General features: G+C 39.6%; 1 long non-coding RNA gene and 1 pseudogene across 1 annotated transcript; both read left to right on the top strand.

The window, feature by feature from the left end:
• The first annotated feature begins 18610 nt into the window (after nucleotides 1-18610).
• Nucleotides 18611-24289, top strand: LOC107132652 (large ribosomal subunit protein eL33-like; annotated as a pseudogene).
• A 41919-nt stretch (nucleotides 24290-66208) lies between these two features.
• LOC132345834 (uncharacterized) lies at nucleotides 66209-71215 on the top strand. The gene is made up of 2 exons (XR_009495416.1): nucleotides 66209-66280; nucleotides 71153-71215. It is a non-coding gene; the product is annotated as an uncharacterized lncRNA (long non-coding RNA).
• The last annotated feature ends 874 nt before the right edge of the window (nucleotides 71216-72089 follow it).

Here is a 72089-nt window from a genome sequence, read left to right as displayed (position 1 = left end):
AGTTGTGTCCGACTCTTTTCAACCCCATGAATCGCAGCATGCCGGGCCTCCCTGTCCATCACCAACTCCCAGAGTTCACTCAGACTCATGTCCATCGAGTCAGTGATGACATCCAGCCATCTCATCCTCTGTCATCCCCTTCTCCTCCTGCCCCCAACCCCTCCCAGAATCAGAGTCTTTTCCAATGAGTCAACTCTTTGTATGAGGTGGCCAAAGTACTGGAGTTTCAGCTTTAGCATCATTCCTTCCAAAGAAATCCCAGGGTTGATCTCCTTCAGAATGGACTGTTTGGATCTCCTTGCAGTCCAAGGGACTCACTACTTATTAGAGAAATGCAAATCAAAACTACAACATTTTGATGATGGCCATCATCAAAATATCTACAATGTTAGAGAGGGTGTGATGAAAAGGGAACCATCCTACACTGTTAGTGATAATGTGAATTGGTACAGCCACAACTGAGAACAGTATGGAGGTTCTTTAGAAAACTGAAAATAGAACTAACATTTGATTCAACAATCCCACTCCTGGGCATATACCCAGAGAAAATTCTAATGCAAGAAGATATGTGCACTCCAGTGTTCATAGCAGCACTATTTACAATAGCCAAGACATGGAAGCAACCTAAGTGTCCATCAATGGAGGAATGGATAAGGATGTGGTATGTGTATATACATACATAATACATATATAATGGACTATTATTACTCATAAAAAATAATGAACCTGTACCATTTGTGGTGACATGGATGGATCTAGAGATGATCATACTCAGTGAAGTAAGTCAGACAGTGAAAGACAAATATCATATGATATTGTTTACTTGTGGAATCTAAAAGAATGGTTCAAATGAACTTGTTTGCAGAACAGAAATGGAGTCACAGATGTGGAGAACAAACTTGTAGTTACTGAAGGAAAGGAAAGGACGGATGTATTAGGAGATTGGGGTTGATAAAATATATACACACTACTATACATAAAATAGATAACTAATCAGAATCTACTGATTAGGACAGGGGGCTCTCCTCAGAACTCTCTAATGACCTAAAAGGGAAACAAATTTTAAAAAAGAAAGGATATAAGCATATGGGTAGCTGATTCACTTTGTAGTACAGCAGAAGGTGATATAGCATTCTAAATCAACTATATCCCAATACAAAGTAATTAAAAAATGATGACAGAGATTTTTCTCTAAAAAGGTTTAAAAACAGGTTTCTTCTTCTTAATGCTTTTTCTATACTTTCCAAATTTTCTGCAAAGGTACCTATTTTTTTTTTAGAATTATAAGAAAGATAAACTTTCTCTTGCCACTGAAACACTACATATAGTGGGCAAAGCCTTTATTTATAGTAAGAACTACCCCATATGTAAAAATTTCTAAAACAAAAATTTAAAGGAGGTTACAAGCCCTATATTAGGAAAACTAGTTGACTCCTAGTATATTATTATATTGTATTAATCCCAACAGAATTTCTCTATAACTTGGTAAAACTCTATGAAATTTTATCTAAAAGAATACAAAAACTATAATAACCAGAAAAATATTTTCAGATTTTAAAAAGAGAGATAACTTCAGTCTTCTGATTGACCAGGTTGACACAGATTGGTGATACCCAGCATTGGCATTTATGGTGAACATGTAAATTAATTCTACCTTCATGGAACAAAGTTTGGCAATATGTATGAAAATTTCAAAGGGATATGCTCTATGACCATGCAATTCTTGATGCCAGTAATTTAAGGGGCTAACCAGAAAAGAGCACAAACATGCTCAGAGAAGTGTTATTTTGTTCTTAGAGAGTGAATTGAAAAACCGAGAAACAACCAAAAATATTCACCATATGATATTTGCTAAACAAATTATAGTTCATCTATACAAAGAAATAGTATATAACCACTATAAGTGTTATAGATATAAATTCATGGCATCTTGTTAAGTAAAAGGAGAGATTATAAAACGACATGTATCATATAACCACACATAAAATTATAAGCATATAGAGAAAGATTTAGAGAATGAGTCATTTAAGGATATTGAGATTTGAATTTTTCTTTTTGGTTTTTTATTTATATTTTATTCTATTCACTTGTGACCCCATATGCTTGAATCATTTTCATAATCAGAAAAAGCTGTGAAACTCATTTAATGTTAGAAAAAATAAGCAGAGAGAAAGGAAGACAACAGAGTGTGTTAATGTAATCCAGGAATAAAACATAAATCTAAAACACTCACTTTAGTGAACTGCTTCCCTCTCCTCCTTTATCACACTTTATCTGAGAGTCCAAGAAGTTACAAAGCTGAGAAGTTTACAGTTTTGTTTTTTTCCCCCCTCCTTAAACCTATAGCATCAATAACAAGCAGGAAAGTGCCCAGAGGAGACCAAACATGTTTTACAACTCTGGGTAAGATGTGAGTAACTTCTTCAGAATCCCAAAGGAAAAGAAAAGGATTGAGAACATGCAACAGAGATAGATTTGGGTTTGGTTTGAGAAAGTATATTCTAATGGTAACAGCAAGCTCTGAATTCCTACAAAATTTTAAAGAGATTGGGACCACTCCTTGTCAAACATGGTTTATAGGAAATGGACTCAGAAGAGTGGTCATTGGACTAGATGACCTTTAGGTTACATTCCAATAGAAAACTAACTCAATTTCCCTAGAGTCATTTAAAGAGACAGTACTCTAGGTACTGACCAGAATGATACCCACAGGGGATTCTGGAAAGACAGTGACTTGAAAGCAATTCCTTTACTCTTCATCCCAATTCAAATCTGTCTCTTTTAAATCAAAGCCTAGAGCTTCTGATGACTGAGTGAACATTTGTGGGAATCCTATGGAAGAGAACCAGTGAGGGGTTTTCCTTCTCATGAACTGGAAAGACATATGGAGACCACTGTTAGAAAACCTGGAGCAAGGATCTCTCCCCCAAAATGTGGATCTTGGGAAGGTTTGGCCTGAAGAGACCACCGGATCCAGGAAACAGAGGTCCAAGTATATACCAGAACTCCCAGGTCCCTGTGATAGAGAGGGAAATACCCCACTTGCCCTTCGTGAGTTCTTTTGGCTGGTCTAATAAATAAATGGACATAACACAGATGAACAGGAGGGGAAAAAAATTAAATCATGTGCACAGGGGTCTCATTAACAAGGACCTAAGAATAGGCTAAAGCAGGCAGCGTTTATACTTTTGACACAAAGAAACAATAAACTTTTCAGGAATTGACAGGACAAAGAAGCCTGGACTTTGGGTGCTTAATTAGTGAAGAATCTCAACAGCATTTGGACTTGAGGTAATAAAGAAATAACAAGATTTGTTTATGTATTTCTCACCCATCTCTGGTGATAACCTCCCTCATATGGCAGGTTTATTATCTGTGTCTAGGTAGACAGAAAGAATGGTCAAAGTGTCCCTCTTACATTGGCCATTTCTCATGTAAATTTAATTCAAAATGATCATTTTGATACAGCATATTTGGGAGGTGGCCTACCCTGAGCTCCCAAACTCCAAATATCTAGAAAAAATTTTTAGAGGTGAGTAAAGTAATCCTATTCTACAGAGTGGTAAAGTATAAGAGACAGGGGAATAGGGAGATTTACTTCAAATAAATAACACCTCAAGGGTCAGAGTGGGGTTCCCTGGTAGCTCAGATGGTAAAGAGTCTGCCTGCAGTGAGGGAGACCCAGATTTGATCCCTGGGTGGGGAAGATTCCCCAGAGAAAGAAATGACAACCCACTCCAGTACTCTTGTCTGGAAAATCCCATGGACAGAGGAGACTGGCAGGTTACAGTCCATGAGGTCTCAAAGAGTTGGACACGACTGAGTGACTTCACTTTCACTTTTTCACTTTCAAGGGGCAGAGCGGCCCAAAAGAGGAAGAACAATTTAAAAACAAGAGAACATAGAACTAGTCTTTGGGAGATTCTAGAACAGATAAGTAATGATCTGGAAAGAAAAAGAAAATTTAGAAATATCTGCACATACTCTCCCTTACTTTCCACTCACCTTGGCCCAAAAATCTTTACAGAGATAAAAGATGAGGCTTCCAAACAAACTGTTTAGTAGATGAACTTAGAGAATGTTCAAGGTCACCATTTAAACTTGATTTAGTGGCTTGGGGAAAAAAAACTCAGAGTATTAAAAAATACATAAAAAGATAAAAATCATGAGGGAAAAAAGCCGATAATAAACTAGAGAAGGTATGTGAGAGATTTAGCAGACAAATAAAAGGAGCTCTAGGAAAAAAGAACAGAGAAGAGAGACAAAAATAAAAGAGAAGATCCAAAAAATTCAAATTATTCTCAATTGAAATTCCAACATGCTTTTAGTAGAAATTGGAAAGCTGATTCTAAAATGTATATAGAAATGCAAACATTTTAGAATAATCAATGCAAGCTTTAATATAAGATCAAATTTGGAAGACTTCTACTCTGATTTCAAGACTTACATGGAAATAAGTAGAGAACACCTAAATGAGAATGGAAAACCTATTTATTCAGATTTTGCAAAGGAGTCAAGCACCGCCACTTGCATCTAGCAGAAACTCAAAGCAGGCAAAAGAGTTGAAAAGCATTATCATAGAAAAAAGGGAAAGCTTTATGTATGCCCTAATTGGAGATTGTTGGCATGAGGGATCTGGAAATAGGTATTTTTTGACAAAAATGCTTCAGGCAATTCAATGGGGAAATGATAAACTTTTCAACAATTGATATTGGAATATCTGGTATTTAGATATCTTTCATCATTTTGTTGCCCTGCCTATAAGTTTTCACTAGAAGATATTACTGCTTGCTCTGTACTTTTCTATTATATCTATATAGAAAAAAATAAAATTGGCCATTATCTGACACTATACAAAATGGTTTACTTGAAATATATTTTAGAACTAAAGGAAAGACTAAAACTGTTTTTAAAATGTACACTGAAGAAAACCTATCTCTTTCAGTTAACGCTTTCTTAAATAAAACATAAACTACACAATATATAAAAAGAAAAATTGATATTTGGGTTTTGGGGCCCAGGACAGGCTGCCCCAAAATGTGCCTCAATGGCATAGTAATAATTATGAATTAAAGTTACTTAAAAAACAGCTGATGCAAGAGGGACACTTTTATCCTCCTCTTTGTCTCCCTGAAAGCAGGAAATAAATCTCCCATGTGGAAGGTGCCCTTCCTGTAAGGTAAGAAGACATCCTTATCATCAGAGATAGGGAATTCACAGCTGAGTAGCCTATAGAAACCAAACTTACAACTTCGTTACTCATTTACCACCCAAGACCAAACTGCTCAAATTCCTAAGTTTCTCTGTCCTGTCGGTTCCTCACAAATTTAATGTTTCTTTGTGCAAAAAGATACAAAACCTGCTTGTACTTGGTCATACTCTGAGCATCATTTTATGATCTTCCATGTATATGAAATTTAATTTATTTTTCTCTTGATAATCTCTTGTCATTTTTATTATTAGTCCTGCCACAAGAACTCAAGAAATGTAATGGGGGAAATTTTCCCCTCCCCAGAATGGGTCTTATTAAAATTAAAACCTTTTGTTTTTTGAAGTTCACCATTAAGGAAAAGCAGAGACATTACTTTGCCAACAAAGTTTCGTCTAGTCAAGGCTATGGTTTTTCCTGTGGTCATGTATGGATGTGAGAGTTGGACTGTGAAGAAGGCTGAGCACCGAAGAATTGATGCTTTTGAACTGTGGTGTTGGAGAAGACTCTTGAAAGTCCCTTGGACTGAAAGGAGATCCAACCAGTCCATTCTGAAGGAGACCAGCCCTGGGATTTCTTTGGAAGGAATGATGCTAAAGCTGAAACTCCAGTACTTTGGCTACCTCATGCGAAGAGTTGACTCATTGGAAAAGACTCTGATGCTGGGAGGGATTGGGGGCAGGAGGAGAAGGGGACGACAGAGGATGAGATGGCTGGATGGCATCACTGACTCGATGGACGTGAGTCTCAGTGAACTCTGGGAGTTGGTGATGGACAGGGAGGCCTGGTGTGCTGCGATTCATGGGGTCGCAAAGAGTCGGACATGACTGAGCTACTGATCTGATCTGATATGATTAAGGAAACAGACTAGAAGAATATATTCTCTATACAGATATCAAGCATAGGACTTATAACAAGAATACAGAAAGAATTCTCGCATTTTGGTAATACAACAAACAACCCAAAAGTTTATGGACCAAGATTTGAATCGATCCTTCCAAAAGAATATACACTAAAGGGCGAAACACATGAAAAAAAAACAACCCTCAATATTATTGATCATGAAGGAAACGCAAATTAAAATCAATGAGCTAACACCATATGACCACTATAATAGCTAAAATGAAAGAACCTGACAATACCAAGTGTTGCTGAGAATGTGGAACACATAATACTCTCGTAACAGTTATCAAGGATGGAAAAATGTGCAACTACTTCCATTATCAGTTTGTGCGTGTGTGTGTGTATGCACGCGCTCTGTCAAGTCTGACTCTGTGACTCCATGGACTGGAGCCCTCCAGGCTCCTCTGTCCATGGAATTTTCCAAATAAGAATACTGGAATGGGTTACTATTTTCTCCTCCAGGGATTTTCCTGACCCAGGGATTGAACCTGAGTCTCTTGCATCTCCTGCACTGGCAGGTAGATTCCTTACCAACTGCACTATCTGGGAAACTGGCTAACAATTTGACAGTTTCTTAAAAAGCTAAACATAAACTACTACACAACCCAGCCAATCTACTCCTAGATATTTACCTAAGAGAAGTGAAAGTGTATTCATGTAAAACATCGTACATAAATGTTCACCGCCAATTTATTTGTAAGGAGACAACCACGATGTCTTTCAACAGATGAGAAGATACAGATTTTTCCATCCAATGGAAGATCCTTCAAAATAGAATGTTCTTCAATGGAACATTCTTCAAAAAAAACAGGGGATATAAGTAACAACTTGAATGAATCTCAAATTTATTATTCTGCCTGAAAGAATCCAAATTAAAAAAGAGTACATACTCTATCAGTTCATTTATATAACATTCCATTTATATACAATTTTGCTGACAGAAAGCAGATCAGCAGCTGTCTGTGGATGAGAATGGAAAGAAATAAGATTCCAAAGGAAGAAAGTTTTTGAGAGTGATGCAATTTACCAGTGTTTTGATTATGGTGGTCACAGTTGTCGTGATGACGTATCTTTCAAAACTCATGAAATTGTACATCTTAAATATGTGCAGTTTATTTTGTATAACATGCCTAAATAGCTTTAAAACATGAATAAAAATGGTTTAAGAGATATACAGAAAACCTTATATCCTTTTAATGGGGAATTAGTATATATTTTAAATGCTATACAATGTTTCTGAAAACCAAGTTTGTGCTTTCCACAAAGAAAACATTTTAAATTCCAAGCTAATCTATATAATTAAATAAAACTCACATATTACATAGGCTATATATTTTGATAATATTAAATGCTTAAAATATTTGATAAAAATTTCTGGTCAACCCTTAGACTAGAAGGAAATTATAAACTAGAAAAAAAATTATACTAAAGTCTAGAGCACAAATCAAAAACTCTACTGACAAAACAAAATCTATGTTTAATATCTTTATCATTAAACAAGAAAGATAAAATAGAAGAACTTAGAATTCATCTCTGAAAAACTAAAAAATAAATCAGGAAGCTGAAATTCATATGATGACAGGATTTGATGGAAATGAAAACAAAGAATTTATAGGAAAAATAAATAAGCTCATTTCAAGGAAAAGCAAGCACATGCGCACATACATAAGTGATCAGGAATTAAAAGGAAAACTTAACCAGAGGCAAAGGAGAGATAAAGAGAATTATAATAGAAAAAAACATTACAGGCAAATATATGGCATTGCTTTTGAAAACTTAGAGGGAATGAATAATTTTCTCAGCAATATCAAACATCATGGTTAACTTAAGAAATAATGTACATGAGAATGCAATGTATGACAAATTGATATTTCATTTCAGAGTAGAAAGGATGGAATTTTTAAAAATCACACTGATATAAGTGCCATCCATCAGGAGGAAAACAAAATGGAAACCTAACTTACATAATATCAAGTAAAGACAGAATAGGGTGGGTGGGAGAAAGAAAGAAAACAGAAATCCTACAAAAAAAAAATTAGGTAACTTCATGTATAATTTCATACTAAAGCAGACTCTCTTATTATATTTATAACTAGAAAATAAGGGTTTTAAAAACCACAGTTCCCTATAAAAGTTTAAATATTTATAGCAAAATATGAAAGTCCAATGCTGAGATTGGAAATTTAGTACATATAATATAAAAATACTCTTATGAATTGACAAGGAGACTCCTCAAGAGAAAAATAACCAAGGTTATGAATAGAAATTCACAGAAGAACAATTCCAAATAGCAAACAGAATATGGAAAAAGCTTAAAATCACTACTGGTAAGGAAAACATGAACAAATCCAACAGTCAGTTATGATCTTATAAACATCACTAGCAAAAGCTGAATACCAACTATTGCCTGTGTAGGTGTGGGAAGAATAGGGTCATTCCAGTATGTTGCTGGGCTTTACTGGTGGCTCAGATGGTAAAGGAACTGCCTGCAATGCAGGAGGCCTGGGTTCAATCCCTGGGTTAGGAAGAGGCCCTGAAGGAGGGCATGGCAATCCACCCTAGTATTCTTGCCTGGAGAATCCCCATAGACAGACGAGCTTGGTGGGCTACAGTCCATGGGGTTGCAGAGTCAGACACCCCTGAGCAACTAAGCACAGCACAGCATGTTGTCCACTTTGGGAAATTTATTCCATTAAAGTCTCAATATATAAAGATAGGTAGTTTACAGATGTTTGATGCAACATGGCTTGAACACAACAAAACAAATAAGTACCACTGGATACAAATAATAATTATTAATTGAAGTAAGTGTGAAAGTCACTCAGTTGTGGCTCTTTGTGATCCCATGGACTTTACAGACCATGGAATTCTCCAGCCCAGAATACTGAAGTAGATAGCCATTCCCTCTTCAGGGGGTTTCCCCAACATAGGGATCAAACCGAGGTCTCCCACATTGTAGGCAGATTCTTTACCAGCTGAGCCACTAGGAAAGCCCAAGAATACTGGAGTGGGTAGCCTATCCCTTCTCCAGTGGATCTTCCCAACCCAGGAATCCAACCAGGGTCTCCTGCATTGCAGGTGGATTCTTTACCAGCTGAGCTAATGGGGAATCTCATCAACTGAAAGGGGGCTGAATCAGTTACAATAGTTCACATCATGAAATATTGTGCTGCCATGATAAATAATCAACTTTAAATGATATTTAAACGATATTTAAATGATATTTCTTTGAGTGGCAAAAACATAATGTAAAGAAGTGTGTATCAGTTTAGCATGTGTTTAGAAGAGAAAAACTAATGACCATGGATTAAACAAAAGTGAAAGTGTTAGTTGCTCAGTCATGTCTGACTTTTTGTGAACCCCCTGGCCTATAGCTCATCAGGCTCTTCTGCCATGGAATTTCCTAGGCAAGAATATACTGGAGTGGGTTGCCATTCCCTTCTCCAGGGGATCTTCCCGACTCAGGGATCAAACCTGGGTCTCCCGCATTGCGGGCAGATTCTTTACCATCTGAGCCACCAGGGAAGCAGACAGTGGTTTCTTTTAGAAATCCGGGGGTCAGTAGTTGCTGGTACTAATTCAGCCACACAAAACGCTATCAGGCACCCAGATTCTTAAGATGTCACTACTCAGGTTCTGGTTCTTCTTTCCATCCAATGGAAGATCCTTCAAAATAGAATGTTCTTCAATGGAACATTCTTCAAAAATAAAAAGTAACAAACAGGTGATATAAGTAACAACTTGAATGAATCTCAAATTTATTATTCTGCATGAAAGAATCCAAATTAAAAAAGAGTACATACTCTATCAGTTCATTTATATAAAATTCCATTTATATACAATTCTGCTGACAGAAAGGTTCTGGTTCTTCTTTTCATACTTGTTCTATCATGACCCAAAAATGATATTGTCATTTCAGAATTTCCATTTCCCAAGAAGGATGAGAAAAGAAACTGAAACTAGTGAAACCAAAGCCATCCTATTTATCAGAACTAAAACTCTCCCAGAAATACTGCAACAACTCCTCCTTGGGTATAGCTGAGGAGTACTGGGACCTTTGCCTAACCCAACCCCTGCAGCAAGGACACCTGCTGTAAATTGAAATTTTAAGCTTTTCAGCCTCTATTATTAGAGAAAGGCTCAGGAAAAGATGTTTTATAATCTGTAACTCTTATGAAAATACATTTGCACAGTATAATCTTATTTTTGTAAAGCAATGACAAAAACTCTATATGAATATGCATATATGCTTTTCTCTATGATTATATGAGAATGAAGAAAAACATACACATGCACAGTTAAGCTTTTATGTGGATTTCCTCAAGACAAATTGTGTGCATGGAGTGGCATAAAAAGAAAGAGGCAAATCAAAGAAAATATCATTCACTGTAATGTGATCATATGTGTGCATTTAAATAAAATAACATATAGCAATAATTATTATGATTCTAACATATTATTATATTAAAATAGTAATTTATATCATACATACTGATATGTATTATGTTTCTATCATACATAATGAGATGTCATTTTTGTTTTTTAGAAAATATATGTGTTTGTATGTGCCTACAAAAATAATATCCAGTATTCACTGAGCTCTTATTTTGTGCCATACACATATACCCAATGACATATATCTTTTAATCCTCTCAATAAGACTATGAGATGAGTACCTTGTGTTATTCCCTTGTGTTTACAGATGTGGGAACTAAGGCCTGGATTTCAGTGGCCTTCCCAAGATCACCCAACAGGTAGTGAAAGAACACAGGTCGAATTAATGGTGATCATCCTGGAAGTCCGATAACAGTAGGTGGCCAGAGAGAAAGGAACAGAGCCCCCTTTGTTTACCGCAAAAAAAAAGGCAATGCCAAAGAATGCTCAAACTACCGCACAATTGCACTCATCTCACACGCTAGTAAAGTAATGCTCAAAATTCTCCAAGCCAGGCTTCAGCAATACGTGAACTGTGAACTTCCTGATGTTCAAGCTGGTTTTAGAAAAGGCAGAGCAACCAGAGATCAAATTGCCAACATCCGCTGGATCATGGAAAAAGCAAGAGAGTTCCAGAAAAGCTTCTATTTCTGCTTTATTGACTATGCCAAAGCCTCTGACTGTGTGGATCACAATAAACTGTGGAAAATTCTGAAAGAGATGGGAATACCAGACCACCTGATCTGCCTCTTGAGAAATTTGTATGCAGGTCAGGAAGCAACAGTTAGAACATGGAACAACAGACTGTTTCCAAATAGGAAAAGGAGTACGTCAAGGCTGTATATTGTCACCCTGTTTATTTAACTTCTCTGCAGAGTACATCATGAAAAACGCTGGACTGGAAGAAACACAAGCTGGAACCAAGATTGCTGGGAGAAATATCAATAACCTCAGATATGCAAATGAGGTCACCCTTATGGCAAAAAGTGAAGAGGAACTCAAAAGCCTCTTGATGAAAGTGAAAGTGGAGAGTGAAAAAGTTGGCTTAAAGCTCAACATTCAGAAAACGAAGATCATGGCATCTGGTCCCAACACTTCATGGGAGATAGATGGGGAAACAGTGGAAACAGTGTCAGACTTTATTTTTCTGGGCTCCAGAATCACTACAGATAATGACTGCAGCCATGAAATTAAGATAATTACTCCTTGGAAGGAAAGTTATGACTAACCTAGATAGCATATTCAAAAGCAGAGACATTTTTTTGCCAACAAAGTTTCGTCTAGTCAAGGCTACGGTTTTTCCTGTGGTCATGTATGTGAGAGTTGGAATGTGAAGAAGGCTGAGCACCGAAGAATTGATGCTTTTGAACTGTGGTGTTGGAGAAGACGCTTGAGAGTCCCTTGGACGGCAAGGAGATCCAGCCAGTCCATTCTGAAGGAGATCAGCCCTGGGATTTCTTTGGAAGGAATGATGCTAAAGCTGAAACTCCAGTACTTTGGCTACATCATGCGAAGAGTTGACTCATTGGAAAAGACTCTGATGCTGGGAGGGATTGGGGGCAGGAGGAGAAGGGGACGACAGAGGATGAGATGGCTGGATGGCATCACTGACTCGATGGACGTGAGTGTCAGTGATCTCCGGGAGTTGGTGATAGACAGGGAGGCCTGGCATGGTGCGATTCATGGGGTTGCAAAGAGTCAGACATGACTGAGCGACTGATCTGATCTGATCTGAAGATAAGACTGTGTTTTAAAAACAAGTTGAGTTTTTTTTTTTAATTTGACCTACATTTTGCCATAAAAGTGAAGCAATTTTGTTTCCTTTTCTCTCCCTGTCCCATTACTTAAATTTATTTCCTCCACTTATTTCTCTATGTTTCCTTAGTTTAATTTCTGCCTCCTAACACTGTTCAGTCTCTTTACTTTTTCTCTCCCATCCTCAAAATAAGGTAAATTCTATCCCCTACTCCCTCATACACATACACACAAATCCTAAGGAGAACAGAAACCAAGCTCTCTAGTCAAGCTTATACAGAATTACACATGTCAGAGAAATGCATTTTGATGTGAAACAGATCTGAATGCAAACTTCTAGAGAACTGGACCATCAAGAATTATTTGAGGAGGGTGAGCAGACAATTTGCCTGGGGTACCATCAGGCAAAATTTATTGTCATACACAGTAAAAAAGAAACAGAACCAAGACAGAGACTGAGAATGCCTTCAAAGTCCTGGTATTAAACAGGGATTGGAATGCTACACTCCAATGTCAAATCCCACAGCAATATGAGAAAAATTTTGACACAGAGAAAATCTCTTCAGCCTCTTAAATCACTAGATCCTTGCCTCCGCTTAGCTCCTGGCTTTGAGCATGTTCCAAGCTCCAGTTGGAAATGGTGATAGGAGTGGATTAAACACAGTTGGGCTTTTACACTTAAACCTTGAGCATTAATGGTTTAGCAAAACAAGGTTTTCCCATACTTTCAAGCTCAGCTATTGATAAGCCCCCAAGTTTAACTCAACTGTAGGAAATATACATGTGTGTTGGTCATAAACTAGAGTGCACATCTCAAAGTAGAATCAGGAGTCTAGGAAAATAGCCAAGTCAAGATTGCCTTGGCTAGAAAAATAGTATTTTCCACATTTTTGCTGGGCTTAAAAGAATAAAAGTTTTCTTAACATCAACTTAACAAATATACTAACAATGGGACGTTTAAGGGAAGTGAGAGATATCTTTTAAACAAATCTATTTTTCAAAAAGAACCACATTTGCTATCTATTTTACATATGGTAATGTATATGTTTCCATGCTACTCTCAATTTATCGCACCCTCTCCTTCCCTCACTGGGTCCACAAAACCACTCTCTATGTCTGCATCTCCATTGCTGCAAATAGATTCCTCAGTACCATCTTTCTAGATTCCATATGCATGTGCTAATATACTGTGTGACACAGGGGGCTCAATCCAGTTCTCTGTGACAACCCAGAGGGATAAGATGGGATGGGAGGTGGGAGGGAGTTTCAGTAGGGAGGGGATATATGTATATCTGTGGTATATTCATTTTGATGTATGGCAGAGGCCAGCACAACATTGTAAAGCAATTATCCTCCAAGAGAAAAAAAACATACACAACATACACAAGTGTTAATAACCTCTACTGCAGAAAAAAGTTATTTCGACAAAGCATTCTCAAGAAGTCTGATCACTGAACATGAACTTATTATTTTTTGTTGTTGTAACAAATACATAGAGATACTTTCCTCCACTGTGGGCCCAGTTTCAAAAATATTATTTGTACTTTACAACTTGTTCCAAGATTCTGAGAAAGGTTTGACCCTAGTTTGCAACATCTAGTATCCATAATTCTCTTTACACCTTTTATCTGGAAATTTATCTGAATTCTCCAAAGACAGTGGGAGTGAGACATTAAAAATGGCAATAATGCTGTGAAAACATTAGTAACATAATCTAAAATGGTGTTTCTCTAGTGCAGAAGGGCATACTTTGGGAGATAGGGGAGATACTTGGGCAAACTTGGGGAGATGGGAGGGACGGGGGGCCTGGCATGCTGCAGTCTATGGAGTCGCAAAGAGTCGGTATAAAAGGAAATTCACCAGGATTCTCCTATGTGTTAAAATTTTGCCTTTCTTACTAAAATAATCCTAGGAATGAGATTCCATGGTCGTTTCCTTCTGGGGGACATTACTATGGGGTAAGGGAGGAAGGGGCTTGAACACAGTGAAAAGGTATTTGAATATAGTGAGACAAAGGGAAGTGTAACAAGCACATGGTGAAAATGAGTTAGGATAAATTTCCTTCTTTTTTGAAAGGAAATAACAACCATAGTAATAGATAAGGCACCCACCATGGGCCAGTCATTGTATCAAGTGCTCTTCTTGTAACCCACACATGAATACTTTTATTCCTTCCATTTCAGGATGAGAAAACTGGGCCTTTAAAAAAGGTACTTGTCCTTGGTCACACAGCTAGCAAGTGGCAGGAGTGAAATGCCATCTCCCTGTGGTCTGATTCTGAAGTCCTTGCTTTTAATCACATAAGAGGAGAATGTTGCTCAATATTAGATATAAACAGAAGAGAAAACTTCTATAAAGTGTGCACATGAGTAACAGAAGAGAGGGGAGAGGAGAGGAGGAGGTAAGAAGGGGGAGAGGGAGAAAGGGAGGTGGGGGGAGAGAAAACAAGACTTACCTGTACAGTCACAGGAAGTCACCCAGGGGTAATGCAGATTATGTTGTTTCCAAGCTATATCACTTGCTTGCATCCTTCAGCTACCAAACTAATTCAGAATCCTCTTCCTGTCATATACTCTCTTCACACACACACACGTGTGTGTGTATGTGTATATGTATATATGCATGCTATTTCTCTATTCCCACAGATAATTCAAAATCTTTGTTAATGAAATGAAACAAGGAAAAGGAGCCAAGCTGTGAGATTCAAAATGCAGCAAAGTCAAAGTTGGATTGATTTTGAGCAGTTGTTAATTAAACTTCACCTGGAAGAGCTGTCTCCAGAATTCAGACCAAACTGAACAACCATGAACATATATTACTCCATTTCCATTACAATTCACTCTGTTAATTCTGCCTGAAATAAACAAGGCACTGAGCCACTATACCTGACCATTCATTTTTTGGCAGCCCAAGGACAGTATAACAGAGAAACTGTGTCCTGAGGATCACACAAGCTAAAACCTATAGAATCAAGAATTTTTATAATATAGCCTCTATATCTGCTGAGTCTTTGCTTTATTTTATTGACAAAGAACAGAACTGTTTTTGCCTATCTTGAGCAAAACAGCTTTATGGGGAGTATATTGGGTCAGTGGAAGAAGTAAAGTGAAAGTGAAAGTGAAGTCGCTCAGTCCTGTCAGACTCTTTGCGACCCCATGGACTGTAGCCTATCAGGGTCCTCTGTCCATGGGATTCTCTAGGCAAGAGTACTGGAGTGGGTTGCCATAAAGCACCTACTAAATAGCCAATCTTAGAAGAAAAACAGGAAGCAGGGATCCATCAGCAGAATCTGATCAACAATTAGGGTGACAACACAGCAAAGCAGTAGTTCTGATTATCTTTTGGTGTTAGAATCACTTAACTCAATATTTAAAGTCCCCAAGTGAGAAGCAATCCAGTTGCTTTTATTTGGGTCATTCACTGACCCTTTGACTAGGAACAGCAAGACAAATTATTGACAGTCCCACCCAGAAGCTATATGAATGAGGGAGAAGAGACAATTATCCAAATAAAAGCTAGGGAGAGAGTTTCCCAAATGGAAAAAGAGTAAACTGAGTGATGAGTTAGAGGGTAAAAATCCAATACAGTAGTCCTAGGCTTTGATTTCTCTTAGTGAACTTCCAAAAACCATCCCCAAGGGGAAAAAATGCAAAAAGGCAAAATGGTTGTCTGAGGAAGCCTCACAAATAGCTGAGAAAAGAAGAGAAGCTAAAGGCATAGGAAAAAAGGAAAGATATACACATCTGAATACAGCATTCCAAAGATTAGCAAAAAGAAATAAGAAAGCCTTTTTAACTGAACAGTGCAAAGAAATGGAGGAAAAGTAAAGAATGAGAAAGACTAGGGATCTCTTCAAAAATATTAGAGATACGAAGGGACTATTTCATGCACAGATGGGCACAATAAAGGATGGAAACAGTATGTACCTAACAGAAGCAGAAGATATTAAGAAGAGGTGGCAAGAATACACAGAACTATACAAAACGGTCTTAATGACCTGGATAACCATGATGGTGTGATCACTCATCCAGAGTCAGTTATCCTGGAGTCCAAAGTCAAGTTGGCCTTAGGAAGCATCACTATGAACAAAGCTAGTGGAAGTGATGGAATTACAGCTGAGCTATTTCGAATCCTAAAAGATGATGCTATGAAAGTGTTGCACTCAACACACCAGCAAATTTGGAAAACCCAGGAGTGGCCACCGGACTGGAAAAGATCAGTTTTCACTACAATCCCAAAGAAGGGCAATGCCTAAGAATGTTCAAACTATCACACAATTGCAATCATTTCACATGCTAGCAAGGTAACGCTCAAAATCCCTCAAGCTAGGCTTCAAAAGTATGTGAACGAAGAACTTCCAGATGTACAAGCTGGATTTAGAAAAGGCAGAGATCAAATTGTCAGCATTTGTTGGATCATAGAAAAAGAAAGAGAATTCCAGAGAAACATCTACCTCTGCTTTATTGACTACACCAAAGTCTTTGACTGTGTGAATCACAACAAACTGTGGAAAATTTATCAAGATATAGGAATAACAGATCACCTTACCTGTCTCCTGAGAAACATGTATGCAGGTCAAGAAGCAACAGTTAGAACTGGACATGGAAAAACGGACTGGTTCAAAACTGGGAAAGGAGTATGTCAAGGCTATATATTGTCACCCAGCTTTTTTAACTTACATGCAGAGTACATCATGCAAAATGCCAGGCTGGATGAAGCACAACTTGGAATCAAGATTGCCAGGAGAAATATCAATAACTTCAGATATGCAGATGACACCACACTTATGGCAAAAATGGAAAAGAAACTAAAGAGCCTCTTGATGAAGGTTAAAGAGGAGAGTGAAAAAGCTGACTTAAAACTCAACATTCAAAAAACTAAGATCATGGCATCCAGTCCCATCACTTCATGGCAAATAGATGGGGAAACAATGGAAACAGTGACAGACCTTATTTTCTTGGACCCCCAAATCACTGCAGAAGGTGACTGCAGCCATGAAATTAAAAACACTTCCTCCTTGGAAGAAAAGCTATGACCAACCTAGACAGCATATTAAAAGGCAGAGACATTATTTTGCTGATGACGAAAGTCTGTATAGTCAAAGCTATGTTTTCCTGTGGTCATGTATGGATATGAGAGTTGGACCATAAAGAAGGCTGAGCACTGAAGAATTAATGCCTTTGAACTGTGGTGTTGGACAAGACTCTTGGGAGTCCCTTGGACTGCAAAGAGGTCAACTAGTCAATCCTAAAGGAAGTCAGTCCTGAATATTCATGGGAAGCACTGATGCTGAAGATGAAACTCCAATACTTTGGCCACCTGATGCAAAGGGCTGACTCATTGGAAAAGACCCTGATGCTGGGAAGGATTGAAGGCGGGAGGAGACGGGGACAACAGAGAATGAGAAGGTTGGATGGCATCACCAACTCAATGGATATGAGTTTAAACAAGCTCTGAGAAATGATGAAGGACAGGGAAGCCTGGTGTGCTGCAGTCTATAGGGTCGCAAAGAGTCAGACACAACTGAGAAACTGAACAACAGCAACAATTGTTCTTGGTCTGAGCTGTATTCTTTCATTCATATTCCCTTTCCCTTTTCTTCTCTCTCTCCCTTTTTCTCTCTCTAGAAAGAGAGGGAGGGAGATGAAAAGACGAAAGGAACATTTAGAAAGAATGGCTTTCAACAGCATCCAGGGCAACCATTCTGCCTTAAAAGAATGAGCTTATGACACAGGCAATTTTTAAGACTTTGCGTTTGGCAACTTAAAACAGCTATTTTCCAAGAGGATGAATTTTGATGAATGTGGGGCTCTTTGTTGGGCTGACACCTTGATATGCAAATCTGGGGGAGAAGATGAAGAACACAGGGTGTGTAAGAGAAGAGAATTTAGAATACAGTGAGAGGAGAATATGGAATGGGAATCAGAAAGTATATTTGGCTAACTGCAAATCCCAGACTGCTCAGACATGTAAACTGAGGCTGCAGTTTGGGAAAGCAATTTATAGTCTGGTACCATGAATGAGCTGTCAGAGGTGATCTGCAAAGCAAGAGTGGGAAGCAAAATAATGGAGTACACGTGTAGAGGGCAATCTAAGATTAACAGAGTGTCTGCCTTAATATCAGGTGGCCTTCCAAGTTGAGTATGTCCCTCCTGAGAGATGGTCAAATTTGTAGGCTTAGGATTCAAAGACAAACTCCTCATTCCTTATAATAAATTTCTCTCAAACTGAGCCAGATGAATTGGTTTCTGGTTTATTTCTATCAAAATAATTCCAGTGTAAGACAAATAATTTCAGTGAAGTTTTGGGATGAAAGTTGATGGCCTGGCCAGGAAGCCCAGTGGACAATGCCAGCAGGGTGCAGGCTGGATGCCAGGTGGAGCATTAGATGCAAGGAAAAGACTGGAAGGAAGGAACCCTGCTATGGAAGCTTTAGTATCAGAAACAGTGGGGATGGAGATGTGAGCATGTGGGCAGAGGTCATTAAGATGTGACTGTTGAATTGACTCACAAGCTAGACCCAAGCATCAGAAGCTGCTCACCCACTACCCGCTTCTTGGAATGTGTGCTCCACTTGCCTTATCAACACTAGAAGCTGCCCAAGGACAGAGCCTGGAGATAGTCATATGGTGTTGAGATCATCTGGAATTTGTATATAACTGACCCAGATTGATCCTCTATATAAACTTATAAGATTTGACAGGCAGGTGCAAAAAACTACTCATCTTGCAACAACCCATGACAAGCCTCATAAATACGTTCCCTTGTTCATTAACCCTGCCACCTACAATTTGGATTAGTCTTCTTCTCTCTTTAGTTCTCCCTGCCTTCCACATATGGAGGCTAGTTTCAGATTATACCCAGGAAGCTCCCAGGGAAGTTTTGAACCAACAGAGTCACAGAGTAGCAGTTCTAATCAATTTACCAACTCAGGATAACGGTAAATACAAGCAGAGATCCAAAACTTGTAGGTCTGGTGGACATTTTGATGCTATCCCCATGGCCTGTGTTGAGTACATCCTAACACTCCTACCAGCCTCCCTCAGAGTATGAGCACCCTGAGTGATGTGAAGAGTCATCACTACTTTTCACAGCTCATGAGTGGTGAGCGATTACTGTGATTAACAAGGATACCAGGTCCATGTACATGATGAACTTGCAGCTTTGGACAGTGAGGAATTACAGTGATTAGCTATTCAGTGATTAAAAGTTCACTGAGTAATTCAAAACCTCAGCTAATGTGGCAAAAGAGATGGAGAGGGGCATGCCCACTGCAAGGGGAGTGGATGCTGATACAGAGCCACTAACTTGAGAAGCGAGAGGAACATCAATTATCATTAACTTGGTTGCATCCACAATGACCCATAATAAACTGAGCTTCCCTGACAGAGAGAAAGGAGGATAAAAAGCAGTAATTAGCAAATGGTCTTGTTTGTGGAGAGGAGGAACTGAAATCTTCTTTATCCTGAGAAAATAGGATTAATTTTAAAATATCTCCATTAACTCTGTTCTAGTCATATTCAAGAATGGTTGAGTCTAAGAATTACAGAAATGGCATAGAAAGGACCTAATGTAGTGATTAAGATCTTAGGCTATGGGGTCACATACATTAAGGCCAATTATGTTCTTCTACTTATCAGCAATGACATTGTCAAGTTTACTTAGGTAACTAAGTGACTCTTACCACTGAGTTGCTAAAGGCTTCAATAAGAAAATGCTCATAGAGTATAGAAATGTGACCATCATGCCATACTCAAGAAATATCATTATCAATAACAACACAATGATCTTTAAACCATTCTGTCATTGCAATTTCAAGGGATTAACTTACTTTTATGTGCCCCTGTGAAATCTCTACTGTTTGTGCATATTTAACAGATTTATAGTTGATATGATACTGGTGAAAATCAATGATAGAATTGAGATTCCAAGTGTTCTCAGGTAGCTAATATGATAATCTAACTCTGATGTAATGAAATAGAACGCTGTGACTTATTCTATGCCAGGTACCATCCGACCACTAGGCATATAAAGACAATTAAGAAGTGGTCTCTGCTCTCAATAAGCTCAAAGTATAACTGGAAAGAAAGATGCATATACCAACAAATGTTCTCTCCTTGTATAAGCATAGTTGTGGGGCCATTACCAAAGGAAGGGTATGTAAACCACCAAAGAATGGGAGCCGGGAGGAAATTGAGGGAGCCTAATCTTAGCTGAATACAGAGAAAACACAATATGCAAAGGAATGAAACAGTAAATGGCATGACATATTTGAGAAACTTTAGTAACAAAGATTAGTGAATGAAGGGAGGAAAGGATAGGGAAATATAAGCTGGGCAAGATGTTGAGAAGCCTTAAGTGTCACGCTAAAGAGCTTGGAGTTCATCTCAAGGGGAGCAAGGAGAGAATTAATAGCTTACTCAAGAAATACAATTATTAGGCACCTACTATGTACCAGACATTTTCCTAGGCACTGAAAATACAGCTGGTAGCAGACAAGAGTTCCTGCCCTCCTAGGTCTTATATTTTAATGGAAAAAGGGATAGACAATGAGCACATAAATTAATAAAACATTTTTATTTTCAGCCATTATTAAGTGCTATCAAATAAGTGCTACAAAGAAGGTGTAAGAGGGTAAAAAAATAGCTATGCAGATGGAGATAATACTGGAGCCAGTATGCTCTGCGTTTGCTTCTCTGAGAAAGTAACATTCATGCCAACGCCTGAATAACAAGAAGAACAAAGATAGGCAAATTTGATAGCACAACTATCCAAGATGTAGAAAATGTAAATTCAACTACTCCTTAGTTTAAAAGAGGGAAAGAAGGCAATGAATTTGGAGCATGTGAGGAAGGGAGGACTGGAAGGAGACACAACTAGAGAAGATAGGATCCAAATATCACTGGGCAAGGCCTCTCTGAGTGAACCATGGGGCTAGCCAACTTGTGGGCATTTCTGGAACTCTGTTGGGGTGCTTTTTGTTAGTGGCAATGACATAATTATCTCCTGATATTGAGGTCAAAGTTGGGCTTTCTGTATCACACAAGATGGTCTACACACCAAAAAGCTATTATTCATCCTTTCTAGTGTCCCAGTGGACATTCATTTAGATAAACTGTTGCTTACAATTTTCAGAGCCTAGAACCTAGATCCATTTTTGTATCATAATATTTTAAATAAATTTTTAATAACTCTTAAATTTCCCAGAAACACAAATAACTTATAAACTAAACAAAATGTGTACTTTTTTATCCTGAACATTACCAACAACATTTCAGGACATAATGCCATCAGTAGCAATACTTCTTGGATATTTGAATCTCTAGTCAAAGAATAAATATGTATCAATCTGCATATGTCATTCACATATTCCTGATGACTACCCTTATAGATGCAAGCATTTATATCCTTATGTCTTCCAGTGTAATTATGCCCATGAATGTACATAATGACATACATATTCCATTATTTAAAAAATCACTTTCCTGGATTCATGGTGAATTTTACCAAACTTTTACAAAGAATTACCATCAATTCTACTCAAACTCTTCCAAAAAACCAAAGAAGAGGGACCACTCAAACTTATTTTATGAGGCTAGCATCATCCTGATATCAAAACCAGGGGGAAAAAAAAAAGCAATACTAGAAAATGAAACTATAGGCCAATATCCCCAATGAATAAAGATGCCAAACCTCAATAAAACATTAGCCAACTAAACTCAGCATCACATTAAAAGGATCATTCACCACAGTCAAGTGCAATTTATCACTTGGATACAAGAATGTTTCGACAAATACAAATCAATCAAAGTGATAAGTCACATTAACAACTTATTGACCAGAGACACATCTTCTGTTACCCAAATATTATTGACAAGAGACATATCAATATTCACTTAAACAACAAATCACTGGCCACAGGCATTAGTTTCTGCAAAAATCCCCTCATCAATGATGTGTTAAGAGAGTGATAGAAAAGATCATATGATATTCTCAATAGATACAGAGAAAGCAGTTGACAAATTCAATACCCATTCATGATAGAAACTTTTAACAAATTAGGCATAGAAGGAACATACTGCCACACAATAAAGGCGATATAAAACAAGCTCTTGACTTACATCATACTCAATGGTTGAAAGCTTTTCCTCTAAGATCACAACCAAGACAATGGTGCCCACTCGCAACACTCCTATTCAAATAGCAGTCAGGCAAAAGAAATAAATAAAAGGTATCAGAATTTAGAAGACAAAAGTAAAATTTTCTCTGTTTGCAGATGACATGATTTTATATACAGAAAAATGTAAAGACTCAACCAAAAAACATTCAATCTAATCAACAATTTCAGTAAAGTTGTAGGATACAAAAACCAATACACAAAAATCAGTAGCATTTCTATATAATAAGTTTTCTGAGAAAAAAAGCAAGAAATCAATCTCATTTACAATAACATCAAAAACAATATAATGCATAGGAATGACTTTAACCCAAAAGGTGAAAGATCTCCACTCTGAAATTTATGAGACATTTGTAAAAAAAATCAAAAAAGACACAAATAAATGGAAAGGTATCCCATCTTTCTGACATGGAAGAATTAATATGGTTAAAATGTCAATACTACCAAAAGCCATCTATAGAGTCAATGCAACCCCTTTCAAGATTCTAATGGCGTATTTTAATAGAAGTAGGGGAAAAACAGTGCTAAAGGTACACATAGAGAACTACAAAAGAGTCTGAATAGCCAGAGAAATCCTGAGAGAGAAAACAAATCAGGAGGTATCACACTTACTGATTTCAAGCTCTCCTGCAAAGTTATTGTCATCAAAACATAAAAACAAACTGACATAAAAGCAGACAAACAAACCAGTGGAATAGAACTGAGGGCCCAGAAATAAACCTAAGCACATACAATCAACTAGTATTTGACAAGGGAGCCAAGAAGAAGAAAATGTCTTTAATATCATTAAATTTCTTCATTTAATGAAGAAAAGACAGTCTCTTCAGTAAATTGCACTGTGATAATTGGATACTTGCATGTAAAATAATGAAATTGGACCCCTAACTTACACTACTCAGAAATATTATTTAATTCAAAATGAATTAAAGACTTAAATGTTAGAACTAAAACCAGGGAAACCCTAGAAGGAAAGATAAGAATAAAGCTCCTTGCAAATAAAACCCCCTGAGTTGGACCTTGGTGATAATTCTGTGGATATGACACCCAAAGCACAAGTGAAAAAAAGTAAACAAGTTGAACTACATCAAACCACGAATCTCCTGTACAGAAAAAGAAATCATCAACAAAGTGAAAAGATAACCTACAGAATGGTAAAAAAACTATTTGCAAACCATATATCTGATAATAGGTTTATATCCAATATATATATATAATCAAATAAGTCAATTAAAAAATGGACAAAGGACCTAATAGACATTTTTTCCAAAGAATATATACAAAAAGCAAACAGATACATGAAAATATGCTCAATATCACCAGTCATTAGAGAGATGCAAATCAAAACCACAATGAGATAACATCTCATAGAATTGGCAATAGAATTGCCATTATCAAAACGACAAGAGGCTCTTTCAGCCATCTTGGATCCTGTGAAGGCCTGCTGGGAACAGGACTTCTAAAACGACAAATATGTCTGAAGGCTGTGGTCCAAGGCCATTTTTGCTGGCTATAAGTGGGGTCTACAGAACCAGAGGGAACACAATGGTCCGCTGAAAATTGAAGGTGTATATGTTCGAGATGAAACTGAATTCTGTCTAGGCAAGAGATGTGTTTCTGTGTTCAAAGCAAAGACCAACACGGTAACTCCTGGTGGAAAACCTAACAAAACCAGAGTAATCTGGGGAAAGATAACTCGAGCTCATGGAAACAGTGGCATGGTTCATGCCAAATTCCAAAGCAACCTTCCTGCTAAGGTCTAACCTTCCATTGGACCCAGAATCCATGTGATACTGCACCCTTTGAGGATTTAAACTTATTGAAAAAAAATAAAAGTGTGGATTTGTTTAAAGAGAAAAAAAAAAAGCTACTAGAGATAACAAATGCTGGCATGGATGTAGATTGTATACTGCTAGTGGGATTATAAACTGGAATAGCCACTATGGAAAACAGTATGAGAATCCTTAAAAAGTTAAAAACAGAACTAATATGTGTATATGCTCAGTCACTTAGTCATGTCCAACACTTTGCAACCTGTGGACTGCAGCCCGCCAGACTCCTCTGCCCATGGAATTTTCCAGGGAAGAATACTGGAATAGGGTTCCATTTCCTACTCCAGGGAATTTTTCCAACCCAGGGATCAAATCCCCATCTCCTGAGTCTTCTGCATTGGCAGGCAGATTCTTTACCACTTGGCGCCACTGGAACTAACATACAATCTAGCAATTCCCCTTCAGGGAAATATCCAAAGGAAATAAAAACACTGACTTGAAAAGATACCTGCAGCTCCATGTTCACAGCAGCCTTATTTCGAATAGCCAAGATAAGAAAACAACCTGTGTCCTGTAATGGATGAATGGATAAAGAAGTTGTGATACATACATGCACACTGGAATATTATTTAGCCAAACTGTTCTACATAACACAATGTCTATCTAGATTTCTCTCCACCTTGTAAACAAAGACATTTTGTTGATATCTGAAAAATGTCTAGGCTCTCACTATCCCTCTTAAACAGAATTCCAGAATTGATGGTAATTCCTCAAATGGAGGGCTTCCCTTGTGGCTCAGCTAGTAGAGAATCCGCCTGCAATGTGGGAATCTGGGTTCGATCTCTGGTTTGGGAAGTTCGCCTGGAGAAGGGAAAGGCTACCCACTCCAGTATTCTGGCCTAGAGAATTCCGTGGACTATAGTCCATGGGGTTGCAAAGAGTCGGACACGACTGAGCAACTTTCATTTTCCTCAAATGGAATTTGACATCTTTTCTGAACAATTAAACACTTGGTAAATGTGACCTCTCTACCTTACTATCTACTGCAAAATGAAGTAACATTTTCTGTACCTGCATTGCACTGTTTATTAATATTCAACTTGTGATGAAATATGACTTATTTTCCTGCCTTAGACATACTTTGAGCCTATATATCAGTCTCTACATTTCTAAGAAGGTTACTCTGACTAGTTTTGATTTCTTCCGACCCTTTACCACTGGAATCAAATATCACATCATAAAGTGATATTTGAAAAAGAACCTCTCTACACATCACCAAAGCCTGTTTTGAAAAAGGCAGTGGAATATATGTGACAAATTTCACCTGAATAGTCCCAACAGCAGGTGTCTTAGTGTCTGTCATTTTTGTCATGAATGCCAAGTTATATAGGTGGAGCCTTTTCTCCAAGTCACTTTCTCTTAGGCAGCTGTGTCTTTTCTGTCACCAACAATCTCTAGCAGTAGCACCATCTTTATTTAGTGCATCCAGTGTACTGTAAGAGATGATGCTTCATGGAGTTACAAGTTCCTCATCATTGGAGTAGGTAAAAAAAGCAAATTGTCTCTGCTTGAAGATATTACAAAATTCAGACTAACAGCAACTGCAAGGCTGTAAATTACTAGATAACCCTGCTGCTGCTAAGTCGCTTCAGTCATGTCCGACTCTGTGCGACTCCAGAGACGGCAGCCCGCCAGGCTCCCCCGTCCCTGGGGTTCTCCAGGCAAGAACACTGGAGTGGGTTGCCATTTCCTTCTCCAGTGCATGAAAGTGAAAAGTGAAAGTGAAGTCGCTCAGTCGTGTCTGACTCCTAGCGACCCCATGGACTGCAGCCTACCAGGCTCCTCCGTCCATGGGATTTTCCAGGCAAGAGTACTGGAGTGGGGTGCCATTGCCTTCTCTGTAGATAACCCTAAGGATCCTTATAATTCTTACATTCTACTAATTCCATGATTCTTGTTGTTTCTTGCCACATGGGCTTGCAGTTACCTGCTTCTTTTACTTGACACTTGGAGCATATCTCCATGAAAACCACTATTCCAGTTATCTTTTGCTATATAACAAATCATCTCAAAGTGCAATGACAGAAAGCAACAATCATTTTATCATGTTCATGGATCCTGTTAGGTTAGGATTTGGGGCATGGAACAATAGGGCTGCCTTGTCTCTACTCCGAATGTCTGAGCCTCTGTTTGGAAGACATGTGTGGCTGGGGTGACACAGGTGTCTGAATATGACTTAAACCACTGGGGGCTGGAATCATCTAGAAGTTTTCTCACTCACAATACATTTGACACCTGTGCTGGGATGATGCGGAAGCTAATTTCAGCTGAAACTGTTGACTGCGGCATCAGGAGGCTGCTCCATGGGACTTAGGCTTCTTCACAATACAGCAGCTTAAGAATAATCAAAATTCTTATATGGTGGCTTAAGATTCCAAGGCAAATATCCCAAGAGCAAGACGGAAACTTCATGTATTTTATGGCCTAGCCTCAGAAATCATCTAGCATCACTTTTTATAGGTTCAATCTGTCAAAGACCTTTCCAGATTTAAGGAGTGGGAAAGATGTCAAAAAATACACAGCTGCATTTTAAAGTTGCCACATTCTTTATTGCATTTATTTTAAAATTTCAGATAACACTAATCAAGTTTCTTATCTTCTTTTTTTTTAATTTAATTTTATTTTTAAACTTTACAATATTGTATTAGTTTTGCCAAATATCGAAATGAATCTGCCACAGGTAATCTTCTACACATCCAACTCTAATCGAAGGTTCATACCTGTGTAGCTTACAGATAGACTTCGGGGCTTCTAAGCACAACAGGGAAGAAATGAGTGAAACATAGTGTCCAGTGGACAAAACAGATTTTTCTCTGGAGCCAAGAAGACATACACATTTGGATTCAAATGAAGACTGGTATTCTAGACACCTGCTGCTTCCTTTATAGACCCTAGGAGATCCAAGATTAAGCTCTGCAGCACTCCAAACCCTGGAAGAAAACACCTTGCTCAGACTCAATTTATTGGACACTGACCTTTCATCCACTGAAATTTGTATGTGTTCCACACCTCTCAATGTTCTGTTTTGGCTAATTGGTTACCTAGACATGTCTCATCCTCGCCTGGGGACTATAAACATGCCTGAGCCTGGTAGAAGAGGTGCAGAGAAAGAGATGACTATGCTTCCCACAGAGACCCATCAGGTTCAACTTCTGAGCAACAAAGCAAAGGAAGGAAAGCTATCTCAGCAAGAGAATTGAAATGCTAGAGGAAGTAATCCCCTCCTGGCTGAGTGTGGTACCATTCTCTGTACAAACCACCACCTAATTATTCCTCACTGAAGATCAGCAAAGACTGATGTGAATTAAAATCATAAATCAGCCCAGTGTTTCTGTGGGAAGGGTATGGAACTAGGTGTGGTGACTAAGATGTGCAACAATATAAAAAATGAAGATTTTGGTCAAGTCATGGAACTTCTCTATGTTTAGCTCAGGATACCAGCATTCTGGGTTTGGAGATGTTGACTTTTCAGTTCAGACACCAAACTTTTGAAATTGAAGATGGACTATATGTCAGCATCTCTATCTTCTATAGTAGACCCTGTGCAAGTGAAAGAAATAAGAATGCTATATGGTATTGATCAGTCTTTATAATGATCAGATCAGATGAGATCAGATCAGTCGTTCAGTCATGACCAACTCTTTGTGACCCCATGAATCGCATGCACGCCAGGCCTCCCTGTCCATCACCAACTCCCAGAGTTCACTGAGACTCACATCCATCGAGTCAGTGATGCCATCCAGCCATCTCATCCTCTGTCGTCCCCTTCTCCTCCTGGCCCCAAGTCAACTCTTTGCATGAGGGGGCCAAAGTACTGGAGTTTCAGCTTTAGCATCATTCCTTCCAAAGAAATCCCAGGGCTGATCTCCTTCAGAATGGACTGGTTGGATGTCCTTGCAGTCCAAGGGACTCTCAAGTCTTCTCCAACACCACAGTTCAAAAGCATCAATTCTTCGGCGCTCAGCCTTCTTCACAGTCCAACTCTCACATCCATACATGACCACAGGAAAAACCATAGCCTTGACTAGATGAACCTTTGTTGGCAAGGTAATGTCTCTGCTTTTGAATATGCTATCTAGGTTAGTCATAACTTTCCTTCCAAGAAGTAAACGTCTTTTAATTTCATGGCTGCAGTCACCATCTGTAGTGATTTTGGAGCCCAGAAAAATAAAGTCTGACACTGTTTCCACTGTTTCCCCATCTATTTCCCATGAAGTGATGGGACCAGATGCCATGATCTTCGTTTTCTGAATGTTGAGCTTTAAGCCAACTTTTTCACTCTCCACTTTCACTTTCATCAAGAGGCTTTTGAGTTCCTCTTCACTTTCTGCCATAAGGGTGGTGTCATCTGCATATCTGAGGTTATTGGTATTTCTCCCAGCAATCTTGATTCCAGCTTGTGTTTCTTCCAGTCCAGCGTTTCTCATGATGTACTCTGCAGAGAAGTTAAATAAGCAGGGTGACAATATACAGCCTTGATGAACTCCTTTTCCTATTTGGAACCAGTCTGTTGTTCCATGTCCAGTTCTAACTGTTGCTTCCTGACCTGCATACAGATTTCTCAAGAGGCAGATCAGGTGTTCTGGTATTCCCATCTCTTTCAGAATTTTCCACAGTTTATTGTGATCCACACAGTCAAAGGCTTTGGCATAGTCAATAAAGCAAAAATAGAAGCTTTTCTGGAACTCTCTTGCTTGGAACTCTCTCCATGATCCAGTGGATGTTGGCAATTTGATCTCTCGTTCCTCTGCCTTTTCTAAAACCAGCTTGAACATCAGGAAGTTCACGGTTCACATATTGCTGAAACCTGGCTTGGAGAATTTTGAGCATTACTTTACTAGCGTGTGAGATGAGTGCAATTGTGCGGTAGTTTGAGCATTCTTTGGCATTCCCTTTCTTTTGTCTGGCTCTAGGTCAGTGATCACACCATCGTGATTATCTGGGTCGTGAAGCTCTTTTTTGTACAGTTCTTCTGGTATTCTTGCCATCTCTTCTTAATATCTTCTGCTTCTGTTAGGTCCATACCATTTCTGTCCTTTATTGAGCCCATCTTTGCATGAAATGTTCCTTTGCATGAAATGTTCCTAATTTTCTTAAAGAGATCCCTAGTCTTTCCCATTCTGTTGTTTTCCTCTATTTCTTTGCATTGATCGCTGAAGAAGGCTTTCTCATGATAGTTAATGCTAGTTAACAAGTTAACTGAGCACTTAACATGCAAGTGCCAAATTGTTTAACATGTGTCACCTGATTTCACCCTTGTAATAATCCCATTTTACACATACAGAAACTGAGACCCACAAGGGTAAAGTAAACTACCCAAAATTACATTGTTTGGAAGAGATGGAGCCAGAATTTGAGCTAAAACAGTCTACATCTAGATCTAGGATTTTAACCACCAGGAAATACTGCCTCTGCTGAGGAGTTTATGTGAGACCCCCCCTCCTAGGTACTTCCTGGGCAATCAAGAAGGGCTGGAAAAAGTGACCCCTGACCTGATTCTTCAGGCTAAGGAGAAACTAGCTAGGCTGAGCAAGGGTAAAGGGTTTTACAGGGAGATCACTGCTGGTACAAGTGTAGGCAAGAGCCTGAAGGCTGTTGAGAGTTAGGATATGCCCACATGATCAGTCACTCACTTATGTCTGACTCTTTGTGACCCCATGGACTGTAGCCTGCCAGGCTCCTCTGTCCATGGAATTTCTAAGCAAGAATACTGGAGCAGATTGTCATTTCCTCTTCCACGGGATCTTCCCAATCCAGCAATTGAACCACATCTCTTGTGTCTCCTGCATTGGCAGGTGAATTCTTTAACTTCGAAGCCAACTGGGAAGCCCCAAGAGCCAGGATAAAAGTCCCTTAAAGTCAGGAATCAATCATGTTTTCTTCCTCACCATGGAAGCCTTTGGTGCCTGGCATGCCCTAGCTCATAATAGTCACGAGAAAAATCAAAGGAGTACAGGAGTCACAAGCATGGACCTGGGAGTCAGACTGTAGGTGTTGGGCTATGTGACTTCAAATGTGGCTGTACCTCTGTAAACTTTGGCTTTTCTATGTGTAAAAAATGAAAGGTGGTAATAGAATCAGCCTCCTAGAGTTGTTGTGAGGGAGGATCCAATGAGGTCGTGTAGGTAAAATACATACATAGTCTAGTACCAGCCATAGAGTCAGAGATCATTTAAAAAGGTATTAATAGTTGTTTATCATTGGGTCCTTAACAAGGGAATGAACAATTGATGTGGGCATGATTATTAGAGGGCATGAGTTATTAGAAGGATTCCAGTATGAATCTAGAGGGTGAGAGGCAGGGGTACAAGGGAAAACTGAGGTCAAATTGGACATCCCCACTTTCCCTGCTGTATAATCATAAGGGATTTGATTTAGGTCATACCTTAATGACCTATTGGTTTTCCCTACTGTCTTCAGTTTAAGTCTAAATGAAACCCCTTATGATTATACAGTAGAAGTGAAAACAGGTTCAAGGGATTAAGAGTGCCTGAAGAACTATGGATGGAGGATTTTGACATTGTACAGGAGGTGGTAATCAAAACCATTCCCAAGAAAAAGAAATGCAAGAAGGCTAAATGGCTGCCTGAGGAGGCCTTACAAATAGCTGAGAAAAGAAGAGAAGCCAAAGGCAAAGGAGAAAAGGAAAGATATACCCAACTGAATTCAGGGTCCCCAAGGAGAGATAAGAAAGGCTTCCTAAGTGAACAATGCTAAGAAATGGAGAAAAACAATAGAATAGGAAAGACTAGAGATCTCTTCAAGAAAATTAGAGATACCAGGTGAACATTTCATTCAAATGTGGGCACAATAATGGACAGATGTTTTCATTCCAATCCCAAAGAAAGGCAATGCCAAAGAATGTTCATATTATGGCACAATTGCACTCATTTCACATGCTAGTTAAGTAGTGCTCAAAATCCTCCAAGCCAGGCTTCAACAGTACATGAACTGAGAACTTCCAGAAATTCAAGCTGGTTTTAGGCAGAAGAACCAGAGATCAAACTGCCAACACCTGGTGGATCACAGAAAAACCAAGAGAATTCCAGAAAAGCATTTACTTCTCCTTCATTGACTAAGCTAAAGCCTTAGACTGTGTGGATCACAGCAAACTGTGGAAAATTCTTAAACAGATGGGAATACCAGACTACCTTACCTGCCTCTGAGAAACCTGTATGCAGGTCAAGAAACAACAGTTGGAACTGGACATGGAACAATGGACTGGTTCAAAATTGGGAAAGGAGTTTGTCAAGGCTGTATATGGTTACTCTGCTTGTTTAGCTTATATACAGAATACATCATCTGAAATACCAGGCTGGATGAAGCACAAGCTGGAATCAAGATTGCTGGGAGAAATATCAATAACCTCAGATAGGCAGAAGACAACACCCTAATGGCAGAAACCAAAGAGGAACAAAAGAGCCTCTTGATGAAGGTGAAAGAGGAGAGTGAAAAAGCTGGCTTAAAACTTAACATTCTAAAAACAAAGATCATCATCTTCATCACCAGTTGCGTCATTTCATGGCAAATAGATGGAGAAACAATGGAGACAGTGACAGGTTATTTTCTTGGGCTCCAAAATCACAGCAGAAGGTGACTGTAACCATGAAATTAAAAGATGCTTTCTCCTTGGATGAAAAGCTATGACCAATCTAGATAGCATATTAAAAAGCAGAGACATTACTTTGCCAACAAAGGTCCATATCGTCAAACTATGGTTTTTCCAGTAGTCATGTATGGGTGCAAGAGTTGGACTATAAAAAAGAAGGCTGAATGCCCAAGATTGGATACTTTTGAGCTATGATTTGGAGAAGACTCTTGAGACCATCTGCAGAATTCCCAGGATCTATACTTCCATGAGGGTTTCATGCAGTGGCTCAGCAGTAAAGAATCTGCCTGCAACGCAGGAGATGCAGGTTCAATCCCTGTGTTGAGAAGATCTCCTGGAAAAGGACATGGCAACCCCCACCAGTATTCTTGTATGGAAAAATCCTATGAACAGAGGAGCCTGGAGGACTATAGTCCATGGGGTCACAGAGAGTCCAACATGTCTGAAGCAACTGAGCATGCACACACGCTCGCATACTTCCATGAACATGTGCTTCTTTTATTAGAATTACGTTATGTCCCCATCTTGAAAGCAGGTGGTAATAGATAAGAATTGCAAGAATGTAAATTCATTTTTATATTATTTTTAATTTATTTCTTATTTTTTGGCTGCATTGGGTCTTAGTTGCTGTGCATGAGCCTTCTTTAGTTGCCCTGAATGAGGGCTACTCTTTAATTGTGGTGCCTAAACTTCTCATTGAGGTGGTTTCTCTTTTTGTACAGCATGGGCTCTAGGCACACTGGTTCAGTAGTCATAGCACATAGGCTCAGTTGCCCCATAGCATGTGGAATCCTCCTGGACCAGGGATCAAACTCGTGTCCCCTGCATTAGCAGGTGGATTCTGAACCACTCTACAACCAGCGAAGTCCCTGTAAATTCATTTTGGTCAGGAGACCTAACTACCTTTGTGTCCTCAGCAACTCTCAAAATACCAGGAACAGAGTAGGTGTTCAATAAAGGACTACAGAAGTAACTATCTTTACAACCATCATCCAAAGAGAAAACAGTTGAATGGGATTGAATAATTAGGTTTTCCAAAAGGTAAAGAAAAATTTCCTTTGGGAGGCACTGTAAGAAGCAGGATATATGCCACAACTTGGTAACAAAGTGCTAAGAGATTGTTCACATATCCATTCATTTCTTCAAAGCTATTTATCAAGTATCTGTTATATGGTCTGGCAGTATTCCAGGGGATAGGGTATAACAAAAATAAAGAAGATCTCTGTGTTCATGACTCTTACATTTAAAAGAAGGCAGAATATGTCACCCTAGAATATGCCTCTTTAGCCATTAAAGAGGAAATCACATGTCCAAGATGGTGTCACTTCTGCTAAAGCCCATTATACCAAACCTAGATTTAACGTCTGACCCAATGGCTGTTTCAATCCTCAAAAAAAAAAAAAACATAATCTTAATCTGACAGTTTGGAATTTTCCAATCAGCACCAATGAGGTGATCTGTCACTTGAGCCCTCTTCACCACCACTTCCAACCCCCAATCAAAGAAAGAAGAAGTAATCTGAACATAGACCTTGCCCTTACTCCCCAAAGAGATGACAGATAACTGGGCCTGAAACAATACTTTCTTTTCATTTGTTAATAACTTCCTTTCCCCACCCTCCTCCTGCCTCTAAAACTCTCCCACTGTGTACAACCCCTTTGAGGGCTCTTCTGTTTACTAGACAGGGTGCTGCCTGATTCAGGAATCATTGAAGAAAGATAATTAGGTCTTCACATTTACTCAATTGAATTTTGTTTTTTTAATAGTGATAAAGATTATTTTGAGGTGATTATTTTTGAGAAACTGCTTACATAAGAGAAGCTCTGCAAACAGAGAAGTTACACTCCAGTAAGAATAACTTACATTTATAAAAGAAATCTCCATTTGTAAGGGTATTTCTGTCTGTACCAGGATGAGAAGAATGACTAAATCACAGGCAAATATCAACGGAGAAGGCACTGACTTAATTTGTTATTCAACAAATCTAACGCTTATTTACTGTGCCTTTTCTGGTAATCCCTGTCAAATGGCTTTTCCAATCCTCAACATCTTTTTTTTTTTTTTTAATCTTTAGCTAATGATGGTATTTGAGTGACTTGGGCCACCTCTGGGAGTTACTCAGTTTGGAGGGTACCTACCACGCATACATGAAGCACACATGTTAATACACTTGCTTTTGTTTCTCTTCTGTTAGTCTTTTACTATGAGGATCCAGCCAAGAACTCAGAAGGATAGAGGTACAATTATTTTTTCTCCCTTACATATTTTACTGCATTTCTACACATGTACTGAAACACTTGCATGCAAACCTGGGTCAGTTTGAGCCAGGTACTCAGTCGTCTGGGTACATCTTATAACAATGAGTATGTGAGGTTAGCAATGATATGATGAGAGACACACTGTGATAATAGTCCATTCTCTTAAAGCAAAGAACATCTGCTCCAAAATTGCGAAGAAAGGAAATTTGAGAACAAATTAACGAGATCCACACTTAAGAAGTTGAACCATGCAGGACAAAAAGGTGACCACACCAAAAGTAGATAGTAAAGATAATGTTCTGTGGCTGGTCATTTAGTTGATGAAAGTATCAATCCATTCTGTTTCTAAGCTCATGTTTCATAAGAGTTAATCATATAATTTGGCTCCGGGAACACCAGCAATGGCAGATGTGCTGTCCAACTGACCAGGTTAAGAAAAATAAAGGCAGATGGTTTTAGATTAAAGTCTGGATGGTGATGCTGCCGTTAGAGAATTGACATTCTGTCACCAGGCCAAGGTTCTTCTGTTCTATTTACTTCACTCTCTAAATTATCTGCCACCTGGTGGTCCAGGGAATCATTTGGAAGTTTAATCATAGGCAGTTGATAAAATCTCTCTAATTTGAATTCAATGATCCAGGCAAGAAATATTTATTGAGTGCCTACTGTGTGTAAAATAAGACTCTAGGTGCTGGGGAACACAACTTCCAAGACGGTAAGCAAAGAGTGAAAGCAAATAGGATGACTTTAAATTCTGTTAAGAGCTATTAAGAAAATAAAGTATAATAATAGAGGCATTAGTGTTTAGAGAAGGCTTCTTGGAAGAAGTGACATGAGTTGAGATAGGAAAGATGACATATTTGTTTTCTACTACCACATAACAAGTTGCCACAAATTGACTATTTCAGAGTTTCTATGAGTCAGGAGTCCAAGTATGCATTAGCTGGATACTTTGCTTAGGGTCTTGCAAGCCAAAATCAAGGTGCTGGCTGGGATTGTGATCTCATCTGAGGCTTGGGGTTCCCTTTCAGGTTCAGTCCTCAGCAGGATTTATTTCCTTGCAGCTGTATGACTGTGGTCCCTTTTTTCTGCTGGCTGTTGTCTGGGGACTACTGTCAGCCCTGAGACACTGCCCTCTGGTCCTTGCTGTGCAGCCTCCTCCTCTTACAACATACCTTCTAATAGGCCAACAAGAAAGCATCTCTCTGATACTTCACCCTCTGTTAAAGGGCTCACTTGATTAAGTCAGGCCCACCCATGAGTCTCCCTTTTGATTAACACAAAGTCAACTCATTAATAACTTCATCACAGGAATGATATAACATATTCATTGGTTCCATTCATAGTCAAGAGGAGGGAATTGAATACTAGAGGGAATCTTGGGGACCCTCTAAAAAGTCTACCTACCAAAGATGAAGACCAGTTATCCAAAAGGAGAAAGCCTTTCCAGGCAGGGTCACCAGAAAGAGCAAAAAAGAAATTTGATATTTTCAGGAAAGGGAAGGAAAGTTGGTCTATTGAAGCATCATGGATGAGGCAAAGGGCAGAAGAAAGTAAGGAGGCACCCCCAGGAATCATCTGAATTAAAACATGGGGCATTAGTAGCCATGTTAAGTTTGGATTTCATTTTGTGTATAAGTAGAAGTTGACTAATATTATCTGAGCCTCCTCTTGCCTCCAGCATGATATCAGCCTCATTGGTAGCATAAAGAATAATGGAGCCAATGTCAAGAGAAATGGGAAGTTTTTACTCATTGAAACTACCTCTCATTTTGAGGAATCAGGGTCTGTGCTGAAGGTTCTTTACAGGTCTGAAGTTCTTTTTTTTTTTTTTTTCTAGGTACTATTAAAGAGACCATTCAGGTAAATGCAAAAATAATATAAATGTAATCATTTTCTAGTGCTGGCTGACTTAATTAGAAAGGAATCTGGTCTCCTGCTTCTTCCAGGCATCTTCCAATGCCCATGAATGCACCCTTGGGTCACCTTCATAAATTCTGTAAAGAACAACAAAAATATTTTAAAAATAAAAGCATTTCTAAGAGCAGTATACAATTTGCCCCTTGGTCAGGTTAGAATTCATAATTAGTGTTTTTGAAATTTCTACCAGTGCAGATTTTCTAAGCTAATACTGAGGCAAAAATTTATTGCTTAGAAATGCCAGCTCATCACAATCACTTTTTTCCTTTGCGTTCCTAATCTGAGGCTGACAGGGAGATCCAAGTCGGAATTAAACAACCTACAGAAATGTCACATGTTCTAATTGACCTAGGAGTCAGAGGTGTAACTGCTTTCTTAGTTTCTTCAATTGAAGTACTAGCAGGATTTACTTGAGTCTTCCCTTTGAGACTCTGACTAGTAGAGGAAAAAAATTCTTAGGAAATGATAGAACTTAGATTCCTAAACTTGAAGACCCAACAAAGACTGTTGGATAATTCTCATTTCTTTCTTTAAGTGCCTTGCTTAGTTGCTCAGTCTTTCAGTCATGTCCAACTCTTTGTGGCCCCATGGACTGCAGCCTGCCAGGCTCCTCTATCTATGGGATTTTCCAGGGAAGAATACTAGAGTAGGTTGTCATTTCCTCCTCCAGGGGATCTTGCTGACCCAAGGTCTGAACCCAAGTCTCCTGCATTGCAGGCAGATTCTTTACCACTGAGCCACTGGGGAAGTTTTTAAGTGCTTACTCACTGGTATAACTTTCCAAATGTCATGTGGACCAGGATTTGGACTAAGGCAATATAAGATTTTTTTTTCTCAACATCCCTTCTTGTTTCCATCACTGAAGCCTCATATTACAAAGATTATGTTACATTATTTTCCTCTAAGGAAGTAAGAGAAATTTATTCAGTGAAGCAATCTAAAAATAACTTATTTGAGAGCCAGTGGCTTCCATGGTTACCGAAAGACCTTGTTGATTCTCTGCTCTAAGAGGCAACCACAATTGGGGAATCATTTGAATTGAAAACAACACACACTCAAAAGAGCATGAAGGATTCTAGAACAAGACTGTGCAGCCCTCCATCCCATGAAGTGTAATCTGCTTCTTCACAGCTCCATGAAAAGCCCATGCCAGGAAGAAAGGAATATACTCAAAAAGTAAATGAAACCTGGATCTGAATCAATTTCTTGGTTCTGGGGATCCCCACCATGCTGTTATGCTCTGACAAACTCCAAGTAGCTCACAAGGTAAATTTCAAAAATAACTGTCTTTACAAATAACAACAGATCATATACTTAATATCTACTAACAGCACCAAAAGGAAGTTACTTTTTCCTTAAATAAAATTATATCACATGACTTTAAATGAAAGTTATACATATATTATATGGTAGTTAGTAAAGAAGTAAGGTATGTATGTGTATATATAAGTTTGGAACATACATGCTCATACATTTATGTATTCTTTCATGCATAGTAAGTCACAAAGGTTCTGATACACCATTGCAACTTGTTTCCTATAGCAAGGAACCAAGAAAAACTTACTTTTGAAAAAAGCATTTCATATTTTTATCACAGATTCTCAGGTCTAGTATACCCAAAACATATTTATTAAATTTAAGGAAAACATACACTAAAATATATTAAAATTACCTACACATTAACTAAACTGAATAGCCAGAGTACCAAAGATATGTTTAGTTAATTTAGTCATCAGTAATCTAGATTAGACCCAAAATCACTGCAGATGGTGACTGCAGCCATGAAATTAAAAGACGCTTACTCCTTGGAAGAAAAGTTATGACCAACCTAAAAAGCAGAGACATTACTTTGCCAACAAAGGTCCATCTAGTGAAGGCTATGGTTTTTCCAGTGGTCACGTATGGATGTGAGAGTGGGACTGTGAAGAAAGCTGAGCGCCGAAGAATTGATGCTCTTGAACTGTGGTGTTGGAGAAGACTCTTGAGAGTCCCTTGGACTGCAAGGAGATCCAACCAGTCCATCCTAAAGGAGGTCAGTCCTGGGATTTCTTTGGAAGGAATGATGCTAAAGCTGAAACTCCAATACTTTGGCCATCTCATGCGAAGAGTTGACTCATTGGAAAAGACTGTGATGCTGGGAGGGATTGGGGGCAGGAGGAGAAGGGGACGCCAGAGGATGAGATGGCTGGATGGCATCACTGACTCAATGGACATGAGTCTGAGCGAACTCTGGGAGTTGGTGATGGACAGGGGGGCCTGGCATGCTGTGATTCATGGGGTTGCAAAGAGTCAGACACGACTGAGTGACTGAACTGAACTGAATCTAGATTAGAGGTGTAGGCAGTCTCATTGACAAAAATTGGCTCAAAAATTAATTGTTTAATACCAATTAAATTAGCTTTGACATTTTTTTGCACCAAAGGTTCTTTCTTATGTTCAGCAATAATGATCAAGTAGCTGCCATGTGCCAACCACTATTCCAAGATAGGGTAATACTGTGAGCAAGATGGACACAAAAATATGTCCTTGTGAAATTTATATTCTAATAGGAAAGGCAGATAAACCAAGATAGTGTCAAACCATAAATGAGTTTGCAATATTTAAGAAAAGTAAAGTGATTTGATAGAAAGTAAGGTAGAAGTAAGGGCTTCCCTGGTGGCTCAGACAGTAAAGAATCCTCCTGCAATGCAGGAGACCTGGGTTCGATCCCTGGGTTGGAAAGATCCCCTGGAGGAGGGCATGCAACCCTCTCCAGTATTCTTGCTTGGCATATCCCCATGGACAGAGGAGCCTGCAGGTCACAAAGAGTCAGACAAGACTGAGTGACTAAGCTCACACACGAGCTCAAAGTAGAAGCATAGTAGACAGCATAGTCAGGAAGGGTTTTCTAAGGTGACTTTGAGCTCTGACTTTAAATCAGTAGGAGGAGCCAGGCATGAAAAGCATCACAGGAAGCACATGTAGGGAGAGTGAACAACAAATGCAAAGACCTGGAGGTAAAAAAGAGCCTGGCTGACAGAGAAAATAGGAAGTAAGCCAATGTGCTTGGAGCAGAGAAGACAAGCAATACAAAAATTCATTGGAAAGGAAGCCTGAATGGGCCATGTAAGGAACTTAGATTTCGCTTTAAGTGTCTTGGAAAGCCATTAGAAGAATTTAGACAGATAAGTACTGGGATCAGAAATGAGCTTTTTAAAGATAATTCTGGCTGATTGTGTGGACACAGGACTGAAAACTGCTCAGAAGACCATTGTAATAATCCAAGTGCAAGATTATGTTGGCTTGCTAAAAGTGGTGGCAGAACACGAATAGTGTTCATTACAGTTTATGTATGAGAGCCTGACAAATGCAAAGGAAGCCTAAAGGCTTCATTTTCCAGATGTTTGGATATGAGAAAGTAAAGATGATCCCCCCCTTCCCATTTATGAATGGGCTGTGTTCCAAAGATTTGTTTATCGCTTATTCCAAACTCAGGCTACTTTTTCCCACAGATATTGTGTTATTATCTGCTAGGGTTTCATATGATTAATGAACCTGGCTGATATTCATACCAGTAATGAGCAGGACATTCCCAAAGTTCTGCCCTTTTCTCATTATCTAGCCTTATCTCAAAGCAGAAGAGCTTCAAATGATCACACACTTGCCTAATGCTTTTTAATTTTTCTGTTGCCCCAGTTGTTTGCTTTAGAACATCAATTTTATTCCCTATACCTCTCTAATAGAAAATAATCCAGGTAATATATAATATTAAGGTACTTATGCTCTCCAAAGAGGAATATTGAATTTCTTAGCACTATCATAAATTTTGGTTGGCCAAGGATCCAATTTCAGAGTAAAAGGTGTCAGAACCTTTTTTCAGAACAATGGCAGCATATGAAAAAAAATTAAGGAAAAAAAACGATATCTGGACTCATAAAATCTTAGGCGATGATTGCTTGGATAGGACAAAGTGGACACAATGAGGTTGGTGAAGTCTTCTAAGACAAAGTTTCTCAAGCTTGAATGTATAGAAACTTCCAATTTGGGTCATGGTAGAATACAGGGATTGTATTTACTCTCCTGCCTTAAATATGGACAAACTATACGAAACAACAATATTAAGACATTGGACAACAGGTAGCACAGTGATACCTACAGGATGAAAAACAAACCAGGAGAGTCCTGTGACTGCCCTGGCAATTATATCTGGAAAGAATCACAGTGCAGGAACGGGAAGGGAATTCATTTGAGGCAAGAGAGTTGAGAATGTGGTGCACCAAGGAAGCTAGGTTTTGCAGAGCAGAGTACTGGAGAGGAGAGAACTGCACAGAGAGAACTCCAGAGATGTGCAGAGGGTTTCTCTCAAGTCTTCATCAGAGTACTGATTAGTGCCTACGGTATTCTTTCCTTATCCACCGGGGATACTTCCAAGACCTCCAGTGGATGCCTGAAACTGCAGATAGTACCAAATCCTATATATACTGACTTTTCCCTATATATACATCTTTCTTTGGTGGGATCCAACATTCTCCTGTCAATGGTTGTCCAGTAGCTAAGTATGTGTGTGTGTATATATATGTATATATACACACACATACACCTATGATAAAATTTAATTGATGTTAGGCACAGTTAGAAAATATCTGAATTGCCAGCATTACTACTCTTGTGTTTTGGGGCCATTAGTAAGTAAAATAAAGGTTATTTGACCATGAGTACCATGATACTATCACAATAGGTGTGATAAGTGACACAGCTATTAAGTGCCTAATGACCAGGTAGCATACACAGTGTGGACAAAGGGATGATTTCCTCCCTGAGTGGGATGGAGCAGGACAACTCAAGAGTGCTAAACAATGTGTAATTTAAAAGTCATGAATTGTTTATTTCTGGAATTTTCCATTCAATGTGTTTGGACCACAGTTGACTACAGGTAACTAAAACCACAGAAATTAAAACTGTGGATAAGACATCACTACTGTACATGTAGGAAAACAATGAGAACCTGGAGAAAGAACATGTAATGAACTCTGGAGCTCATATAGGTTGGTCATAGCTTATGTTCTCACCAGCCAAAGAGGAAAAAACCTTGTAATACATGAGACATCAGACAGAATTCTTCCAATGGCAATGACTCTGAGGAGATATTGATAGAACAAAATTAGTCCTAGACTAAAGGCTCTTCTGGTTCCACCCTGTAAAGCTTATTAAAAACAAGCCTTGAAAGGATCAAACTGTTTCTAAATAAATTGTGTCCCAAAACAAAGTGTGTGAATATTTAAAGGGATAAAAAATTCCACCAATAAGGTAAAATCTACAATATCTAACACCCAATAAAAGTCTAGGTAGGCAATTTAGTAAGTAAATAGCACCTATAATGAGGAGAAAAACTAATCACAGGAAATACACTTAGAAGTGACACAGATGATAGAATTAGCAGATAAGGGCATTAAAATGGTTATTTTAAATCTCTTCCATATATTGAACAAGGTAGAGAAAAGCATGAGCATGTTGAGAGACATAAAATGTATACATTTCTGGGAATTCCCTGGTGGCCCAGTGTCTAAGAATCCACCTGCCAATGCAGGAGACACAGACTCAATCCCTGGTCCAGTAAATCCCACATGCTGAAAAGCAAGCCTATGCATCACAACCACTGAGCCAGTGCTCTAGAAGCTATGTTCCATACCTACTGAGCCCACATGCAGCAACTACTGAAGGCCGAGTGCCTAGAGCCCATGCTCTGCAAAAGGAGAAGCCACCACCATGAGAAGCCTGCACACTGGGACCAGAGAGCAGCCTGCACTCAACGCAACTAGAGAAAGCCTATGTGGTAACAAAGACCCTGTGCAGCCAAAAATACAAATGAATAATATATATATATATATATATACATATATACACACACACATACATATACATATAGAGATAGAAATGGAAACTTCTAGGGGTGAAAAATGCAATGATTGAGATGAAAAATGTATTTCATAGGATTAACAGATTAGACATTGTTGAGGAAAATACAAGCATATTTGAAGACATAGAAATAAAAATTATGTAAAATAAAACAGAAAAATTAAAATGCTAAAAAATGAGCATAGAGTCAGTGAGTTGTAGAAAAGCTTTCCATGGCTTAATATGCATGAATTTAGGTTCTGGAAACAGTGAGAGGTTTATTTTGGGGGGCTCCAAAATCATTGCAGATGGTGACTTCAGCCATGAAATTAAAAGACACTTGCTCCTTGGAAGAAAAGTTATGACAAACCTAGACAGCTTATTACAAAACAGAGACATTACTTTGCCAACAAAGGTTCATCTAGTCAAAGCTATATTTTTCCAGTAATCATGTATGGATGTGAGAGTTGCACTATAAAGAAAAGCTGAGCGCCGAAGAATTGATGCTTTTGAACTGTGGTATTGGAGAAGACCTGAGAGTCTGTTGGACTGCAAGGAGATCAAACCAGTCAATCCTAAAGGAAATAAGTCCTGAATATTCATTGGAAGGACTGATGCTGAAGTTGAAACTCCAATACTTTGGCCACCTGATGCAAAGAACAGACTCATTGGAAAAAACCCTGATGCTGGGAATGATTGAAGGCAGGAGAAGAAGGGGATGACAGAAGATGAGATGGTTGGATGACACCACTGACTCAATGGACGTGAGTTTGAGCAAGTTCCAGGAGCTGGTGATGGACAGGGAAGCCTGGTGCACGCAGTCCACTGGTTCACAAAGAGTCAGTCGTGACTGAGCGACTAAACTGACTGAATTTAGGTTCTTGGAGGAGGAAAAGAAAAGCGAAAATTTTCTGAAGAAATAATAGCTGAAAAATTTTCAAATGTGTTGATCCAAAAAGCTCAAACAACCCGAAGTTCAAAAAATAGGAAAAGACCTACACCAAGGAATTCATAATCAGATTGTTTAAAATCAGTGATCTTGAAAAAAAAATCCTAAAATAATGAAAAAGCATCCATGCAAATACTAATTACTTAGCTATCTGTTACAATGCAGGTTCTGACTCAGTAGGTTTGGGAGGGGTCTGAGATGCGGCTTGTCTAACAAGGTAACCCCAGTGCTGATACTTTAATAATCACAGCTTTGAGAAGCAAATTCTTAAGATTCCAACAGCCAAACTGCTTTGACTTTCTAAATTAACCCAAAATAACAAGAGATTCATAATTTAAAGTGAGGGGATAGACCCAGGGAGGCAAACTAGTGTTTGGGTTTCCTGTAGTTTCATATGCATTAATAGAGAGCTACATCAAGACCTAGTCTTTTAAAATTTGTCTTAAATTTGTTTTTCAAGCAGAGTAGACTTGGAGGCTAACAACCATTCCTTCTTATTTGTTGATTTTATTCTGATTTCCTTTTGAAATTTTATCCTCTTATTTATACTCAGGTTACGAAACCAGTCAGTCCTAAAGGAAATCAACCCTGAATATGCATTGAAAGGACTTATGCTGAAACTGAAGCTCTAATACTTTCAGTCAGTTCAGTTCAGTTCAGTCGCTCAGTCGTGTCCGACTCTTTGTGACCCCATGAATCACAGCACGCCAGGCCTCCCTGTCCATCACCAACTCCCGGAGTTCACTCAGACTCATGTCCATCGAGTCGGTGATGCCATCCAGCCATCTCATCCTCTGTCGTCCCCTTCTCCTCCTGCCCCCAATCCCTCCCAGCATCACAGTCTTTTCCAGTGAGTCAACTCTTCGCATGAGGTGGCCAAAGTACTGGAGTTTCAGCTTTAGCATCATTCCTTCCAAAGAACACCCAGGTCTGATCTCCTTTAGAATGGACTGGTTGGATCTCCTTGCAGTCCAAGGGACTCTCAAGAGTCTTCTCCAACACTACAGTTCAAAAGCATCAATTCTTTGGCGCTCAGCTTTCTTCACAGTCCAACTCTCACATCCATACATGACCACTGGAAAAACCTCTAATACTTTGGCCACCTGATTTAAGCAGCCAACTCACTGGAAAAAACCCTGATGCTGAGAAAGATTGGAGGCAGAGGATGAAATGGTTGGATGGCATCACCGACACAATGGACATGAATTTGAGCAAACTCCAAGAAATAGTGAAGGAAAGGAAGCCTAGTGTGTTGCAGTTCATGGGGGTCACAAAGTGTCAGATACAAGTTAGCAACTGAGCAACAACAAAATATATGCTTTGAATGGAGATTCCCTCCAAACTGCAAGGATGGAACTATAACCCAGCCCTAGCTAATCAAGTCACTGTTTTTCAAGAGAGATTCTTCTGCTTGAACCTGGAAGAATGTAGGCTAAATATGCAGCAATTGACTTACTTCCTTTAGAGCAGAAAGAGAATAAGAATAGCATTGGGAGATAGCAGAATTTGCCATCCCAAAATATGTCTTTGGCATATTAAGTATTTTAATTTGCTTATTTTCTAAGCAATAGTAGGCATGAAAAAAACTCTGAAAACCAAGTATGAGTTACCCTTTTGTAAGAAACATTTATATTTGTAATAAAAAATTTTCCCTTGTAAGGGTTTCTCTTCCTCTGTACCAGAGGAAGAAAAAAGATCAAATCTCTAGAAACTCTTATCAGTGAAGACAGTGGCTTAAATTTGCATCAGAACCTTACCCTTGTTTATGGTGATTTTCCTGGTCACCTCCCATAACTGACTCTGCCCATACTCAACATTCATTTTTGTTTTTAGCTAAAGATAGTCTTTAAGGTGAGGGCTTTGGCCATTTTGGTGACTCAGTTTTTCTGGGTTTCTCCCACACATGTGAAAAAGTGAAAATGTTAGTAGCTCAGTCATATCTGACTCTCTGAGACCCTGTGGACTGTAGCCCACTAGGCTATTCTGTCCATGGAATTCTCCAGGCAAGAATACTAGAGTGGATACCCATTCCCTTCTCCAGGGGATATTCCCAATCCAGGGATCGAACCCGGGTCTCCCACACTGCAGGCCGATTCTTTACCATCTGAGCCACCAGGGAATATGTTATTAAAAGTTTGATTTTCTCTTGTTAATCTGTCTTATGTCAATTTCATTCTTAAACCAGTCAGAAGAACCTACAAATATAGAGGAAAATCTCTATTTCCCCAACACAGTCCAAACAGAACAAGCAGAGCCAAGGAGAAAGGAAAACTAGGTCCTGCTGTTTCATCTTCACCCCTAAATCATACCATTTTTGAAGTGAGACCTAGGCCTGACTCTTTAAGTACATAAGGTAAAAACTGTCTTTTTTTAAAAGCAAGTTTGACTATGTATTTATATATATAAAGAATGCTAACAGAAACCAAAAGTGTGAGTTAAATAAGCTTTTGTGATCTAGCCCAGGAATGTAATCACAATGTATAGCACAATTTATATTGTTGATCATGGATTTCAAATCAAATCTCAGTATTCTTAGAGACATCTCTCCCTATTTGCTGTAACAGCTTTTGTGGATAGAGGGGAAATTCAATTCTGCCTGACTGAGTCAGAGTAGTTTGCCAAAGAGTTCCTAAAATTGTGTCTTCCCCAAAACTCAGAAATTTGAGTCTCAGAATATTCTTAAAATAGATGTCAAAAGAGAGCTGGTGAATAAAATGAAAGAGAAGCATATAAATACTATGCACATAAACATCTTTACTTAGAAAGAGGACACTCGTTAACCAAGACAATAACTAGCTGATTTGTGCTTGCTTGCTTTCTCCTGTTAAAAATACTTTTTTAATTAGAAATGTATATACAATTTACACTGAAATAGAATTAGAGTCCCAGATAATTCCAAGAAGACAGTACAAGGAAGTAAAATTTGCTACCCTAAAAGATGTCTCATTGGCATGATATTAATTTATGCTGATTATTTTGAAGAATGAGAAGACTTAGGAATTTTTTTTTAACCTCTCTCTTGGCTGCCTAAAGAATTTAGATTAAGCGTGTGTTCCTAGAATAGAGCTATCATCAGAGGTGTCTGCAAAGAATATGGACTAGGTATGCTGAAAGAAACTCAGCACAGCCTAGAGATCAGAGTCCTCTCTGTTTGCACTGCCTCTGCATGGCCCAGCAAAGATTTATTTACCAAACCTTTGCTTTTCCATCTCCATGCAAACTGCCTTACTCCCCTTTGAAATCCTAAACCAATACCCGCCAATATCCTCTTTGTCTTTAGCTGAAGATCTATTGTATTGAAAGAGGTCCTACCATTTCAGTGAGTTACTCAGTTTTCCTGGGTCTTTCCCATGTGTACATGTTACTAAACTTTCATTTGATTTTCTCCTGTTAATCTGTCTCATGTCAATTTTATTCTTAAATCAACCAGAAGAACCTACAGGGGTAGAGGAAAACTTCTACTCACCCCAATAGGAGAAACTTTTAAATTAAGTATCATGAATTTTCATAAATAAGACCATAGGATACATCTAATGGAAGAAGTAATTAGGGAAGTTATTTTCACACTCTCTGAGGAAATTCCATACTTTAGAGGGATTGAGACAGATGATCTTTTACTTCTAAACTGCTGTGATTCTGTTGAGAAATAATAGTGGATTAAGGTTACAATTCTAGTGGCTCCTGAGAAGTGTACTTCCTCAAAGAGAGGAAGATGAAAGTGGGACTCCTGGCCCACTGGTAACATCCACAAACAAGGAAAGTCAAAGTTCAAGTGGTTAGCATCAGAAACCTCTCCATCTGCGTTGTCTATTATATGTGCCACCATGGAGATAGGAGGAGTGGTCTTGAAGGAGATGGGTGAAATAGTATAAAATCACAGCTTAAAAAAATTGTATTTAAGAGTCTCCCTCTGAATCAGGCTTGTAACTGAATATTGCCCAGTTCCCTAGCATGATTGGCATCATTTTGTTGTTGTTGTTATTGTTCAATCAACCAGTCATTTCCAACTCTTTGTGACCACGTGGCCTGCAACATGCCAGGCCTCTCTGTCCCTCACCACCTCCCTAAATTTGCCCAAGTTCATGTCCATTGCTTTGGTGATGCCATCCAGCTATCTAATCCTCTGATGCCCTCTTCCCCTTCTGCCCTCAGTTTTTCCCAACATCAGGGACTTTTCAAATGAGTCAGCTGTTCTCATAAGATAACCAAAATACTGGAGCTTCAGCTTCAGCATCAATCCTTCTAATGAGTATTCAGGATTGATTTCCCTTAAGATTGACTGATTTGATCTCCTTGCTGTCCAAGGGACTCTCAGGAGTCTTCTCTAGCACCACAGTTTGAAGGCATCAACTCTTGGACACTCTGCCTTCTTGGGCACTATGGTCCAGCTCTCACAACCATACATCACCACTGGGAATATCATAGCCTTGACTATACGGACCTTTGTCAGCAGAGTAAAGTCTCTGCTTTACAACACACTGTTTAGGTTTGTCATAGCTTTCCTGCCAAGAAGCAATCGTCTTCTGATTTCATGGCTGCAGTAACCATCCACAATGATTTTAGAGCCCAAGAAGAGGAAATTTGTCACTGCTTCCATGTTTTCCTCTCCTATTTGCCATGAAGTAATGGGGCCAGATGCCATGATCTTAATATTCAGTTTTCTTAATATTCAGGTTTAAGCCAGCTCTTTCACCCTCCTCCTTCACCCTCATCAAGAGGCTCTTTAGTTCCTCTTTGCTTTCTGCCATTAGAGTGGTATCACCCACATATCTGAGGCTGTTGTTCTTTCTCTCACCTAGCTTTATTCCAGCTTGTAACTCATCCAGCCTGGCATTTCTCCTGATGTGCTCAGTATATAGATTAAACAAGCATGGTGACAGCAAGCAGCTCTGTAGTACTCCTTTCTCAATCTTGAACCAATCAGTTTTTCCATACAGGGTTCTAATTGTTGCTTCTTGACCCACATACAAGTTTTTTAGGAGACAGGTAAGATGGTCTGGTATTTCCATCTCTTTAAGAGTTTTCCACAGTTTATTATGATCCACACAGTCAAAGGCTTTGGTGTAGTTGATGAAACAGAGGTAGATGTATTTCTGAAATTACCCTAGCTTTCTCTATGATCCAGCAATTGTTGGCAACTTGATCTATGATTCCTCTTTCTTTTCTAAACCCAGCTTAGATATCTGGAAGTTCTTGGTTCACATAATGCTAAAGCCTAGCATGAAAGATTTTAAGCATGACCTTACTAGCATGGGAGATGAGTGCAATTGTCTGATGGTTGGCATATTCTTTATTACTACTCTTCTTGGAAATTGGGATGAAGATTGACCTTTTCCAGTCCTGTGGCCACTGCTGGGTCTTCCAGATTTGCTGACATATTGAATGTAACACTTTGATGGCATCATCCTTTAGGGTTTTGAACAGTTCTACTGGAATTCCATTGCATCCACTAGCTTTATTAACAGCAGAGCTTTAATAATATTTTATTACTCAATAATAAAATAGCTCAAGTCTCTGCTGGTCTCTAACTTCTTTTAAGTAATGTTGAGACACTAAAGGCTTGACCACCTGGAAACTGGATTTTGGTTATCTCGTTGTAATAACATAGCTCTGTGTGTGTGTGCGTGCGCACGCACATGGGCACACAGGCATGCTCAGTTGTGTCTGACAATAACATAGCTGCTTTCACTTAAAATCAACATTGTGCCTTTTAAATACAATAAACTGTTAATTCTGATTCCCACACATCAATTCTGGAACCCAGTAGGATTCTAAGAACTCATAAGTGAAAAGAATTTATTTCCTTCTATTATTTCTAAAGTAAATAATAATTCTTCCTGAGAAACACAGTGTAAAGATTCTAAAGAGCCATTGTTGTTCATGCTAAGATGCTCAGTCATGTCTGACTCTGCAACCCCATAGACTGTAGCCCACCAGACTTGTCTCTCCATGGAATTCTCGAGGCAAGAATGCTAGAGTGGGTAGCCATTGCCTTCTGCAAGGGATTTTCCCAGCCCAGGGATCAGAACTGTGTCTCATGTCTCCTGCATTGGCAGGTGGATTCTTTACCACTAGTGCCATCTGGGAGGTCCATTGTTCTCCATAGCAATCCCTTATTCATTTCAGACTCATTTTCTCTGGGTTTCTGGAATCAGATCCTGGCTTCTTACTTTCCCCTCACACACACAAAACGGAAGAAGATGAATTAAGGGCAGAATAACCACTGCCCTGATAATTTGACTGGGAAGAAGCAGTGATACCTTCCAAAACTTAAAACAATTTCTGGGCTTCCTTCATGGCTCAGGGTAAAGAATCCTCCTTCCAGTGCAGGAGACATGGGTTCGATCCCTGGTCCAGGAAGATCCCACATGCCGTGAAGCAACTAAACCTGTGGGCCACAACTACTGAGCTATGCTCCAGAGTACAGGAGCTGCAACCACGGAGCCCATGGGCCACAACTGCTGAAACCTGCACTCCTAGAGCCTGTGCCCCACAAGAGAAGCCACCACAGTGAGAAGCCTGAGCCCCACGTTAGAGAGTAGCCCCACTTGCTGCTACTAGAAAAAGCCTCTGCAGCAACAAAAACCCAACACAGCCATAAATAAATAGATAAATTATTATTTTTTAAAATCTAACTGTTCCAGTGGGTTTTTTTTTTTTAAGATACTGTCCCATTTCAATGGGAAAAAAAACATTTCCTGCAGAAGGGCAGTAAATTCTGCCTCATATCCCAAACTCAATCAATAGTAAGCCATAGGAGATGGATTAGTGGATCAAACACCTGTCTATTGCTTTCAGCCTTTCTGGAACCATGGGAAGTCATCACAGTGTTACATATTTCTGGGGTAAATAAACCTAGCCCCCAGGAGTCTGCAATGAAGGCTCTTCCAAAGGAGAGCACAAAAATCCAATCTTGCTTCATCTAACTGAAAGGTACCTAACAAATATTCTATTTTAAGTCTTGAAGGAATATAGGTTTACTACTGCTTGAATTCTATGGCCAAATCTTGAATCCCTTGGCAGATCATTTCAGTTTCACAAATATCATGGGTCCATTTTGAATACGCTCAGATTTTTGTGACGGTGGTCCAGGTCGTTCCTGTTAAAGAGGACAGGGTGGTATCTTGTTGAACACTGAAGGTACTGCTTCCTTTCATTTGTGGTGTGAGTGTGAGTGTGTGGAACTATTGTCTCATTCATTCACTTGTTCATTCCACAGATATCTGGAGACTTACTTTGTGCCAGGTGTAATGGTACTTGGGAATGCACTGGGGACCACGTCAGCTAGGCAGCTGAGCAAAGTCCCTGCTCTGTGGAGCTTACAGATTAAATGGGGGAGAGGCAAATAAGTATTTAAATAGACAACTCAATAATCAGTGAGGAAAGGAACAGGAGCAGCAAGTTCAAGGCATACTGAGGACAGAGAGAGGCAGAGCTGACTCAGGTTTAGGAACATAAGAAAGTCTTCCCAAAGAAGATGGCTTCTGAACCAAAAAAATGAAGGGTAGGAACATATGATGATGGCAGAAAAGAGCTTTACAAAGCAAATAGCGTGTGCAAAGGCCCAGGGAAGGAAGAACATAGCCCATCAGGAAACTATAAGTAGCTCAGTCTGGATAAGGCAAGGAATGTGAGACTGCAGTATAGAGAGAGATGTGGCTTGGAAAGCAATAGGACTGAGATCAAGATAAGCCTCTGGGGAACATCAAGGATGTGATCTTTGTTCTTGGGAAAAGTCCCTTCTCAATCTCCCTTAAGAATGGAGAAAATATACCTGGTTTAGTTAATACAAATCTCATGTATTCCATCAATAAACTAAGGGCACTGTGTTAAGGAGCCATACAATATCTTGTAGAAACAGAAGATTTGGGGAGAAGACCACACAGCAGAGTCTTCAAGTGCTTTTGTCCCAAGAATGATACGAGCAAAGGACAGAGTTGGAATCTAATCACTCAGCAGCCCAGTCTTGGCAGAATGGACACTGCTGATGCCACACCCTTGGTTCCTTAGTCATGAGCCCCTACCCTCATCCCACCTCTGCCTCATACAATAAGGGCCACATGCAAATAAAATCAACAGGAATAAGGGACCCAGAAGAACAAGGCTCAATTCACACCTTCCCAAGAAAGGCTGTCTCTTTAAGAGTCTGGAAGGTGATTCATGGGACAGCAGGGAAAGAATAAGTTAGTAAGTGGAACAGAGCTGGGGATGGCCTTCTCAAGTTCTGCAGACCTGTGACTGATCTTTTCTAATGGTCTTGGCCACGCCATAGCTCACAAACCAGTGTTTCAGCCTCCACATTGCTTCATCCATCCTAATGCTTCATGGAAGGGAATTCCAGCAGAATCAGGTGAGTCAGTTTACAAGAGGTAATTTGACAGTCTCAGTTTTACAGATGAGGAACCCTGGGCTCAGAGAGAAGACTTGACTTATCCAAGTTATGCAGCTACTGAATAAGTTCTAGGATCAGAATTCTAGAACTTCCAACCCAAGATGTTTGACTATCAATTACATGCTCTGAACTGTTATGATGTATCATGGAAAAATTCAAAACAATGTACGTGTGATTTGTACCAGTGTCACCTCCTTGAGAGCATGTGTAAACAAGCTGTCATTGATGACCTTTGAAGCACAGCCTCTACTACGCTTAACTGAAATATGCTGTAGACCACATCAGATATGCCTCTCTCCTCGACCACCTAGAACAAACTCAAACTCCCTTCCGTAGCCTCATACACTCTATAGCACCTGGCCCCACTTTCCTCTTCAACCTCATCCTTGAATCCAGCCACATAGCCTCCTCCTGGAGCTTCTCACACTAGGGTTTCATACACTCAGGAAACTCTGCCTGGAGAGAACCTCCTGTTTCTCACCCACTCTCTCTTCTCACCTACTTCCAGGGCAATGCTAAAAAGATCATCTTTCAGAACAAGCCTTGAGTAAAGACCCAGTCTAAACGGTTCTTAACCCCCATTCTGCATCCACCATTATTCTCAATCACATTCCCACTTGCTTCATAATATTCACTACAACTATGTACTGCTTTATTCTTGTATTATTTCACCACCTCTCACACTGAAATATAGGCTTCCGAAAGGTAGCATCCATTTCTTTCTATCTATGCCTTGAACACTCTTTGGAACATAGGCAGGGCTGAATAAACATTTGTTGAATGGATAAATGAGTTTTCAAGGGAAAGGGATTCCTATGATGGTTTTTTAAATCTGACAGTTTTTCATGTCTCCTATATAATTGCAAAATCTAGTTTTCAAACTTTCCCAGACTTCCCTTGTCCAAAGAATAGTAACTTCTCTGCACATACCACAGATTGCTCCCTGCCAGAATCACCTGACGGTATAGACTATGAGCCCAGGGCTGAGTCAGCAAATGTTGCCTAGAGTGCGCACCTTTATCGCAGGGCTGCAGGAAGGCAGGAAATCCCACTACTCCCACATCTACTTGCCAACAAACATGATAAAGGTGGAATCTCCTGGAGCTCTGGGGGATGATGCTCCAAACTCCTGCTATTTGCATTGGCTACAGGTAACCCAATGAAAGAAATCGACTCTGGTCCCTGAAGTCACTACAATAAATATTATTTTGAAATGAAGGGAATATTGATGGAAAGGGACAAGTCTTTTTTTGCGAGTGCAATTGATTCTCTAAAAAATAAACAGTTGTTGGCAGAGAGCCCACTGGTGGTTTATTTGAAAAGGAATTATACAAAATTATTCTAAATAAAGTTTTACTCTCTTTGGGTGAATGTCACTGAATGTGGTGGATAATGGTAGAAAACCTTTAATATGAGGTTAAGCCAAAGCCAAGAATAGGTATTTAGTTAAGAAGTAGGTTTAACTCAAGCTTGGGCTTCTCTGTCTCTGTAGAGGTAGGTTGCTGCTAAGTGGCTTCAGTCGTGTCCGACTCTGTACGACCCCATAGACGGCAGCCCACCAGGCTTCCCTGTCCCTGGGATTCTCCAGGCAAGAATACTGGAGTGGGTTGCCATTTCCTTCTCTAGTGCATGAAAGTGAAAAGTGAAAGTGAAGTCGCTCAGTCGTGTCCAACTCTTAGCGACCCCATGGACTGCAGCCTACCAGGCTCATCCATCCATGGGATTTTCCAGGCAAGAGTACTGGAGTGAGGTGCCATTGCCTTCTCCAGAGGTAGGTTAGTCTTCCAAAATATAAAGAGCTTCAAGCTGTAGGCAATAGGTGAGAGCAAACCTGTTGCTGCCCTTGGATGCATTGATGGAACTCAGGTGTGCAGGCTCAGTACATAAGGAATTCAATGCAGCCTAAACCACTAATCCCCAACTCAGGATCTGGAATTCATTTCGCCCCCAACGTCTGAGACAGAACCTGTAGGCATGAAAGCAAACTCTGTTGAGAACAAGGACTTTCCAGTAGTCATCCCTTGAGTTAGGCACATTTCCTCAGATACAGGAGATGTCAGGAAAAGTGTGAAGTGGGGAGGGGGTAAATAAATGTGTTGTGATGTACAACTTTAATCCTGGGGATACAGAAAGTCAGTGCTGTTTTCTTCCTGTGCAAAGGGATTTCCTAGATTTGAAAAAGTTCCACCAGAACTGTGTACAAGGCACACTTAGAAAAGGAGAGATAAGGATCATGTTCTACAGAGCAGTTTTAAAGAGCCATTGGGAGGCTAGGACCAAAGATGCCTCTCTGGATTCCTTTGAGTTGGATAAATGGGGCAGGTGACAGGATGGGGGAGGAGAGCTGAGAACCTCATTCTCTCTCACTGAGAACCAGTTAGAAGGCTTGCATCTGGAGAGGACTACTGGAGAGCCTTAAGAGACTCTTCACTTGAAATTCATAAATAGAAATACTACTACTTTGTATTCAAAGCACAATTACATATTTTGTTTCCTTTTGGTTCATAAAGCTATTCATCATCTGTAAAATGAGATGGGAATTCCTACCTCATAGGACAGTGTTGAAGAGAAAGCAGGATAATGTTAGCATGCTGCTAAGTTGCTTCAGTCGTGTCTGACTCTGTGCAACCCCATAGACGGAAGCCCACCAGGCTCCCCCATCCCTGGGATTCTCCAGGCAAGAACACTGGAGTGGGTTGCCATTTCCTTCTCCAATGCATGAAAGTGAAAAGTGAAAGGGAAGTCACTCAGTCGTGTCCGACTCTTAGCGACCCCATGGACCACAGCCTACCAGGCTCCTCCATCCATGGGATTTTCCAGGACAAGAGTACTGGAGTGGGGTGCCATTGCCTTTTCCAATTGTGCACTTACAACAGGCTATGCAAAATGTCAAGACAATGTTAGCATAAGCCTTGGCATTTTGCATAGCTTGTTGTAAGCGCACAATTCGTGGTCGCTGGTCTTCCCATGGTTGCTTCAGATATTATTACTATTGCTGTTCCAGACTGGGTTTCCTGGGACACAGATTAGCATACAAAGCCTTTACTGGGGAGCCCTCTCATAATCAACACCTGTGCAAGGGAAGAAAAGGAAGCAGGGTTGGTAGAGGCAGAAATTGACTGACCAGTCCCCATGAAGGTCTCTCTCAGTCCCACCGAGAGCTCTGGAAGACACTGGCTCTGGAAAATTGTCACTGATGGGGCAAGGAGGCTGGGTCTTTACACTCCCACAGTGATAAGTCATTATTAGAGGCTGCTAAGAGAAGGCAGACTTCACACAAGGTCTGAAGATTTCCTCAGCTGAGGCCAACTCCAAAGAGGGCTCCAAGCTGAGGATCATTTTCTAGGAGTATTTCCAGAAGCTGACAGAGTAAATCATTGATTTCTTAGGGGATCTCTGGGTGTGCCATAGAGCTTGGCCCATTTAGTAAACAAGAAGAGTGCTTCAGAGTGCTTCCACAACTTGTCCAAGAACAGAGTAAGTAAATAGCAGCACTAGGAATGCAAGCTAATCTTCTGACTTAATCTACCCTCTTCGGAGGCCCATGACTCTTCCACAACATTTGGCATTTCTCTCCTTTATTGTGCCAGCAACTGCTCTGCCTCCTCTGAGCCTACACAGATCAAGGAATATCTGCTTAATACATTTCCCATGTCTTTTCCTGTGGATCAGGCAGTTGAGTTTACTCAAAAAAAGGGAAAAAAGAATTATGGAAAAGGAAACTTTTTCAAATGATGTTTACCTTTTTAAGTGTCATATTCCTACTCTGCCCCCCCTCATCTGAAATACAGGCATGTGCACACACACGAGACCCCCAAAGTGTCTGTTGAAGGGAATATTTCGGCCATAGGTCTACTAAATTAGAGTCTCTAGGGATGGAACCCTATTCTACTTTTAGTCACAAGCACCTCAGAGGAGGTTCAAGCACACTAAAGTTTGCAAACTATCACTATAAATTCAACAGATCACTGGTCCAAAGTTACGATCACGTTCTTTTTCCTCTGTGCCTAATAAACTGACTCCAAAAGCAGTTCCCAGATTCAAAGAATTCTCAGGTTAAGAGGTATCTTGGAGCATATTATATCTCCATTTTTGAGAAGAAAAAACCAGTGCCAGAGAAGAAGGATGACTTGCCTCGGATAAAGAAGAGGTTAATGAGCAGCAGCAGACTCCCACATTCAGTCTAGGCCTTCCTATAACTCTAACAAGCTTCTGTCGACTTTAAAAAAAACCATGTGAGAGTTGAGAGTTAAGTTTTATTTGGGGCAATGTGAGGACTGCATCCTGGGAAACAGCACCTCAGATAGCTCCTAGAAATTGCTCCAAAGAGGTGGGGAGGAGGAGGTCAATATATATGTGATTTTGGTGAAGGGGGAGTTCATGCAATCAAACACTTATCTTTGCAAAAGTTTTCTGCTAGTCATGAGGAGCTGATGTCACCAAAGGGATTAAGTACTTTTCTAGATATGAGGATTGGGCTCATAAAGCCAGTTCCTAAAAATATCTAACTATCTGAAGACCTCTTCTGCCAGTTTCCCAGAGCATAGTTTGCCTCATTTCTGCTCTCCACCCTGAACTCCTTTCAAGGGGTGCTGAAGGGCAGCAGCTGCAGCAGCACATGATTTAATCCTTGAAGAGGTAGATGGCAAGTGCCCACGGCAGGTGACAAATTGTAGTTGACACCTCAAAAAGGAGTTTCAACCAGTTTCCAGCAATGAAAGCTACAATTAAAAAAAAAAAAAAATAGTTCCAGTACTATTATCAACAATATTGTAATGGAAAACATCTTGTGATTATTCGGGTTTGTTATAAATTCCACCCTCCCCCACCATTTCCTATACCTACTCCCAACTTTGGTATCTTGAGACTCATTTGAACTTGGTTTACCCAATGGGAAGAGAAGACCCAAAAGCCATTGATGCTGAACAGAACAGTATTTCCTTCTACAGTTTTATAATTTATTCTTATCCAGAAGTGAGGTTGGGTTTCCAAATCTGTTCCTTAGAGAAGGAGAGTGGGGAGAGGAAGGACATTGCATTTCAGAGGATGATCATATTTCAGATTATTTTTTACATTTGAAATCTCTCAAGCTTTGGTTATTAGCAATATTAGTAACAAAAAGATGATGATGATGATAGAAAATCAACCTACAGTTTCTTCTTCATTAATCCCCACACTCACTGACTCAAATAAGCATACAATCTGAAAGATGTGGCTGCTTCTACTGACATCTGTGGTTCTCCAGGTCCCCAAATGGCCTGTTGTTAATTTCATTTATAGCAAATTGAGGATATAAATAAACTCTTAATTTGGGTGCCTATGAAAATATGGCAGGCTGGCATGTCAGCACAGCCAAAAATCTGCTTTAACCAGTGTTCCTGCCCATTAATTCCATTAAAAGTTGCTAAACTCAGAGCCCAGCTTAGAGTCAAATATAGAGATCTTCTGAGCCTGTTAAGAGAAACAGTCTGGGATGGGGAACCCCTGCCAAGAAGTCAGGAGGCTAAAGGCTTCACTTTGTGTTGGCTTCTACCAACACAACATTTATGTTTAGAAAACATTTTTCCTCTCCTAGTTCCTCAAGCATTGATTTCTGCTGGGTGATTCTCATAATCGAGCCCTGTGACCTGGAGTCATTCATAGTATCTAAGACTAGAGAAACCAGGATATCTCATGGACCGCAACTCTGTCTCAAGTTTTCCTGACTTCTCATCATCCCAGAAAACAAAACAAACAAAAAATACTCCATTTTCTTTTCAATAAAAATAAAAAGATTATAGATACAGTCTCAGGAGTGATATAACTACAGACATGACCTCAGAATACAGAGACCAAGAGACTGGTCATCTCTGACACTCACTAATCATTTATTGATCACAAGCCCCAGTTCCTCCCAGGATTAGTCTAGACTAGAGTCAACTGAATACTATAATTCAACATTAAGCTTCTCAATAACACTAATCAGAATGTCTTCTCCCTTGCCACCGAAATATTTCCATTTAGGAATGTGTTAGATTCCAAATAGAAGGTTCTGAAGAAGTAGGGAATGACTCGTAGAGAATGACTAGCAGGCACCATACTTTAGCATAGATTTCAGAGTACCAATTGTATCAGAGTTATTTGTGTACCATATTTAGGAATTAACCCTGACTAAATGTAAGAGAGGAAGTGGAATTTAACTAGAGAATCGGCAGTAACTCATAAACTTGAAGGAAGAGCCAACTGAAGAACCTTACAGAGGGGCTACTCAAAATTTCCAATCCCAAGGAAAGAGAATCTGAGTGATCACTGCTGGCCCATTGGCTGTCCACTACCCACATCTACCCTGGCCCAGGGGCAGGGACCATGTTCAGCACCTTGGGCAGAACTGCAAGGAGCTGTGAACATTCAGTTCAGTTCAGTTCAGTTCAGTCGCTCAGTCGTGTCCAACTCTTTGCGACCCTATGGACTGCAGCACCCCAGGCCTCCCTGTCCATCACCAGCTCCTGGAGTTTACTCAGACTCATGTCCCTTGAGATGGTGATGCCATCCAACCATCTCATCCTCTGATGTCCCCTTCTCCTCCCACCTTCAATCTTTCCCAGAGTCAGCGTCTTTCTAAAAAGGAAAGAATGCTGGACCGGCAGATACAATATGGCCCCACCCATGCAAGTATCAGCAAATATGTTTGTCTTCTCGTGGGGATTTTTCTGACTGTAAGAGTCATTCATTTTTATTATACAAAATGTGCTAGAGAGAGATTTCATCTCACTTTGTGGAGGGGACAGTTAAAGAAGATGTCATCAGCACATCCAGGAGCAAGCCCCCTAGAAACAATCAGGAAATGTTCAGACTGTTAGGAAAAGGAGAGGAATGTCCATCCAAGCTACTTACAAATGTCTTTAGCATTCACAGTTACTTCATGACTTGCTTAGAAAATGAAATAGATATTATTAACTGGGCTGTTTCTTGCTAGACGATAAACGACATCATCTAATCAGACATTAGACCCACCAAAGCAAGAGCATCTCTCATATACCAAGGCAAACAAACAAACAAACAAACAAAAAATCTTGAATAAAAGATTTAATGCATATCAAAGAACTTTTAAAGCTATAAGCCAGTATTACGACTGTAAGATCCTTTTCTTCTATATTACTATACAACACATTGTTGGGAGTCACACAGAGAAAGAATGCATAGTAGTTCTCTAAGCAATAACTAAGATAATCCACAAACCCTCAGCTAGACATACTCTCCTGCTGGTAGGGTACGCAGAGACAGTACAGAAGTTAGGGCTCTGAGAGCTTTCTTCTGATAACTAATGTGACAAAGAGAGGAGCCATAGTCCATCTCACATTTGCATGTGAGCTTCTAGAAGTATTAGTAGAATAAAATAGAGAATTCATAGAAAGACAAGAAAGACATAAACTACACAACAGTTATTTCATGAGTGCCTACTTTGTCTCATTAAATAATAGCTCTTTAATGACATTGAGGTGTCTGAGTTTAACTATGAGATATTTTATATGGCTCTTGCCCTTAGGGAAAATTTAATGTACTTGGAAATCAGTCATGAATTCATTAGTCAGTGCAAGTCACCAGACACTCACTGGTAGATGAAAAAGTGTCACCCTGGTCCTCTATACAGCTTACAATCTGGTGGGAACAATGATGTCAGACTGTAGAAGAAACATTAAATAAAAGTGCTGTCATGACACACTGACATGAAACAGTCCAGTTAGGGGTGTGTCACCACAAAACTGTAACCGACACAAAGAGACACAAATTTGTTAAAGATAGCACATTCAAGGTTATCCCTGTAACTCTGCACCCTGAATATAAGAGAATGATGAAGACTTATGCAAATTCCCCGAATGGAATCTTGCACAACTCTAGGTTTTATACATGCAAACACACACAAATAAATAACATTTTGTTCTTATTGTATATGTTGCTATGTGTGTAAAGCACTTTTCCAAATTATGTCACTTAATCCTCTCCTTGGGCTTCCCTGGCAGCTCAGTGGTAAAGAATCCACCTGCAGTGCCAGAGACATGGGTTCAATCCCTGTATCAGGAAGATTCTCCTGGAGAAGGAAATGGCAAGTCACTCCAGTATTCTTGCCTGGGAAATCCCATGGACAGAAGAGAATGTAGGCTACAGTGCATCTGGTTGCAAGAGTTGGACACGATGTAGCTACTAAACTACCACCACCACCAATCCTATCCCCGTAACAACCAGTTAGTGGATCGGGGCTCTTTTGTTTGCTTTACCAGATAGAAAAACAGAGCTGGGAAACGCTAAACAACTTGTCAGGAACTTTATACTACTAAGTGAGGCAGTCAAAATTTGAACCCAGGTCTGTGCAACACCAGAGCATGCTATCTGAACTACTCCACCACATTGCTGTGAGAATTTCATCCATCACTTGTAATACAGTGGAAATCGGCAAGAAACCTGCTGTTGGAACTCAGTGAATCCTGAGAAGAAATGCTATGAGCCCCATTTGAATATACCCTATTTGACTGCTGACCGCTTCTCTCTGGATCTTGACTAAAGAGTTTCAAGTATACGAGGGGCTGCTGACCTTCTAGGGCATGCTGTCAGTGCTATGAAAAACCAGGGGCCAAATTCCAAGTGACTTTGGCATCTCTATGGAGGGGTAGAGGACTTTTTGCTTACACAAGTGGAGATCAATCATTGTGACTATTGGTCCAATAAGAGTGAATTTCAGGGTGTGTGTAGAATTCATGGAGAAGAGACTAGCTGAAAAGATACAGGCCAGAGCAGCACTAGCCATCTTATCACCAGGGGAAAGCTGGTATGAGAACAGAGCCAAGAGAGAAAACGGGCCGAGAGACCAGAAGGAGAAATCAAGTCCCGGTCAACTGTTTATGTTCCTGTGACCAGAGAGGCTGAAAGCATACTCCACCATCAGTCCTTAGTTATAGGAGCCAATTAAGACCCTTTTCACCTAAAAACCAGTCAAATTTTTTGCCATTTCTAATCAAAAGAATATTAACTTTCTCAGTGTATCAAAGTGATTCTCAAAGAGGCTGAGGGTCTTGCCCAAGGTTGTGAAGACTTTAACTGGATGAGGGAGTTCACAGACATCCCCCAATTCCCAGCTCAGAGTAGTGATACATTCTGTGTATCTTATCTATTGGCATCAATAAAAAAATGTTCTTTTCCTTTTCAAATAGGAGGGGTTTAAATACTTTCTGACCCAGAATCTCCTATGCAGTGGCCTGGACCCTAATGCATGGTGTTCTCATCTGATCAGGACAGGAGAGGCACTGGACATAATCTCCAAATGTGCAGAGTCACAGTGTCTTTAATTATCTCTCTGACATGCAAGAACAGCCCTTGGAGCAAGAGCTGTATGCCTGACTGTCCTCCTCAGCATGGTTTCCATGGCATGGCCACAGACAGCTTCTAAATTTAAGCTCACACGGCCTTTTAATTGGGTGATTACCAGTTGTTTCCCGCCCACACTTGCTACAAGCTCAGCCCGAGGCTACTAATTACCAGCAGGACCGGTCAGTTGTCATGTCTGCACCAACTCCATCATTTCTGACATCCTCACACAATGACAGGCTCACCATTTTCCCTTTAGCAAATCTGGGTTAGACCAGTGTTTGGCTTCATTCTCATGAATGCAGGATACCAACATTCCTAGCTGTGACTTATTATTTCAGCTGGAGGTTTCTGCAGCTAAAAATGTGTCTGCTCACTCAACAAATATTTATTTATTCTGAGTCTTTCCTGTGCCTGACCTTCTGCCAGGCCCTGAGTATACAGAAGGGAGGTAAATATAGAGGCCATTGCCCTAATGGAGCCTCTTGTCCAGTGGGAGAGATGGACACTGACCTAGTGAAGAGTCAAATAAGGACAAGCTGTGTTCAGAGCCAAAAAAGAAGAAATACTAAGAAGGAAAATTGCCGTTGTTTAATCACTAAATCTTATCTGACTCTTTTGCAACCCCATGGACTGGGTAGCCTGCCAGGCTCTTCTGTCCATAGGATTTCCCAGACAAGAATACTAGAGTGGGTTGTCATTTCCTTCTCCTGGGGATCTTCTGGGACCAGGAATCAAACCTGCGTCTCCTGCACTGGCAGGCAGATTCTTTACCACTGAACCACCACGGAAGCCCAGGAAGGAAAATAGGGAGAATCTACTTTAGACAGAAGAAAGAAGGCAAGGAAGACCTCTCCAAGGAAATGATAATCAAGCTGAGACCTGAAGGAAGAGAAGGTGGCTTTCATGTAAGAGTGTAGAGCAGGGAATTCCATATGAAGGAACAGCAGCTGAGAAGCCTAGAGGCAGGAAGGCTGTTGATAGATTCAGAGAAATGAGAGAAGGCTGAACCAAAGCAAGACAGGGAGAGCAAACTGAAGACAAAAGGTAGGAAAGGGCTTGAAGGCCATTTTAAGAAAGGTGGCTTTTGTTCTACAAGCGACAGAAGCCGTTGGAGAGTTCATTCAGATATGTACTCTGTCAATCAGTGACTGATGGAACACCTACTCTAGGTCAGGTACCACTCTAGGCACTGAGAAGACATCAGCACAATAAAAACCCACCAGATTCCCATCTTCCTGGATCTCACATTCTAGATGATGATTCTAACACAGAGAAGTTTTATTTGTTTCACATTTATAAAAGGAGCACTTTGGTTAGCTATAAAGAGAGGAAGAAGGGAGTTAGGGCAGCTCCTGGGGTTTCTGCAGGACAGAGAAGCATGAAGGTGCTCTTTCACTTCACTTCACTGCAGGGCAGTACTCCTGACACCCCATTAGAAAGGCATCTTCTGCTACTTTTTGACTAGAGTGGTAATGACTGTGTGGATCCATTATTTCATCTCCCCAGAGATCAAAAGTAATATTTATAAGAAAGCTGGCTAAAGTTGAACTCCAGTCTGTGGCCCAGAAATGACCAGAACTGGGCAGCACTTTTGAGACTCACTGAAACAAGAAGCTATACATACCTGGGCTGCATGGTGAAACGGTCACTGGGCTAAAAGAAAAGTATATGGCTGATCCCTCAGTCTACCCCAGTGAGACATTCCTTTCTCCTAATGGCCTAATTATCTTTTCATGGTTTTCCTTCTTTTTCCATTCCCTTCTCCTTAGGCACGTGTGTGTGTGTGTGTGTGTGTGTGTGTGTGTGTGTGTTATGAAAGCAAATTTGATCCAACAGAGAATGAGTTCAGAACAAATGACAACATGGATAAGCCAATGCAGCTTTTCTCAAAATGTAATGATCATGAGATCATTTACATCTTTACAGACCAATGATCATCTGTATGTGTCCAGATTTCTCTGTATCTAACTCTTACTCCTGCCCCAGGACTCTCAGAATCTACATCTCCAGGAAGTGAAGCCCAGGAATCCTCATTTTCTCACATATTACCTAGGGATATGTGTGTGTGTGTGTGTGTGTGTATATATATATATATATATGTATTTTTTTTTTTTTTGCTTCAATTCTCTCACCATGAGAATTAACTCATTCAACTAAAGATAAATTGTGCACCTCTCCATGATTAGGATACTATTACAAGATCTCTAAAATCCCTTCCTCCCCTGAGATGCAAGAGACAGAATGTCACAGAAGTAAAGAGGTGAGTCAGATAGGTTCAAATGCTAGCCCCAGTAACAGCAACTTATATAACTGAGACAAGTTATGTAATCTCTTCATTTTCCTCACCTGGATAATGGAGATGATACCACATCATACATTTATCCTCGGGTTAGATCTGGCACATGCTACATGCTTAAAATAAGGATATAAGGTGTTACAGAAAACCATGAATGAACTTTTTGGCCAACCCAATATATAGTGATGATGGTGATAGTTCTCTGATTTTCTTCTTCTTTTTTTGCCTTTGCTATTAGGACCTGGAGAGAGTATTCAAGTAGTAACAGATGGAAAGAGAATATGGATAAGAGATATCTGTTCTTTCCTCCTAAAAGTGATTTTTTTATTCACCCTAATCAGCATTCTAGGAACAGCTCTTTAGCTGAGGATACACAGGATGGCAGCCTGAATCCCTTATGTAAATATAGAAATAGTTATTCCTACAAGGAATAGAGGCAGAACTCCCACGCACAAACTCTCCCAGGCTCGCTGGGCTTGTCAGAAAACACCTTGATCCATCCCTGGAGATCTTTCTAACCTAAAGTTAATTTGATGGCACTGGGGAAGGGGGAAAGGGAAAGGAGGCATCTAATGCCAGCACCAAAATTTAGTTCTGTTTTTAACTTGAAACCTAAAAAGGCAATATCATCACAGAAGGAAAAAAAAAAAATCCCAAATAGCACAGGAGGAAGGGAAACCTAAGGCTTAGAGAAGTAAAATATACTTTTCAGGATTGGTAACAATGATAAATCAAGAGATGACTCTCTCACAATTTCTCCTGTTCTAATGGTTGCCTCCATGCATTAACCCATCCTAATCCTTTTTGGATAGGACCCACCTAACTAACTTTTAGTTATTCTGAGTTTGGAAGCCAAGGGGGTTCAACAATGTGGATTGTCTGGATGAAGGAAGGGGGAAAAAACAGATGGAAACAAGATGTGCTTCCCAAATAGGCCCTCAATCCATGAAGGCAGAAATGATGCACATTGAAACATTAATAATGTCAACATGAACACCTGTTTATGAATGACACCACTTCCAGCAGAGAATAATGACACATGATGGGGCTTTTCTCTTGAATTCTTGAGCATACTTAGGCCTGGGGAGATTATGTTTATGGTTGTGGTGGCTGCTGTCTTTGCCCAGGACTTCTATTCCAGTTCCCCTCATACCATCTTGTTCTAGAAAGGGACCCTAAAACTTTGACACAAAGATGGAATTTAATCCTGTTAATGTTTATCATATGGCAATGCGCTGGCCACAGTCTTTGGTCCAGGTTAGATCTGTGACCCTAGCCAATACCAAAGCACTTTCCAGGTATCACCTAAAGGGGCTGGCCGAGAAAAATCTCTTTCCTTCTCTATTCATGAAACCTCTTAAACCGTATGAAGGCATTTGGCCACTACCTGGAAGTATCCTGAATACAAAGCTGGTATTAGAAACAAATGTTAAAATCTTAGTGAAAGTACTCTTTAATTATAAAGTTCTATTTAAATGTTGTCACTATCATCAATGGCTTCAGTGTGAGCTGTTGTGTAAAAGGTTACTGCTGTGAACTGCAGGCTTATGTGCCCTAAAATTCGTGTGCTGAAATCCTAACCTCCAGTGTGATGGTATTTGGAGGTGGGGCCTTTTTGAGATGATTGTCATGAGGGTAGAATCCACATATGGAACTGGTGCCCTTTTAAGAGACCCCAGAGAGCTCCCTTGCCCCTCTACCATGTAAGGACACAGACAGCAGCTGCTGCTGCTGCTGCTGCTAAGTCGCTTCAGTTGTGTCTGACTCTGTGCGACCACATAGACGGCAGCCCACCAGGCTCCCCCGTCCCTGGGATTCTCCAGGCAAGAACACTGGAGTGGGTTGCCATTTCCTTCTCCAATGCATGAAAGTGAAAAGTGAAAGTGAAGTCTCTCAGTCGTGTCCGAATCTTCGCGACCCCATGGACTGCAGCCTACCAGGCTCCTCCATCCATGGGATTTAGAGGGCCACCTATAAACCAAGAAGTGAGCCCTCATCAAATACCATATCTGCTGATGCCTTGATCTTAGACTTCCCAACCTACAGAACTGTGAGAAACAAATTTCTGTTGTGTATAAGTCAACCAGTCTATAGTATTCTATTTCATAGCAGCCTGAGCAGACTAAGACTGTAGCTCATATCATTTCTCCACCTAATACACACACACACATCTCAAAGAAAAAAAAAATAACCTATCGCAGTTGCTTGTGTAAGTGCTAAGTCCTATGCCTGCTCACTGCCTGCAAGAAGCTAAGGAAGCTCATGAAATTAACTAGCACTGCTTTGTGGCAATAGCCGCTATGCACGGTTCTCCTCTAACCAATTTTATGTCATCAGAAGTCAGGAGCTCCCAAAGATGCTGGTCTCCTGTCTCCAGATTTGCTTTCCTTTGCAGTAAAGCAGGTTGCCCAGAACACTGAACATCTTTTGTCAAAGGGATAAAAGACAAATCCAATGTTAAACAGAGACGATACTGCTTATCCTCAGTTGTTTCTCTGTGTGGTGGTTGCATCAAATCCCTCAAAGCTCCATAAGGAAATAGAACCTCTTTGCTCCTAGGTGAAAAATTAATGGTGCCATTTTTTTCAAATGTAAGCAGAACTTTAGAATTTTTGTTGTCAACCACTCATAAATGTTGTGGTCAGATGAACATGCAGTCTCAAAGCCCTAGTGAGGTACCAACTAATGGTTTATATTGCCACTAATATGTTACAAAAGGCTTAAACATTTAGTTAAAAAGTAAAAGTGGAGAATTTGGAGGAGGTGCCAGAGATATAAATTGAGAAGTCTATGGCAGAAGAAAGACTGCCAAGTCGCTTCAGTCGTGTCCGACTCTGTGGAACCCCATAGACGGCAGCCCACCAGGTTCCCCTGTCCCTGGGATTCTCCAGGCAAGAACACTGGAGTGGGTTGCCATTTCCTTCTCCAGTGCATGAAAGTGAAAAGTGAAAGTGAAGTCGCTCAGTCATGTCCAACCCTCAGCGATCCCACGGACAGCAGTCTTCCAGGCTCCCCTGTCCCTGGGATTTTCCAGGCAAGAACACCGGAGTGGGGTGCCATTTCCTTCTCCATGTACACCAGGTTTAATTGTCCTTTTGGTTGAAAATTGAAGCTTCTGAATCTGAGCCCTTTCAGAGGGATTGTTAGAGAAAATAAAGTTTTCCCATACATAATATTCTCCTGTGAAGCTTCACAAAGGAAATTATTATAAAATGGTCAGCTCATTATGAGATCATACCTGTGCCTTCCATTCTGAAGAGACAAAGAGCTAGAGAACTTGTCTTGTTAATCTTGGAAGAAACGGTGATTTTGTCTTCTGGAAACTATCCTCTTGTGAGTTAATTCTCTAGACTTAGGATAGTCACAGTTACTTAACTGGTTTATTTGAAAATGCCCATCTTCCTGGATTTCCTAAGGCTATATAATAGTATAAATTAATGACAATTGTTAGAAATTTATTGAAACAAAATTTTAGCTTTTAGACTCGTTGGAATATTTATTAGATAATCATTAGGAATAATAGAATTTATTGAAATTAATTATACCAGGTACTATAAATAAGACAAGCAAATAATGAATCTGAGACTATAAAAATCAAATTGAAATATACTGCATCATATTCTGGAGTAATAGCACACAGCCACAGGAATACAAGCCTAAGAAAACTGGCTATAAATACATGAATTCTTATAGAAAACCCTGCTTCCAATTCAAAAGGGTAATCTTAAGGGAATGGTAGGGTGGTGGTTAGAGGTTTTTAGAGAAAACTCTCTGCCAAAAATTCCTTGGCATTCAGTCTTAGAAATCTTAATTTCTTATTTATAAATCCTTTCTACAGAATGCTTTCAGGAGTATAAAAACATTCACTGGTTTATACAAAGCCAGTCTGAAAGACCTATTCAGTGCATCATTTTTCTCATATTGATCACATATGTCCAAGCTTAACAGATTTGTAAGAGTAGAAATAAAATGAATACAATAAGCTTGTTACAATAAGTTAGAGAAAGTGAAAGTTAGTCACTCAGTCATGTCTGACTCTTTGTGACCACATGGACTGTAACCCACCCGGCTCCTCTGTCCATGTGATTCTCCAAGCAAGAATTCTGGAGTGGGTTGCCATTTCCTTCTCCAGGGGATCTTCCCAACCCAGGGATCAAACCCAGGTCACCCACATTGCAGGCAGACTCTTTACTGACTGAGCTACCAGAGAAGCCTTTAGTTAGAGAAAAGGACCTCCAAATATTCAGCCAAATGTAATATTGAAATAGCTGCTTCAGAGTGAATTCTGGAAGATGGAATAGTAATCACAAGTGTTATACCAAATTCCAACTGTCAAAATAAAACTGATTGCACTATCCTGATACAGATTGGTTCACATGGTCAAGTTAGAACAACACAAGTTCTTTTTTTTTTTTTTCCAGCTGTTCAAGCTTGTTTTATTTATTTTATTTTTTTTCCCCACAGGGACTTTGTTTTATTTATTTTTTTTCTAATTTTATTTTATTTTTAAACTTTACATAATTGTATTAGTTTTGCCAAATATCAAAATGAATCCGCCACAGGTATACATGTTCTTATTTATTATCATGCAGACGACAAGTCTTGAACTAAATGCTGCAAAAAATACAAACTTGCAAGAATAGCACTGTCCTTAAAATTTCTATCTCCCTGGTGAAATAAGATTTAAATACAAAACCTAAAGGAAATTAATCTAATCTAGCACACAATGAAGAGCAAAGTTTTCAGCAATCACTCAGTTATTCTACAGGGAGAAGGAAATGGCAACTGACTCCAGTACTCTTGCCTGGAGAATCCTGTGGACGGAGGAGCCTGGTGGGCTGCTGTCCATGGGGTCGCACAGGGTCGGACACGACTGAAGTGACTTAGCATGCATGCATGCATTGGAGAGGGAAATGGCAACCCACTCCAGTATTCTTGCCTGGAGAATCCCAGGAACAGAAGAGCCTGGTGGGCTGCAGTCTATGGGGTCACACAGAGTCGGACACAACTAAAGTGACTTTGCAGCAGCAGCAGCAGCAGCAGTTATTCTACATTTGTTAAATGCTCATGGGACAAGCAATATATGAGCCACTGAGTATGAAAAAATAAATTACATTTAATCCCTGCCTTTGAGAAACTGACAGTGAGATGTATTATTTTCCAAATTGTTTTCCATAGACAGTAAAATTTCTCAAACCACTTTTACCATGGAACATTTTTTTCCAGTCTGAAGAGTGTTCTTCAGAGCAATATGAGAAATGATGGTTTTAGTCCATAAATGATATAAAAATTTAAGTAAATAAAATTTCTAGATTATACTTTGAGAAATCTTAAAGGATAATATGGGCTTCCCTGGTGTCTCAGAGGTTAAAGCATCTGCCTGCAATGCGGAAGACCTGGGTTTGATCCCTGGGTCGGGAAGATCCACCGGAGAAGGAAATGGCAACCCACTCCAGTATTCTTGCCTGGAGAATCCCATGGACAGAGAAGCCTGATGGGCTACAGTCCATGGGGTTGCAAAGAGTCGGGCACGACTGAGCGACTTCACTTTACTTAGTTAAAGGATAATATGGATTTTAATCAAAGCACTGGATGATGGATAGGCCTTGGATCGGTAGGTAGTTTTAAGGCAAGAAGAGCTCGTAACGAGGTACACGTACAAAGCACATGTTAGATGATATGTAAAATGACTGGGCCATCTAGACCAGAGATCCTCAGGCAGAGTACTGGGAAACGAAATTTGAGAGGTGAATTGAGACCAAGAGAGGAGGAGCTAAAAGCCAAAACTGAAAACTTAATTCTTGATTAAGAAAGTGACATGAAAAAAGCCATATTTTTAAGAAACAACCAAGCCATGATATTTCAGTGTAACCTTCACATAAAGAACAAAATTTGGAATAAACTCAGAAGATAACAGGACCCAAACTCTCCCTAAAGAATGGATCAGCATGATTGTAATAACAAATGATCAAAAAATGATACTTTTACAAGAAAACATGCTAAAATTAGATAGACATAAAAGGCAAAAGAGGTATAGAAATTTTCAACTTGCTTTTCAATAGCAGAATCTGTCTGGGGTGTTAGAAAGGAGACCATCAATCATAAGGGCCAGAAGTATTGGACTTTAACCTCTGAGGTCCACTGAAAGCAACATGATAGAGCTACAAACTTGCTGAGCTGTATACTTGGGCTAACTGTTTTCAATCTCATTGCTGTCATTTACTATTTGTCTTTCCTATCTAAAATATTTATTTTGGTTATATATAATACAATCACTCACATTCAAGAAGGCTGTACTATGCATAAGCTTTAAGAAATTTTATATCTTCATTTTTTTACACTTTAGTCTTTCAACAAATATTTTCTAAGTATAGATTACACATCAAGGACTAAGCTAGGCATAGGAGGTTCAGCATTGAACAAGACAATATGATTACTGTCCCTGTGGAGCTCACATTAACCACACAAAAGCTTTTTGTATTAAAGGACAGAAAACTAAGAACACATCCCTTGCACCATTTTCATAGAACAGCTCACCATGGTAGATCTAACGTCTTCAATGGTATGCTGCATAGATGTCAGAAATGAGAAGGATGCATTAATTTACTGTAGATAATAACTAGACTTTTAAAAGAAAGTATGAAATCATCAATCTGTATTAAAACCAGCAATTGACTTTTTTTTTTGCTATTCAGAGGATGTGATCATCATCACTAGCACTTAGGATGCCAGAGGGGGAAAAGTTCAGAAAGAACAAATCATTCTACCTTGCATTTTTACCAATAAAGGAGCTAAAACCAAAAGAGGAGAAATTATTTGTCTGAGGCTCCATAGCTATTCAGAGGCATAAAGAGAACCAGAATCAAGTTGCCTTTTACATCAGTCCAATGCTCTTTCCAATGCAGTCAAAAGAACACCATTTGTTAAAACAATGAAGAAGTTGGAGATTTTAGAGCAGACCTATGATATTTATCTGCATCATCCTTCCATTTGGAGAATTAGCCTCCCCTTTCATTGTCTTCTAATTCAGCTCACATGGTTTGGCTGAGGCTCCATCCTCCCAAGTCACGAGGGAGGTCACATTACATAGGCCTTGCCAGTTAGAATGCTTCATCTTCTCTAGACATACATTTAACACTGCCCAAGCCAGATCAGCTGATGTCCTCCCTAGGGTTTTTGACAAATTTTCAGGAAAGGTATTTCTTTTAGAACCTTAAACCATATGGATTCTGAAAGTTTGGAACTCTTGGAGCAATGTTCTCTGCCACAGAAAGAGACTCTGCTAGGAAAAAAAGCAAATAAAACAGAACTAAGGATAAGAGGATCAAGCAAGAAATGTCATGACCAAGTCACCTGGATCCCGGCTTACCTGAAACTAGACCTCCCCCAGACTATTCCTTTACTTAAACTAGCTTAATTTTTTTTTTCACTTACAACTTAAAAATATATATATATACACATATAAACATTTACTTTCAGAATACATCCAGGACTAACATCTCCAACTTGAAATGTCTTTGGAGCACCATTGAAAAAATCCATAAATGTGATGGCCAAACCAAGAGTTTCTAAGATGTCTAGCAGGAAATGTTAAGGATGATTATTAGTAGTTGTTTTTTTCTCATTAATAATTTTTATATTTATTATCTGTTGAAAAGATCACAATTTGGAAATATTGGTTTAACAAATACATTATTGAACTTGTTTTATTTCCTTTTTATGTATTTTCATGTGGCTTCCAAAAAAAGGTTCAATTACATATGTGGTTTAATTAGATTTACACTGAATAGTGGTACTGTGTAACACTATGCCACGTCTAGAGTAAACTGCCCATCACCCAAAGGCTCCCAGCTTTCTCCTTTCAAGTATTCTGAATCTGCAATGCTCTGTATAAAATGGACAGGTCCCATCTCCCTAGTCTGACTCCCATTTCCTATTTCCCCATTTGCTTTTTTAAACTGGCATATCAAAACTCTTTTGTTTTCAAATTTAAATTTTCATCAAAATTAGACTCTTACATAATTTACAGATTCACATAATTTCCTGAGACTTATTACCAAAAAATAGGATTCTTCTATACTCTTCCCACCTCACCTCCTTTTCAAAAACAATCATTCTCAAGTATTTTAGCTGTTTCTTTTTTTTATTTTTCCCCTCCATATATCTAAATAATATGCTTCTATTTCTTACTTCTTGAATTTTCAGGTTAAGGTTTCTTCTCATCTATAGAAGATGAGAAATTTGGAGGAAGGCAGCATACTATGGTGGGTAAGATCATGGCTTTGGAAACATACAGACTTGGGTTACATGTCAAATACTGACTCTGCCAGTTACTAGTTCTGTGACCTTAGGCATGTAACTCAATCTCTCTGTTTCTTCGCTGCTGCTGCTGCTGCTGCTGCTGCTAAGTCGCTTCAGTCGTGTCCGACTCTGTCCGACCCCATAGACGGCAGCCCACCAGGCTCCGCTCTCCCTGGGATTCTCCAGGCAAGAACACTGAAGTGGGTTGCCATTTCCTTCTCCAATGCATGAAAGTGAAAAGTGAAAGGGAAGTTGCTCAGTTGTGTCTGACTCTATAGACAGCAGCCTACCAGGCTCTTCTGTCCATGGGATTTTCCAGGCAAGAGCACTGGAGTGGGGTGCCATTGCCTTCTCCAGTTTATTCTCTTATGGGGCCTAAATAAGATCATGTATATTGAGTACTTTGCACAATGTCTACCACAGGAGTAAGTACTAAATACATAGTAACCATTACTATTGATATTATAATTTTTTATCGTTGTTAGCAATAGTAGTGGTAGTAGGTACTAACTGCAATTACTGTGCTAAGCATCCAGGATGCAAAATGAAATAAGGTACAAATCTTGCCCTTCAAGTTGCCAACAACCATTCAGAATATTGATAGGTATCAATTAAGGATACCAGCCACAAACACTCTGGAGTCCAGGGATGAGAGAGAGAGAGCCATGAACTTGAGGGGATGGGAAAGAGTCTACTCTCTGAACATAAATAAAATTTATTTTATTCATAAATAAATAAAAATCTGTAGTAAATAAAATGTATTACTGCTCCTATTTCTGCCAGCAAACATTCATGGTAGCAAATCTAAAAATAAGTGAGAAGTAGAAGTAACTTTGATGAG

Source organism: Bos taurus, chromosome 7 (genome assembly GCF_002263795.3).
Source record: "Bos taurus isolate L1 Dominette 01449 registration number 42190680 breed Hereford chromosome 7, ARS-UCD2.0, whole genome shotgun sequence".
Lineage (NCBI taxonomy): Eukaryota > Metazoa > Chordata > Mammalia > Artiodactyla > Bovidae > Bos > Bos taurus.
Note: the sequence above shows the minus strand (reverse complement) of the source record. Positions and strands in the feature narration are given on the sequence as shown.